Source organism: Malania oleifera, chromosome 5 (assembly GCF_029873635.1).
Source record: "Malania oleifera isolate guangnan ecotype guangnan chromosome 5, ASM2987363v1, whole genome shotgun sequence".
Classification (NCBI taxonomy): Eukaryota; Viridiplantae; Streptophyta; class Magnoliopsida; order Santalales; family Ximeniaceae; genus Malania; species Malania oleifera.
Genome location: NC_080421.1, coordinates 79,956,108 through 80,028,196, shown reverse-complemented (window position 1 = coordinate 80,028,196; position 72,089 = coordinate 79,956,108). Strand labels below are relative to the sequence as shown.

General features: G+C 37.6%; 2 protein-coding genes across 3 annotated transcripts; both read left to right on the top strand.

The window, feature by feature from the left end:
- Nucleotides 1-15,241: 15,241 nt before the first annotated feature.
- Nucleotides 15,242-56,054, top strand: LOC131155193 (protein SPIRRIG-like). The gene is made up of 19 exons (XM_058108146.1): nucleotides 15,242-15,942; nucleotides 28,548-28,617; nucleotides 28,763-28,848; nucleotides 30,400-30,535; nucleotides 30,633-30,689; nucleotides 30,840-31,016; nucleotides 38,143-38,334; nucleotides 38,471-38,536; nucleotides 39,765-39,879; nucleotides 40,120-41,297; nucleotides 41,604-42,288; nucleotides 42,375-42,477; nucleotides 42,589-43,703; nucleotides 45,933-47,583; nucleotides 47,760-50,816; nucleotides 52,365-52,673; nucleotides 53,220-53,526; nucleotides 53,769-53,915; nucleotides 54,298-56,054. The coding sequence occupies exons 1-19, from the start codon at nucleotides 15,779-15,781 to the stop codon at nucleotides 55,474-55,476; spliced, it is 10,794 nt and encodes a 3,597-aa protein (XP_057964129.1). The 5' UTR covers nucleotides 15,242-15,778; the 3' UTR covers nucleotides 55,477-56,054.
- Nucleotides 56,055-57,541: 1,487 nt separating this feature from the next.
- LOC131155191 (pentatricopeptide repeat-containing protein At3g63370, chloroplastic) lies at nucleotides 57,542-61,255 on the top strand. Of its 2 annotated transcripts, XM_058108145.1 has the most exons (3): nucleotides 57,542-60,694; nucleotides 60,788-60,896; nucleotides 61,037-61,255. In XM_058108145.1, exon 1 carries the CDS (start codon nucleotides 57,613-57,615, stop codon nucleotides 60,478-60,480), a length of 2,868 nt encoding a protein of 955 aa, XP_057964128.1. In that variant the 5' UTR covers nucleotides 57,542-57,612; the 3' UTR covers nucleotides 60,481-60,694; nucleotides 60,788-60,896; nucleotides 61,037-61,255. The 2 variants fall into 2 exon arrangements, with proteins under 2 accessions (XP_057964128.1, XP_057964127.1); XM_058108144.1 differs by lacking the exon at nucleotides 61,037-61,255 and having other exon boundaries at nucleotides 60,788-60,991.
- The last annotated feature ends 10,834 nt before the right edge of the window (nucleotides 61,256-72,089 follow it).

Genomic DNA, 72,089 nt, shown 5'->3' with positions numbered 1-72,089 from the left:
TATGTTATTAGAACCCGGATGATAGTTCAGATCAGTTTTCAGGAGCATGGTATCGTAGCTATACAGTTTAGTTCAGTTCAGCCTTGTGCTAACCACCCCTGCCAGTAGAGGGGGTGGGAGATGGATAGTTGATGTGGTTTTTAGTGTAGAGTTGCAGACGTCCACCTGACAGTTTGGACCAGGGTGTGGCGGACCCATCGTACTTACAGACATTTTGACTCGACAATGGTCGGCCAGCCATTGTCGGGTCCCGCTTTCGAGCTGCACAACCCGTTAGGGGGAGTAATACATGACACCAGCTAGCTATTCATTCTGGGTATATTTCAGTACTACTAGTATAACAGATGATTTTATGAACATTAAGATACAATATGATTTAGTATAACTATGAAATTGTATGTTTATTTAGTTATGATATTATCAGTGTTTTCAGGCATGTAATATATACTATATATTTATTATAGCACGCAAATATTTATATTGTCACACAACTGTATTTAGTTTATTTCCCTTATTGAGATGTGTCTCACTCCAGCACAAAATTATGTCAGGAAACCTAGAAAGACAGGCGGATTGAGCTCCGCGCCGCTGAGGAAGTTGTTCTACCCTGGTAGAAGGGTGAGTTTTGAACTAGGGTCAGTAGGTTTTTGATGTAAGATCCTAATTTTATCTTTTGGTGTTTTTGAGGATTGTATATGTTGGCCTAACAAGGGTTATAATTCTTATTTTGATGATACAAGATAAGTTTGATATGGTTTTCAAGTTAAACTGTTTCAGGAAGTAGGCAAAGCTCAAGTATTTCAAAGCCAAACTCAAAGGTCAATAAAGCTCATGATGGACATACTTTATGAAAGCTTGAAGAATGAAAGATGATTAAAAGCTCATAGATGATATATGATCATGGAAAAACAAGGATTTACATGAAGATAAGAAGTTTAGTGTTTTAAGGATGTCTTTATGTAAGTAATTCATGTAAACCTCAATATAAATTGAATTGAAGCTCGTACGAATAAAAAGAAACTAAGAAACAAATTTTTGAAAAACCTTAAAATATGTTTTAAATCAAAATGATAAAGGTCTCTAGAAAGGAAGAAAGTTTTCAAAGTGAAAAATAAATTTTTTGAGAGCTAGGCGATTGCCCAATATAGGCAGTAGACTGCCAAAATTAAAGGAATTAAACTTGGGAGGCAGTAGGGTCCCAGGCGACTGCTTGAGCCTTGTCAGGCACCTGGGTGGTCAAGCTAGGCGACTGTCATTCTTCTGATTATTTAGTTTTTCACTATGGCAGGCGACTTCTAGGTCGTGGCAGGCAACTGCCACTCGAATAGAATTTTAAAAACTCAACGGGAAAATTTTTTAAATGGATTTCTTGGGCTTTACTCTTTTTGAAAACTTGATGTTTACTCCAATCAAACTTGGGGGGCAAGGAATTATCTTTTAAACATCTATAAATAGCCCCAACTATAATGATTATATACACCAAGAAATTTTTCAACAATCAAGAACTCTCAAAGCTCTCAATCTCTCTTGTGCTCATTCTACTTTCACTACTAAATTGCTGCTGATCCTAACTCCGAATTTGAGCCTTCAAAGTCTGAATCTTTCAATACACAGAAGATATATTCGGTGATCTAAATTCAATTGAGCTTCAATCTCTTTATATTGATTTACATTGAAGTATATTTGTGTTGAATATTGTACTAACCAGCTCTGTTGTGAGAGTATCTTTTGTACACAAATCTTTCTCTACTTGTTTCTTGTTTCTAGACGATTCAAGGTTGTTGGATTGTCGTGCCAAGCGAGGGGATATCATTTGGAGAGGCAAGCTCTAGCCTAATCGAAGGAGTGTTGTAAACAGTGTTGTTTCGCCAGGCAAAGGAACTGACCTAGTGAATCCTTTGGTAGTTTGCCAAAGGCGAGGACGTAGGCTGGGTATAAGCCGAACCTCATAAAACTCTGTGTTCCTCTCTCTCTTCCCTACTCTTTACTTTTCAGCATGCTTTACAAACTGCGTGGATGTTTTATAACTTTTGAATTTTGAGTGTTTGGTTATTAAATAGACTGGAAGATAATTTGTTTTTGTTTGATCAGCATTGATTGCAGAAACCGAAAGGGACTACATTGGTTGATCATCCTAAACTTATTGAATTGAAGGTTTATTTAAAAGCTGAACCTTGGGAAGTAGTGTGATTGTGAATTTCAATAGGGCTTATCCAAATTCAACAAACATTACATATTACTACAAGACTATTGTCACAAGAATCAAGTGCTTGGTTATTTTGTATTGACTGTGGTTGATTTGGATTTTGATTATTTTACAAGTAATTTGTGATTGTGTTTGGGTTGTATTTATTGTTACTTTGTGATTGTGTTTGGGTTGTGTTTTATCTTATAAAACTCTAAGAATATTAAATATGTGGCACAAATGGACTAAAATTATAAAAATAGCAAACAAAGAATACCAAACTAAGCTTTGCAACCTAAAGTGGTCAATTGGTCCATAGGGGGCGATTGATTAGTCCACGCAGAAGTTGGAGGTGGTCAACCGGTCTACTAAGCCTTAATGGTATGATTATTTTTTACCTAAGAACTAGTAAATAGTCAACCAATATGAATAAGCGATCAACCATCTTGACTAGAATATATATAAATAAAGCCTAAGAAACATTATAGAACGTATCTTCATTGAATTTTCAAGTGCCCAAACTCTTTATTCTCTCTTAATCTCTCTTTGCCTTAAATTGCTCACTTTTGAGAGAAACACGAAGAGATTTTTTTTTTTTGGGTGCTTCAAATTTTTACATCATTCCTCTTAGGGAATATTCGCCAAGGCGTAGAATGTTGGGGAAGTGGCTTATATTTTGAGCGAAACACATGCACCAGGAAAATATCATAAAGCGAGGAACAAGAGAGAAATCTACAAGAAGAAAACCGGTGATGGCTTGCTCAGTGGTTTCAAAATTGAGGGGTAATCGTTGACGATTTCAGGAAAAATGCAGGGAATTCTTCTTGGATTCAAATTGTCAAGATTGGGTGTTGAAATTGGTGCGATCCCAAGAGGGGGGTGAATTGGGTATTTCTAGGGACCCGAATTCGAAAAATAAATAAAGAAAAGAGAAGGAAAACTAAAAAGGATAAAACAATAGAGCTTGTCGATGAGGCTCCTTTTCTTGTCAACGAAGTCTCTTATGTTGTTCAGCGATGAGATGCAGAGGCCCGTCAATAAGAAGATACCGAGGGATTTTAGAAAATTCTGAAATCTTAGGCTCGTCGATGAGGTCACTCTCTCGGCGACAAACGCCCTTCTTCGGCTCATCAATAAGAACTCCAACTCATCGACGAGGCTGGTCGGGTCAACCTAGTTATAAATTGAATATTCATTCTTCAAAGAATGAAGAATTTTGTGTTGTATTTGTATTTATTATTTCTAGGTATGCTCAGAAATGCCGTATATTGACCTTAGGGACCAAATGACCTTAGGGCACCCTTTGGTCAACCGGCGCCAGGTTTTTTGGGCGTACTTGAAAGACCTTAGGTCGCTAAACAAATGCACAAAAAGTCCCCAACATTACTTATTATATCAGGAGAAAATTCAGGCAAAAATGAACTTAAATTGAAAAGGTTGAGTGAGTTCGAGCGACTGAACCCAAGCTATGTAAAACGACTTGGGCGGCCGAACAAGTCAATATGTTGACTTTGTGTTTGGGCACCCGAACCTGATTTGAGCGTATCTTCCTCGGGCACCTGAACCTGTGTCAGAACACTTTTCAACTACTCGGGGCGACTGAACGATTACGTTCAAATTGGGCTTGGGCAACCGAATTGGTTAGTTCGGTTAACCGAACTTGGAACCGGACACCCGAATTTACGAATAAAAAGTTATTGACTTTTGTTCAGCCGACCGACCGTTTCTTCGGGCACCCAAACCATTAAAAATTGAATTTTTGACTGAGTCTGTTCGAGCACCCAAACCTCAAGCCGGGCACCCGAACCTCACGGGTTAAAATATTTTTTACCGATTTTTTAATGGGGTAAACTGGATTAATTTTCTTAATAGATTTTACAACAAATTTAATTATTCCCAATGAGTCCCCAACGATAAAAAATTTCTCCTTGCCTATAAATACCTGTTCATTTGTCATAATTAGCAAGGATTAGCATTTTGATTAAGGCTAAAATTCTCTCAACTTCCAAAATCCTATTTTAGCCTATTCTACTCCAAAACACTCATACACTCCATATTTCTTGATCTTTCAAGTGTTGTGAGTATTTTTAAACTGATTGTGCTTAGTTTTCCTAGCTAGTACTCTCATTTGCTATATTGTTTGATTGATTTTATTTGAGAGTATAATATTAAATTCCTCCATCGATTTTACTTGATAAATCTTGTGTGGAAAGAATTAAAAGGTTGTGGTTCTTGCATTGTCATTGCAAGACACCTAAACTTATATTTTTGTATGCAAAATCCTTTTCAAAAGCTAGTTTTTCAAACACTCCATTGTGCTTTGTATATTGAAATATCTTGTTGAGATTATTTGAATCAACTTGGTTAGCATATTCAAAACCCTGATATGATTTTGTATTATTCACGTGTTGTGTTTCAAATCTTGCTTTGATATACACTCTATATTTGGACTGATAATCTATACTTGATTGAGTATTTAGCACACATTAGAGCACTAAGCATATTTACATATCATTCGTTCTTGCAATATTGATTGAGTTGTACTGGTGCACATATCTACTTGTATAGAAGCATATTTTTGTGTACAAAAATTTCAAATCATTTGTTGTATTCTAGGCATGGGCCTGAAGAAGGAGACTAGCCCTGTTGAATAGTCTCGGACTGGTTTAGACCCGGTTAGGAAAGCTAGGTAATCAGTGTCGCTCCACCCGTTAAGTGAGCAGTAGTGGAATCCTTGTGCTAGTGTGGCCAAGGCAGGGACGTAGGCAGTATTGGCCGAACCTCAATAACATATTGCGTGTATTGTTTACTTTTCCGCACTTTACTTTTATTGCACATGTATGTTTGTTTATTAATCGCATAGATTGACCTTAGGTTGTGTAATACTCTGTTAAACCGATTGACCTAGACGATAAATTTTAAATACCCAATTCACCCCCCTCTTGGGGTTGCACCAAAACTTACAGGTAGGGGCGTTACAGTATTTAAAAACTTTTCCTTGGTAAAGTTCAAATCCACATTCAGTATAGCTCAACCTTGGGTGTGTCTAAACAAATACCAATTACTTAATAAGAATTTAACTAAGCAAATAATCAAAGCAAGTATAGTAGACTCAGTTTATCCCAGTCATTCACAATATTTAAATCATGCACGCATTCATAATTAATTAAATATAAGCATACAAGTGCAGGAAATTAAAGTGCATAAATTTAAAAGCAGACACAAGATATGTTATCAGGGTTCGGCCAATACTACTTACGTCCCTACCTCAAGCTAACAAGTAAAAGATTCCACTAAGGCTCACTTAACAAGTGGAACGACACTGAATACAATCACCTCTCCTTACTGGGTGAGGGAATACCCCAGGTCACATTCACAGGGCTGACCCCAACCTTTACAACTACACCTTACAGTGCAACAGGTTCTCTTAACCGAGTCTGAACTATTCGGTGCACGTTACAAGCCAGTGCAATCCTCTTCCAACGATCACACGTCGGGAATACAACAAATAGTACAAATTTTGTGTACAATACAGATGCTTCTGAACTAAGCAGATAAGTACACCAATAAGCACAATACAACCAATGCACTCACAGATGATAAGAATTTATACTCAAGTAAGATTTGTCAAGTTATATGTCAACTCTCAAGAATGTGTGTGCGTGTGTGTATATGTATGAGAGCGAGACCTTTGATTCAATATAGTATATTCAATAAATAAATAATCAAATGAACTTAGAAACCCTAATCAAATATCTCAAAAATATTTTATCAAATATTAAGCACCACTAATATTTAGGGTTTAAGCTTGCAAAAACTTTTATAAAAAATAATGTGCAAGCTTTTGAGTCTTGCAATGAGAATGCCAAGATTCTGAAGCAAAGATGAAATTTTCTGAATCAATATGAAATACTATGGAAAAAAATCACAAAAGCTAACTCTCAAAAAGATTTTTCAAATATGTATAGTTATGTGAGAGTATATGCCAAACAATGAAGAACAAACTCCCTTCAAATTGCAATTGATTTTCAAGAAAAGAAGTATGAAATAAAGACTCTCTTCTTTTAAAAAAAAATAATTAAGTAAGAAAGAGTATAAAAGAGTATGTATAATATGCTTGAAAATTGATAGAAAGTAAGCAACAACAGTATAACAAATTTAGAGAGAATTTTGCTTAACCAAGTTGCTAATCTCTTCTTAATCTGAACAAATGAAGGGGTATATATAGTTTTTCCACAAAATATAACCATTGGGGACATAAAAGGAATTTTGAAAAATGTTAATTAATTATTAACCCCGATTAATGCGGTAAAAATTAGTCAACCCGAGAGGGTCGGTCGACCTAAGCACAGGTCGATCAACCATTAAAGCAAAGTTAATATTTTCAGGCTTGACTCGGTTGACCAAGGAGCGGGTTGGTCAACCTAACTAAAGGCAATCTGGAACCCTTCATGGGCTTGGTTGACCACGACAAGAGAACGGTCTACCGTCAAGGAAAGTCAGTCGACCATGGCCATTTTGAACTAATTGGCCGATCAACATAGGAAGGTGGAAAGTCAAATATACAGAGGTCAGTCGACCGTGGAAGCTGCGTTAAAAATCAGTCGGTCGACCGAGGCTTTGACTTTGGTCAAATTTTCAGGTCAGTCAACTAAGGCTTGTTAGGTCTTTGTAAGATTGTTTTTAGCCATATTTTTGCCCCTAAAAACTTTTATATGATTTTAGTGTTTTTAGAAAAAGTTTTTCCTGAAGGTATTGGTTTCCTAAGGTCAGTCTATGGTCTTTTGAGCATTCAACCCTTATCATGCATGAGATGTAGTTATTACAAACCATATAATTACAAACCAGAAATCCAAATGCAATTACATATCCGAAAAACAAATGTCTTATTCTTTTGCTCTTGAATCTGCATGGAATACGCTAGGAGTATGTACTTTAGGTCCTTCATGGCTTCCATTTCCCTTTTGCCTCATGTGTGCAGAAGTGTAGATCTGTTCACATGCTAAATGCACACAAAAGTAATTTGTGCTTTGTCAGCATCAAAACATAAATCAAACTCAAAAGGTCAACATTGGAGGGATTGGGAGATTTTCCTCCGAGAATCGCTACATGGATGATTTAGATAGGATCAAAGATTCCTGTACGTTTAGAGTTCGTATTTAATCAATGTTTGTAACCCTAACTATAAGCTTGACATTATTGATAGTGAAAATTCAGTTGCTGCTCCTGTGGATGTAGGCAAATTGTCGAACCATGAAAATCTTATGTCTCTGATCATTGTTTTTGTTGATACTCTTTGTGAGTGATTGCTTGTTCAGTATTGTTCGTCATTGAGTGATTGCATTGCGTATTCCGTGATTGTTTTGAGGTCAATTGTGTGGTTTTCGCTGTGCATTCGTACCAACATATTGTCTTTGATATTTGTGAAGACAAAGGAAAATGAAGCACGTAGGAAGGTCCCAATGGCCTGCATGGAATCTTTATAGTGTTTAAGTTAATAAATTTTTATTTCTTTTGGATTGAGGGAAAATAAAGGGATAGTAAAGAAGGAATACATGATATGCCCTTTAGAGGAAGAATTTCCCCCTTTTATACCTATCTTCCTTGCAAGAGGCGATGTCGCATAATTTTATTGGCATACTTGTAACCATAGGTTATTTCTCATGCCTTCAACCCCAACCAATTTTACATTAGCTCGACAATACCCTCACGTTTTTAGTTGTAGGAAATTGCATCTCTTGACAAGGTCAGGCCAGTTGTGTGGATGATTTAGTTTAACTTTCTAGTACGATAGGTGATTTAGGCCCTTTCTAGGCATGTGCACTCAATCTTGTATCTAGGGTGCCCTTTTGGGTTCAATTTGATTAAAGGCCAACCTAACCTACTCTGCTCTTAGGAAATCTCTTTGCCATGTTGTCAACCATTACTTGCCCTTCTTTTAGGGAAGCTCCTTTTGATCATGTCATTAGATGTGATTTACCTCATTTGGTCCTTCATTGGCAAAGCTGCTCCAGTTACGTGATCAACGTGTGGATGACTTGATCAGACCTAACCCCGTCCCCTCTTAGGGAGGCTCCTCTAGTCATGTGGTTAGCATGTAACTAACTTGACCTATCCTCTAAGAAGCTACCCTAATCGCATGGAGAACTCGTGACTGACTTAACCTACACCCCTCAAGCGTCCAAAAACTCCTCCCTAAGTGCTTTTTTCCCACTTAGAAGCAAAGTTAGAATATAAACAAACTTAGTAAGCTTAGTTCATTTTAAGCACTCAAGTGTCCAAGTTGGACATACGAGGTCCAAACCGAGTGTGGTCAGTCCCAACACGTCCGTCACATTGACTTGGACGTGTCGGATCTGACGATGCCTAAAAATTCCTCCCCGAGAGCTTTTTCCTCACTTAGAAGTAAAGTTAGAATAAAAACATAGTAACCTTAATTCATGGTTTTGCACCTAGGTGTCCAATTCATACATACGAGGTCCAAACTGAATGCAGTTAGTCCCGACACGTCCATCACATTGACCTGGACATGCCGGAGCTGATGGTGCCTAAAAACTCCTCCCCGGGAGCTTTTTTCCCACTTAAAAGCAAAGTTAGCATACAAACAAACTTAATAATTAAACTTAGTTGATTTTAAAACACTTAGCTTACAATTCAATCATATAAGGTCCGAACTGAGTGTGGTGAATTTCAACTGATCAAACTTAGTTACTTACAATTGTGTCATTTTTTTGCATTATGTCAGAATGTCCGATCATTTTGCTATCAAATCATTTTTAATTATAGTATATACATATATATTCAAACATTGTATACTAATTTCTTGTATAATTATTATTTTGTATGCTTTGCGGCTGTCACAATACTACGACGATGACAGGCATTACAGTTGGGTCGGATGAGCGCAACTTTAATTTTAACTTTTCCTGTATTCTTTGTTATCAAAACATAATTATTTTTATTTTTTTAATTTCAATTTGTATTTGTATATATGTATTTGAATTTTGAATAATTTATGAATGTTTTAGTAATTCTGATTTAATTTTATGTATGTTAAAATGTAATTACAGGTTTTTACAAGAATTTTCAAAAAAACTAATTATTTCAAAGTATTAATGACGGTTTGCAAAACCATTACTTATAATGGTAGGATGAAGTATTAGTGACGGTTTCTAAACCGCCACTAAAAGTCTAAAATTGTCACTATATAATCAACATTTTTTGGGCTCAAATTCGTCACTAAGGCCAAATATTAGTATCAGTTTTATAACCATTACTAATAGTATATTATTAGTGACAGTTTTAATAACTGTCACTAAAAGCGTAACATTAGTGACGGTTTATTGACCACCACTGATAGCATCATATTAGTGATGATTATTAAAACCGTCACTAATACTTAGGCATTAGCGACGAATTTTAGCTAAGAATATGTATAATTTATAGTGACGGTTGTAGACTATTAGTAACAATTTTTTTTCGTTACTAATACTCTACTATTAGTGATAGTTTGTATAATTCGTCATTAATAAGTATTTGTCGCCGCAGATATGATGACTAATTTAAAACCGTCACTAATACTGATTGAACCGTGAATAATACTATTAGTGATGATTTTTTTATTATTAGTGACAGTTTTAAACCGTCACTAATAACCTTATTTTTTGTGGTGCCTTCTCAGGGAGGCTCCTCTAGTCACATTGTCGAGATATGGTTCATGTGACGCCCCGAACCCGCCAAGTGGGCCTAGGTGCCACGTGCTTCAATCACCTGTATCTGATACCATAATTAACATGCACACAGCGGAACATAAAAAAATAATCTCAAATAAATACTAGAGTTCTATATAACAACCCAAAAATGAACACTACAACATCTAGATATTCATATCCACAACCAGCATTTAGAACATAACCCAGTACAAATATATATCTGTATATATATACCAGTATCGCACAATACCCTAAAAAAAAAACCACCAAATACAATCCTAGCCTAGGCCTTCCAACCTGATCTCTAGAAGAACTTGAAAAATTGTTAATCCACTAGGGTGAGACACTTCTCCATAAGGGTGGAATAAATTATAACAGTGTGTGACAAATGAGTTTTAATATTTACATATTAAAATAAAATGCTTCTCACATAATATCAATAACAACTGAGAAAATGTACCATTAATAACATTCCCGACATCTAATGTCATACACACATCCAATATGCACAAATATATAATTTTTATGCATGCGAAAGTTTCCAAGGATAGGGAAGATTACCCGCCCATACAAGTAGCTTCCTTCTGCTCTGGTACTAAAAACTACCTACCAAAGCACTCACCTTACTCAGTAAGCCCCCAGGTGAAGTATCACCTCACCGCCAGTACACACATCTTTATTATTTTAAAGACAAATGTTTTTGAGGATCGGGATGTCTACCCGCCCATACAAGTAGCATTCCTTTGCACCGATACCAAGAAACTACCTAACAGAGCACTCACCTTTCTCAGCAAGCTCCCGGTGATATGTTTACCTCGCCGCATGCACACACATGCATTCACAATATGCTATACCATTATTTTTATGCTATAATTAAATTCACATGCACACACACACATCCACACAGGAATCATGCATCTCATACTTCATTTTTCAATGTCCTCAGTACGTGGCCCACACAGAGCAACTACGTACATGTCAGTACATGGCCCACACAGGCACCTACATACTTCTTATCTACACGAGACCCACACATGCACCACTACCCACACAGGATACATGACATGACCCACACAGGTGCCACCATCCACATAGGATGCATAACATGGCCCATACAGGCGCCATTATCCACACAGGATATAACGTGGCCCACACAGGCACTACTATTCACCAGTATCCAATCCCTATGACCTACCCGTCATACATCAGTAAAGCAAGCTCCTCGACCTGCCAACGTCATATCATGATTTATATTTAGGCAATATAACAACCTTCTCGTGCCAACATTATATTGAGATGCATACGAATAACCACACCAATTAATTCACACAGACGCATCAATGCATTTCCACATAGGAATCCAACAGATCAATTCATTTCCCACACAGTATCCCAACAGATCAATACATTTCCATACAGGAGTCAAACATTCATCATGTCATAATCATTCCAAACATCACCACATACAAAATCAAATATCATAGTAATTCATATTCAATTTATTAGGAAAAATTGTTCCCATGTCACACGAATTTAATATTATATGCAATTATCCTAAATATAAACGTTAAACAAAATCATCATTTTTAGTACTCAAGCGGTTCTAAATATATATATATATATATATATATAGATAAATAATAAATTTCATATGCTCGTAAATGACAGGTTCACCTTAATAAAATACTGATATAATTTTATTCCCCCTTACCTGATTCCCTGAATCACGCTTGCAGGGTTCCCAAAATTATACCCACGACGCTCACCCGAACCCTGATTCAATCAAATCAACCCCAATAAAATATCATTTTAATATTTCCTAATTTACAATAATTAAATACCAATTAATTTCTAAATAACCCATTTATCCTAATTTTGGGCTATTTCTATAACGACCCTACGAGAAATTCGCTCCGTTAGATTTATAGATAATCATCCCTATATTCTCATGGTGGTGTTCGATCGTCAATTTGACTTAAAATTTGAGAAAAATTGAGGTAAGAATGAAAATTTTCCTTATCCCAAGAGCTATGCTCACGTTGTTCTTACGATAAATCCACTTCAGTAGATATGTCGGTGGCGGAGAATGAAGTTTAGTGGTATTTTCGGATTTTCAATTGGGCGAGAATCCACCGTGAAATCGTAGAAAGAATAGGAGTGGAGAACGTGAGCTGAGAGAATTTTTTTTTTCTTTTTTCTTTCCCTTTCTTTCTTGTTCTGCGTGATTCCCTTTTCTTTTCTTTTTTCTTCTCCTCTTCTTGCTTGTGCAGGAAACTTAGCCTTTAAGTTTCCTTTTTTTTTTTTTTTCTTTCCTTTATCTCTTACTTTACTTTATTATATAATAACTTTATATATATACTTTTATATACATACATATATATATACCAAAAATGCTCAAATTTCCTAATTTAATTAATTTTCTTAATAATAAGTAATTAATTAATTAATAATAATTTTTTAATTAATTTTTTAAATTATTATTATTATTATTTTTGTCATTACAGTTCACCTAACTTGCTCCCTCGCGGGGGCTAATGTAGTCATGGTTAGCGTATGACCATGTTAACCTGACTTGCCTCATTTTTGGGGAGACTCTCCTTGTACGTGGTCAGCATATGGTTGTTGAGGCAATTATGCTCTCAATATGTAGCTAATTCAACAAAATTTTAAAATTTATTTAAATAATTAACTAAAAGTATTATTCTAACCTTGTGAGAGGGTGAGAATGCCTATAATATAAAAGTAGACAACCCCTTATCCGATAACCAAGGCAAGACTCTCAACATACTAAAAATAGAAAATTCAAAGATAAAAATATGTGTTGTATGCACACATGTAACGTTATAAAATTGCTATATAATCAAAGTAGTTAAAAATGTTATTAGTATGGTTGGTGAATTTTAATTTTATAGTAATTTTATATAAAATTTACTTAAATATGTGAATGATAGTTGTGTTATAATGGGAGGAGTCCATAGGTGTGTTTGATACACATGGATGAACACTAATTTGACCCAAAATTTTAAACCTATTGGATCTTAGGTCCAACCATGTATAAGCACCCATAATTTACATACTTTTTCCAATGTGGAACAAACTCACAAGTGGAATTCTCAACAATTTCCCCCCCACTTGTGAGTTTCAACTGCTCCCCCTTAAACGAAAGTCATATTCTCCCTCATGGGACTAATTCTCCAATAGTTGTTGAAGTGGGCCTTACCACTGTGTCTTATGTGTCTCGAATTGTATTCTAAGTGAGCCTCCAAACCAATCCTACCTCTCATGTCTTGACCTTATTTGGATCTATCTTGGTAACTTAGATGATCTCTATTGGCCTCGGTTACACACTTAGTTCTTCAACTGTTAGCACGTTAGGATAATTAGTTTTACGTATCGACTTTTATGATGTTGCTCACCCAGAGTTACGAATCGTCGGCTCTGATACTACTTATTAAAACCAAAGGAACCCATGGGTGAGCTTGATATACATGGGTGAACACCAACTTGACCCAAAAGCTTAAGTCTATTGGGTCTTGGACTCAACCATATATATAAGCACCCATCTTCCACTTAAATTTTCTAATGTGGAACAAACTCACAAGTTAATACTAATGTCAATATCTCATTTCTCATGTTTTCCACAAATACGCAAATAGTAAGTCTTACATGGCTGTAAATATACACATGCAAAAGATTGAATGATTCATTTGAAACCAAACCATTTGATGAGATCTTATACCTCACAGCCCTTATGCCCTAATTTCAAAGTAGGATCTTATATTTAAATTAATTTTTGGTAGTGAAGGAATTTGTTGAATTAGGAGTTATTTTGAGAAAGCCAAGACCCGAGAACAATGATCATACAAATGCCACATTCATAAATGTAAAACATGTGAAGCTTTACAAATTATATATAGTACCAAACATAATCACCAAAACCAAATGCTTCAAATGCTAATTGAACCAAATTTTCTCCTCACAAAAAAATTAATTTGAAACTAAACCATTTGATTTGTAAATCAAATCATAATTAATTCGTTACTTGGATCAACATTCAATGGTTACTCAAACTGAATAAAATACTTTATCAGTTACACTTTTTCATGCTAAAAGAATAAAAAAAAGTCTACGCATTTTAGAAAACCACAATTTGCATCCATAAAAGACTAGTATTTTTTAAAATATATAAACAATATATATTTATATAATAAGCATTTACCCAATGTTTGGGAAAAATTTTAAATTTGAATTTATAATACAAGATTGTATTAGTTCATCTAAATCCACACAAATCCAAATTCAAGATTCGAAATTCAGACCCCCAAATGCAACATAAAATATTTACAATATATTATTATGGTTACAAAGATTGTCAAACTAAAATTGCGTTGATAATTAAAAAATTGAAAAAATTGAACGAAATCCAACAAAAAAAAGGTTGGCTAATTTTTAAGTTTGTTTTGATTCTATTTTGTAATTTGAGTTGATTTTTAAAATTTTTTTGCTCACCTTTCAAATAAACCATTGGTTGAGAAAGCTTGAAATTAACTAAGAAGAATAAAACTTAATTACTAAATCTATTCAAATAAACTACTTCATAAGCAAATAGGCAAAATAAAAATGCAATAAACTAAGCGGCTGATTGGTATCACTGTAAAAATTTAGATAATTAAAAACTAGAAATGAAAATAAAAAGACAAAAACAGAAAGTAAAAACTAGAAACCAGCAACTTATTTGATTAATATTTATAAAACTAATACAAATTAAAGCCTCAATTAAAAATGCTCATTTTCATCTTAAAATCAAATACTATCATAAAAAATATGATTAAAATAATAAAGTTTAAAATAATACACATTAAAAAAATGTTATAATCAAATCAAAATTTATTATAATTATTTTTTTACTTCAATTGTTCTATTTTTAAATTTTACTTTACAATAAAAAAATTTATTAAAAATATATTGTCATTTACTTCATTATTGGTTTTTGAAATTTATGTATAGTCTTCTTTTAATTGTATTTAATTGGCATCAAATTATCATGAAGGACTAAGTAAAAGATATCATGAAGGACTAAGTAAAAGATTACTACTAGGGTATTAAGAAAAAGATAAAGGCATTAAACCACATGCTCAATGCCCAATAGTAGTTTGACAGGAGCAATGACACAGCATGAAGGCTTAAGCAGGTGAGACCAACAGAACACGAACAGAAGAGAGGCTCTCACGTCCCACGTCGGGAGCGTCGATCTCGATGCGCCACGTGGAAGGCCCGGAGACGTGGATCCCACGCTGACCTGGCCGACAAGAAAGAGAAAGTAGAGAGAGAAAGGAATTGGGGGGCGAGAGCGAGAGGGATATAGAGAGCGCGAAACAAGGAGCCGATAGGCCGTCCGAATACGAGCAGAGGGAGAGAGGGAGAGAAAGAGAGAGAGAGAGAGAGAGAGAGAGAGCTTTTCACTTCATCGCCTTTCTTTCCCAACCGAAGTCGCGTTCTGTTAGCTGTCCCTGGGTTTTAGGGCAAAAAAATTTGCAAAAAAAAGAAAAAGAAAAAATTCATTTATGGGAAAAGGAACAATACGCAGCAGGGTGCAGAGATCACAATCGCGAAAATAAGAAAAGAAGAAGAAGAAGAATAAGATCTCGCTGTTTTCAGGGCTGGATCGTTTAGTCAGTCTACGGATTCCTTCATTTCGGGATTAGTTTATGCGATTTCTCGATTTTCTGGATTTAAAAAATTTTTTTTTTTGGGTGGAGTGTTTTGGACGAAGACTATCCTTTTGGAGCTTGGGAGATTGTTGTAGATCGTGGAGGTGGGTTCCGATCTGCCGGACAGATTGATTGGGCGGCGGAGCATCATCGTCGGATGAGAGGCTCACATGTTCCAGTCATCCCGGAAAACGATGAAATGGGGGTCATTGCTTAAGGACATCAAGGAAAAAGTCGGTCTTTCGCAGCCTTCGTCTGCGGCTTCGTCGCCGTCATCATCTGGCCGCCATAATGCTCCCTATGCCGTGCATGACTTTGCGCAGTCTCCTTCGAGGTTCTCAACTCTATCATTACCTCCAGAATTAGTCAATTTTAATGAATTGATGCACCATTTGCTAGTACATTGCCCTTTATTTTATTAATCTGATGTGGGTTGACTGTCTTCAACACTGATCTGTACTGATATCTAGCTAATTGATGCTTTTGGATTCGCCTTAGTAGGCGAGAATCTATGATCAAGGTTTGCACACTTAGAGGTTAAGCTAATATCATGATGATTTTTAGTCCATTTGCTTCTATTTCCGGCTTTTTGCAGAAGAGCTCTGCTGATTATTTCTTCAGTAAAACGCATCACTTTGGAGCTTAATGAACTTCTGGATTGTTAAATTAGTAATAAGTAGTTATGTTATCACGCTTTATCAGAAGCCCTTGTTTGTTGCTTGGGTTGCATAATATTTGATGGAGGTACTCGCTTTTAAGGAGGCCTAGTGGTCCATAAACTGTCCTATTCTGTAGCACCGAGAAAGCGGCTCGTGGCTTCACTTGGCTGTTTATAGGTTGATTTCTCTAATTTATTGCATGGTTATGGGCATGTCCAAACAATATTTTTTAACTTGATACATATATTCTACTTAAGAAGCTTCATTAGTAAACTTTCTATTTACTCTAGATATTGTTAAGCCTAAGGGGGTGTTTTTTTGTGCCAAATTGCCTCTTTGTACACTAGTCTCTTAGTTTTGAACTGAATTAGTAGACCTTAAGTGTTGAATTCTGCATCTTAATGATGCTTTAAAACTGGACCAGCCAGTTGGGCCAGTTTGGCGATTTTTCCAGTACTGTTCATCTCTTATTTTTGAATAAGTATAGAACTGGTAAACGTAAAAACCCGAAAAAAGCAGTTGAACCGAACAAAAATATCTGCAAACTGCAAATCCTTAGTTCTTGAATGTTTGTGTATAAGCCTCAGTTACCCATATTTTTCTCACACAAGGTTGGGGGGGTTGGGGGAGAGGAAGAAGACGGAGACTCGAAGTGAGGAGAAGCTGATTGGTTGCCCAAGCTAGAGGTCTTGGGGGAATTTGCTTTGTGGATTGGAGTACACAAGTTTGATGGATTCATAAACAAACATCTACATTCTGAAATGAGTGTTTCAGTTTGGGGGAGTTGGCTTTACGGATTGGAGTACACGAGTTTGATGGATGCATAAAAAAAGATCTACATTCTGGAATGAATGTTTCAGATGTGTGTGTGTGTGAGAGAGAGAGAGAGATGATGACTCCTTTTGTCCATCTATTTCTCTTTATGGTTTTTTTTTGCTTTTATGGATTATGAAATCCAACTCCTAGTTTGAACTACAATAAATGAACTTGGAAAAAAGTCCACATGCTTTTGTGCATGGTATGAAATATGACTGAACTGGTGAAGTTGAATATGAAAGAAAAGGTACTCAAATGCCACTGTTAAAAAAAAATTGAACCAGAAAAACTGTCTAAATGAACTAAGATGCATGATTGTTTTCAAAATCTATTGGGCAGATCCAACTTTAAATAAAGGAATCTACACTAACATGACGTGGGTATGTATAAATAAACTATTATGTTAAACAGTTCATTATAACATTTATATTAAACTATATCCACATAAATTCTCAATATTTCTCCTTCTCAATAGTAAATATTGCCAACTTTTTATAATTTTAAGCAGAATGATTTCTCGTGCTTAGGGTTTAGGAGCAATTAGAGGTTTCAAGATTTGTAGGGAGGAGATTGATTGAACAAATGATGCCTCTCTCTTTCTCGAAGATAATCTCGAGAAATTCTATCGCACTTGGTATGGGATAGAATTGATTTCCTTTCTTATTTTTAGGCTTATGCTTAGTTGATTCCTTGTGGGAGTTGTTTGTTTGCTCTGCAAAGGGACTAGCTCAGAGGATTTCTCGCTCTCCATGGTTTGTAATTCTTTCTTACTCTTGCTAATGAATTTCTGTTCCTATAAAAAATAATTTTATGAATACAATTAAACTAAAGTCCATTCATTGTGTTTGAAGTTGTTACAGATATGCAAGTAACTCTCCAACACGTGTGATGGATTTTAGAAGAGAGGGTAAATGACTAAGAATCAATTTGCCCAAGATGGTGTTAAACTTGTATGAGAATGGTGTATGATGAAAAAGTAAATTTTCAAGTGCAGTGTAGGTCAAAAGTTGGCAATTAATTGATGTTATAGATAAATTTTCTTGGCTAGGCAAATGCTGGATATGTATTTTAGCTAGTGGAAATAAAGCAGGGAACATTTTAATTAAACTGTGAATGCATGGTTGGATTCAAATGTGGTGTTTGGCTGGGCGTACACCCAAATTGGAGATTTGGAATGCATATCATGATCTTGGAAAGGAGATTCTTAGTTGTAATGAGAACTTGTTTCATTCCTATGAATAGTGTTTGGATGGTTCACAGTTCTTGATATAGATTTTGTCTATTGCATTACAACATTTGGTTTATTCCTACAATAAATTGAATCAAAACTTGAAAATTATCCCCCTGTCTCCTTTGGGATGGAGTGGTTTGTCTTGCATCTTTTTGGTTTTTTTGGGGATTACTATTTGAAGGTTTTTTGAAAAGAAGCATAACCATTTTTATTACATTTCAAGAGACACGATTAGTCGATTACAAGATAAATAGTAGAGGAAGGCCACCAAATTAGGAAGGCCACAAAATCAGCAAATCAAATCACCACAAAATCAGCAGATCTCTAGGCTAGAAAACAGGAAATAGAAACTACTAGAACTTGAAATGGCAATTTCAGATTTTATTTGCAAAAAATAGAATTTCCTAATTTATTCCCTAGAAATCCGACAGCCCCCTCAAGTTGGAGCATAGATATCTATCATGCCCAACTTGCTTACAAAGAGCTCAAAACTAGGTCTGAAAAGTCCTTTGGTGAAGATATTGGCTATTTGTTGAGTAGTAGGAACAAAAGGCATGCAAACAGCTCCACTCTCAATCTTCTTTTTTATGAAGTGTTTGTCAATCTCTACATGCTTCGTGTGATCATGTTGTACTGAATTTTGAGCAATACTTATGGCAGCTTTATTGTCACAATACAACTTCATTGGCATGTTCACCGGCATCCGCAGCTCTTCAAGAATTCTCTTCAGCCATAGCATCTCACAAAATTAGTTAGCCATAGCCCTATATTCTGCCTTGGCACTGCTCCTTGCAACCACATTCTGTTTCTTGCTTCGCCACGTGACCATATTTCCCCAAACATAAGTACAGTATCTTGACGTGGATCTCCTATTAATAACTGAGCCTGCCTAAACCTCATTAGTGTATGCCTCTATGTCTTGCTGTGCGGTCTTCTGGAAGAGTAAACCCTTGCCTGGTGTACTTTTCAAGTATTTGAGAATCCGATAAACTGTTTCAAGACGTTTCTCATAGGGTGAATGCATAAACTGGCTTACCAAACTCACAGCAAAAACAATATTGGGCTGTGTATGTGATAAGTAAATTAACTTTCCCACCAACTTTTGATACCGAGTTGTATTCACTGGATCACCTTCCTTGTCATCTCCAAGTTTTTGATTGGGATCTATTGGAGTGTCTGCTGGCATACAACCGCTCATCCCAGTCTCCTTAAGGAGGTCAAGGACATACTTCCGTCGGGAGACAACAATCCCTTTCTTCGACCTAGCAACCTCCATTCCAAGGAAATACCTCAGAGATCCTAAGTCCTTGATCTCAAATGTTGATTAGAGGGAAGCCTTCAATCAGTTCATCTCAAGTACATCATCTCCACTGAGAATTATATCGTTTACATACACAATAAGTATCGCTATCTTCCCATTCTGTGAATGTCTTATAAACATTGCATGATCACCTTGCCCTTGAGTATACCCCTGACTTTTAACAAACTGAGTTAATTTCTCAAACCAGGCTCTTGGTGACTGTTTTAACCCATATAAGGACTTCTTCAGTTTACACACCTTTGTGCCAAACTTTCACCAAATCCTGGAGGTGCATCCATATACACATCTTCCTCCACGTTTCCATTGAGAAATGCATTTTTACGTCCAACTGTTGTAGAGGCCAGTCACGATTAGCTGCAAGTGACGAAGAACTCTTACAAAGTTTAGCTTTGCGACTAGGGCGAATGTCTCCAAGTAATCAATGCCATAGGTCTAAGTGAATCCCTTGGTGACCAATCGAGCTTTATACCGTTCTAGAGAACCATCAGATTTATACTTGGCTGTAAACACCCATTTGCACCCTACAATTGTCTTTCCTCTTGGTAGATCAACTAACTCCCATGTGCCATTTTTTTCAAGAGCTTTCTTCTCCTCAAAGACAACCTCCTTCCACTCAGGAACTTTCAGAGCATCCTGCACAGTATTAGGAATCTCCATTCAAGACAATTGTGAGGTAAAAGCATGAAAAACAAGTGAGAGATTTTCATATGACACATAATTGGACAGTGGATGTTGGGTGCAAGACCTCGCACTCTTCCGGACAACAATGGAAAGTTTAGAATCATCGAACTCAGAATTGGAACCAGACTCGGGTCTAGAACTAGAGGACTTAGAACTCGAAGATGAAATGGACTGAACATGAGGTAAAGGCTTGGTGAGGACATTACTTGGAGGGTTTACGGATTCTGGACAGTGTAAAGGATTAGAAGACCCTTTCTTTCAAGTTGTCCTCTATCGTGAGTAGTCAATGTCAGTTGGTACCAACATTGTGGTGTTTTTTTTTTTTTTTTTTTCTGTTTCTCCTTTGTTAGTCATTATAGGATCATGAACATCATGAGATGGCAGTGTAGGTAGACTTGCCTTTTCAATATCTAAAAAAATTTCTTCTGGTATAATAAAGCTTGGGTTTTTAGGTTGAATAATCAAAGTTGGAGAAGGATCATTTTGGGAGTCTTCAGTTTGGAAAAAAAATCATGAAACACAGCCAAATCTTTGTTTTGGTTCCCCTCTGAAGATGAGGCGTAAAATAGGGATGTAATTCAAAGAATGTAACATCCATAGTAACAAACATTTTTTTGGAAATGGGTTCAAAACATTTATACCCCTTTTGAGTGGGAGCATAACCAACAAACACACATTTTGTGGCTTGGGGTTCAAGTTTTCCTTAATTATGACTATGAATATGAACAAAAGCGGTACAACCAAATATCTTTAGTAGTGAAGAAGAAGATAGCCGATTTGTTGGATAAAACTTGTGAAAAACATCAAAAGGTGAAAACCTTATTAGGCATTCTATTTCTGAGATATGTAGCAGTAAGAACGGTTTCACTCCAAAGATATTTAGGTACCTGATTGGTAAAAAACAGTGCCCGAGGCTACGTCCAATAAGTGTTTGTTTTTTCTTTCAGCCAAACCATTTTGTTGCGGAGTGTCAACACAAGAGCTTTGATGAACAATTCCTTTTTCGAGAAAAAATTGGCCCAAAATGTTTTTGAAATATTCTCGACCATTATCACTCCGCAATATTTGAATATATTTTTGAAATTTTGTTTGTACCATGGTGTAAAATTTTTTGAAAATTGTTTCCACTTCTGATTTTTCCTTCATCAAATAAACCCAACTTAATCTCGCGTGATCATCAATAAAGGTCACAAACCATTTTTTGTTAGAATATGTAGATGTTCTACATGGGCCCCATATATCACTATGAATCACAGTAAATAGTGTAGTTGGTTTGTAGGGTTGGGTGGAAAAGGATGCACGATGATGTTTAGCAAACTGACAAACTTTACATTAAAAAGAAGATGGACTTTTATTCTGAAATAAATTGGGAAACAAGTATTTTAGATATTGAAAATTAGGATGACCTAACCTATAATGACATAACATGATATCATTGTCTTTGAAAACAGTAACAGAATTTAAGCAAGTACTTTGATATTGTCTGCTCGAGTTAGGTCCATTGTCAAAATAATAGAGTCCATCTTTTTCCTTAGCAATGCCAATCATCCTCTCCGTGGTCAATTCCTGAAACTCACAATAAGAAGAGTAGAAATTAGCTTGACATTGATGATCAAAGGTAATTTTATTGTTGGACAACAAATTGCAAGACAAATTGGGAATGTGGGGCACATCATGGAGAGTTAACAATGAAGTGAGTTTGATAGTTCCTATCCCGGCAATTACCGAGAGTGAACCATCTGCAATTCTGACCTTTTTATTGCCTGCACACGGACTATAAGATGAGAACAATTTGGAGCAACCAGCCATATGATTAGTTGCGACAGAATCAATTATCCAATAATGAACAGAGTTAGGAATAACACCTAAAAACGCAGTCGCAAGAGAGTTACCCTTCTGTACCAAAGAACAAGACGGAGTTAAGGATAGTTTTGGAGATTGAAACAATTTGTACAAGTGCTCTAATTGCTCTTTGGTAAAAGGGACGGCATCCGAGTTGGTAGAAGGCTCCTGAGTCTCTTCAGCAGTGGCTTGGTAGGCATGACTGTCATGTTTGGATTTTGGATTTCAATTTTTTGGTTTACCATGAAGCTTCCAACACGTCTCCTTCGTATGCCATGGTTTTTTGCAATGCTCGCACCACGGTTTCTCACGCCCATCGTTGTCAGAATCAACACCTCTTGACACTAGAGTAGAGCTCTGAGGTTCCAGGTTCAAACCAGGTTCGGTGTTGCGCAACATGATTTTTCTCCTTGACTCCTCACGTCTAACTTCAGAAAAAACTTCCTGAATAGACTGCAGTAGCTTCCTGTCGAGAATGCGGCCTTGGACCTTGTCCAAACTCTAATTAAGGGCAGTTAAAAACATGTAAACCCTGTCGTTTCCTCTCTCTTCTTGTGGCGAGTGTGGTCGTTCGAATTCTCCCAAACATCATCATTACATTGATCAAGTTCCTGCCATAATGTTACCAATTCGTTGTAATAAGTAGTAACATCGCGATCATTCTTCTTGGATCTCCAGAGTCGAGTTTTCAACTCAAATATTTGAGAAGGATTGTCCAGGTCCAAATAAAGATCTCGAACGGCCTCCCAAATGTCTTTAGCAGTGGGAAGAAATAGGTAAGGTTTTCCAATGGCAGGTGCCTTGGAATTGATGAGCCAAGGAATAATAAGAAAATTTTCGGATTGCCATTTTTTAGATTAGGATCATCAACAGCAGGTTTCGATATTTCGCCAGTCAAATGCCCCATTTTGCCTCTGCCATCGATCGCCAACCCACTTGAGATAGTTGTGCCCATTGAGTTTTGTAACCGTGAGATAAAGGGCTGAATTCTGGGAATAGTGGGATTGGGTGGAATGGTTTCAGAAGTACTGGAAGTGCCGGTAGGATTTCTTTGGGTGCTGGTCATTGCCGACTTCTACGACATCATCAGAAGAAAGAACAAAATAGAAAAAGAGCACGAGGCTCTGATACCATGAAGGTTTTTTGAGAAGAAGAATAACCATTCTTATTGCATTTCAAGAGACACGATTACAAGATAAGTAGTAGAGGAAGGCCACCAAATTATGAAGGCCACAAAATCAGCAAATGAAATCACCACAAAATCAGCAAATCAAATCAGCAGATCTCTAGGCTAGAAAACAGGAAACATAAACTACTAGAATCTGAAATAGTAATTTCTGATTTTATTTGCAAAAAATAGAATTTTCTGATTTATTCCCAAGAAATCTGACACTATTGTTAGGTCTTCAGAGGAAATGGAGGGGAGCATTATTGTAATTTCATTTATGTGTTTTTTTGTTCCTTTGCTTTAGGAAGACCTCTTATACTTTTCCCCTTGCGAATTCTTCTCTTTCCTCTTAATGAATTTCTTTTTAAAAAAAAAAAGGATTACCCTTCTAACAATAATTATCGTTTTGTTATGCATTGTTCTAAAAACAAAATTTGTCGATAAGCATAGTATTCAAGAAGCATGTGAACTATACTTCTAAAAGAAAATACAAATAAAGGAGTTGTCAAGAAACCTATTCAAGTGGGAGGCTTGGGCGTTATATGTCTCTCACTTTGTTTAGGAGAATCCTCTTTTGTAAGTGGCTTTGGTGATCTGCAATTGAAAGAGATTTCGTTTCGGGGATGATTATTTTGGGTAAGTATGGCCATGCAAACACTTCTATTTTAGGTCTCTAAGAAGGAAGTGATTTTTAAGGGATAAGGGTTTGGAAGCAGATGAGAAGAGGATGGCATTACAAAGACTTCTGTTGTGCTTAGTTTAGTCAGCATGCTCCTGTCTGGCAGAGTGTGACTTGGAATGTTGACTTTGTGGCAGAATGCCCAAGACTAGGGATTTGGAACTTTTTAAAGTGACTATTGTAAAGCATGGTGGTTAAATATGGGGGGATAAGATTGTGCTGGGTGCCCCCTTTTGGGGTTGGGGGGTGGTTTACAACTGTAATTCCCATTACAAGGCTCTTGGTTCTGGTGAAGAGATATTCAGTGGATGGACGAGGAGATGCTTTCCTTGGAAGGTTTCTTGGAAGACTTGTGCTGAACGAAGCTTCCTTTTTAAGTTGGGAAGCAGCATGGGTAGGAATCTTGATTCTTGGCGATCTCCAAAAGAGGAGGACTGTGTTGGTTAGCTGGTATTTTCTTATGGAAACACGAGGAAACCTGTTCAGCACATCTTATTACTTTGTGACCAGAGTAGACAGTTTTAGCACCTGCTCTTTTCCATGTTGGGTTTATCCTGGGCAGTTGCAGGGTCTATACAGAAAGAACTATAGGTTTTGTAGGGGTTTGTAGATAGAGCAGAAAAAGTTATAGCTTTGATTACTACTTGGAATATTTTGGTTAGTGTGGAGGGATTGAAATAGAAGGGCTTTTGAATTTTTAAAAAAGAAAGGAAAAAAGGCAAAAAGAAGGGCTCTTGAAGTAACACTAAACTTTCTTAACTCCTAAAGATAGGTGGGTTAAAACTTAATACTTTTTACTTTTGGTTCCAGGGACAGCAGTTTCATGACGTTCATGCTGCCTTGGGCTTCATTGATCTTTAGAGTTTATAACAACTATATAGAGTCACCACCCTAGCTCTCAACCCTAAGTTAAGAGTTTGTTGTTTTGAATTTATTTATTGTATGACACTCATCTGTATATGATGGAACTTGATTCTATGAGGGAAAAAATTTGTTAATAACCTGGTTGATAGTATAATTAGTTGATGGTATATATCAAATTCTTAAACTTATTGTTATCAGATGAGCTTGTTGACAAGGACTGGACATGCACCATGTGCATGTTCTGTAGCCCCACTAGGTTTCCTGTTATAAAGAAAAAAAATAAGAAGTGGTGATGATATTTTAGGAATTCAAAATTAAAATTAATTGACCAGTTTTCCTACTTATTAGAAATCGAGAGTTATGAAGGTATTGTAGGAATTCAAAATTGAAATTTATTTGTCAAGTTACCTATGTATCCATATTTTGAAGATATTATTATTAAATAATGATTTGTGAACACTACAGGCTTTTTTGGACTATGATGAAGAAAGCTGATTATTGAAAACTATCAGCTCTTACCTTAATTAATAGTATAGATGAGCAGCAATCAAAGACAGTTTAATTTTAATTAACAAGGGCAAGTTTCTATCCTCTGCTTTTGTCTTCACTTCACCATTGTCGGAGCTCCTTCATCAAGATAAAATTTTTTTGGAGCTTGCTGGGAAGGGCCACATTTGGGGTGAGCCCTCAATCATTTTCTTATGCCTTCAGCTTTTCCATACTGAAATTTCTCCAAACTGCAAAAATCTGGGTCATGACCATAATTTCTCCCGGTGGCTTTGGGATTTCATGTTTTGCTGAATTATGTTCATGTGACAAAGCTTGCCATGGTCTTGTTGGGGCAGCCATTGCAGGGACATCTTATGGTGGCTTGTGGTTTTGGCCCAAATAGTCTGTGTTTTCTAGGTTTTCTCGAAAGCATAGGCTGGTTTTTCCTTTCTAGCATTCAAATCTTTGGTTGGTTTTGTGAAGTTTTGAATTAGGTAGTTCTTCACTGCTGCCATTTCAGGCCACCTGGAACACTGACTGGGCTTCTGCAGCAACATGCCGCTCATGCTGATTCCGGCCAACTGGAACAGGGCAGCAGTGCTGCAGAAGCTGGGGGCTGCACCACGCCTTTGTCCCACATCCATTAAAATTTAAATTGGGGTGTCTTCCTCTTTTCTATAAAACCTCCATACTTTCCCATTATATGCAAAACCATACCACACTGTCAGAATAAAGTGAATACAAATTATAAAATACATGAAATTTTGACTAATTTTTGTACACCCTTAACATGAATGATGAATAAATAATAAAATACTTAAATTTACAGTAATCCCCAATTCATGTCTCTTGAGATATATAAATATATTTATATATAATATCGGGTTGGATAGGTTAACTGTGGTTATTAAATGGGCCAAACTCAAGCATTAGCTGAAAAAAATTGAAAATTTCGAACTGGTACGATCATTTATGTTTGGTTTGGTTTAGCTTTTTTTTTTTTTGGCTTACGAGCGGGTATCCGACCCTTTCCACAGACTAGTCCCTCGCCTGTGCCGCACTGAGCCCACAGCCATCACACAGGAGATAAATCCGGATATGCAGCGCAGATAGCAGGAATCGAACCCGGGTTTGTACTGTCAAGCGGCCCACCCAGCCTCGCCCTTACCACTCGACCTTGTGCCCGGGGGCTCGGTTCGGCTTTCTTTGCTCCTGCCCTAAGTGTCATCTTCTATGTTCTTATAATTATTGGCTTAAATTCGTGTCATATGCACATAAAGGGGTTAGGGGAGGGAAACTTCATATTTGAAGAGGAAAAGCCGACTCCCTTGCACCAGATTCGACATGGGACATGGGAAATGGGAATGAGCTGCAACTGCTGCCTCCTTAAGGGGATAATTCCTCCCACATCAGAAGATGGAGGAGAGGGGATGCCTCCTTTCCATCTATTAAACCCTGAAAATGACTTTCTGACAAAACACTCTTGGAACTCTTTTGCAGCTGGGCTGGTTCTTGGGCTTTAATTGTCTCTTCAACAGGTAGCCATAAGTTCAAACTTTTTAAAACATCCTCTTAAGGTATTTTCTTTAAGGAGCCTTTGGCTTATCTTCTTGTGGCTTACCAAATATGCTAGCCTAAACCTGCCTGGATCTTCCTTGACCTGCCACATATCACACTAAGGGTCGGCAAACTCAATTTTAAATAAGGATATAGATAGGCATATAGATATATAGATATAAATGAGAGTGAAACCCTCAAAAGTGAACACAATCTGATGAATATAAAAATTACTTTTGACTCCCATTCGTGAAATTATGAGATTTTAAAGGATTAGCGCTTTAAAATCAGGCACTGAAGGGACACTGAGGAGGAAAAAGAAGATATTATGTGTAATGGGTGCACGCTTGTGCATCTGGCTGTGTGCACACAGAGCACAACAAACACACACAGAGACAGAGATGGTGAAGGCGCTTATTCAAGCTGAGTGGGGAACTTGCTTTGGAGAATAAGCAGGTATGAAGTGTTAATTTCAAGGATGAGTTTTTTCATGGATCTGCGATCAACTGGGAATGAGAAGACTTGGGGACCTTCGTGGTATGGGATACTGCTGAAAGCAGATTTATGAAACCTGGTGTAATGAGGTGTCAGGTTGCATTCCATTCTAAGCCTGTTGCCAATATAGCAAGAGGTGGATTAGGAATGAGATTTTCTCTCCAGTCCTTGCCATCCAAACAGGGCCTTTAAAACAGATTATTTTTGTTATAGCGTTTAGTGTGCTTTTCATCAATGACCACAAAAGTGAAAAGTCCTCTATTAAACATTGGTAAGCATTAGTGGAAAGGATAACAACTTGTCTTTGTGAAATGCGAGTGATGATAGGGGTGACTGATGGGCAAGCATAATTCAACCAGTTTGGATGGCGCTTTATTTGCTGGTGGTTTGCTTCTGGAAAATACTGTTATTGCAGATGTACCTTTTGTTTGTGTAACATAGATGGTCAATTCTTTTCATGAAAGATTTGGGATTTGAGTTCTGTTGTGCTGAAGAAAGGGTCTTGATTTGGTGATTGTGTCCCTGAGGATGGATGGTTTATTGATTGTATGTTGGCATTTGAATATGGATAAATTTGCTTATATATGTGGGGATCCCACTAAATATTGTCATATAAAGATGCTCGATGGTCTTCAATTATCTTAAGGGTAACAGGGTTGATCTTGTCTAGTGGGTATATTTTACTCTACAACTTGTTGATAGCAAATGTTGCCTACGTTTTGGTAGTGATTCCTGTAGTCCTGTTCATTATTGGGTGAAAAATGCAACACCCGAGTAAGACTCCCACATCAATTGGGGGTCTAGGGAGGACAAGTGGTAGGCAGCCTTACCTCCACATTTGGGAAAGCTCTTTCTTTGATCCTGTGACCTTCATGTTTAGGTGTCCCTTATAATTGAGATCAGGGTAAGGGGTGAAATGTGCTGTAAGCTTGCTGCAGATTTCATGTGCTGGTTTATTTTGTTTTTCAGATGACTACTTTTAGCTTTTATCATACGTGATCTTTAATTGCGCTTTGAACAAAAGACTATATCTTCTACTGCTTTTTTGGATATTTTTAATTATATGCATTTACTATTTACTTTTTGTTACCAATTTATGCTCAATGGATGTTTTACAAATATATTTTTGGAAAGCAGAGACAAACATGAACTGGAATTGGACTTCAAGAGACATTGGGAAGATTTCCGTTCATCCAGCTCAGAAAAGGTTCCTGCTTTTTCCTTCTTTAGCTTTTGTACTAGTTTTTTTGGTGGTTGCATTTTTTTTTTTTTTAAATTTTTTGTACCCTAACAAAAACTTTCATTATTTGCAGAAAATATAGGTTCTAATGGCTCTTTTCTTGTCGATGCAGGAGAAAGAAGCGGCCTTGAATTTGACTGTAGATGCTTTTTGTAGATTAGTGAAGCAGAATGCTAATGTAGCTCAATTAGTTACCATGTATGGATACAATTCTTTTTTGTCTAATATGTTACTTAAAACTTTATTTTTGCTTTTTATTTACCATAGCATTGTCATGCAATGTTGCCATCCTCGGTCTGGGTTTTTTTTTCCTTCAACAAATTTACAGAACAAAATTTACTGTGAAGTAATGAATATATTTTGGATTGTCTTTTAATGAATTGGGACATTCTATAATGTATATCTTCGTTTTCATTTTGGTTTGATATGATATCTATGTTTTCTCTAGATCTTGTGTATATCATGATGTTGTTCTTCACTTGGTGCCAATGTGGTCTGATACTGGTTGCTGTTTTGTTCCATTATGGGTCTAAAAATTTGAATTTTTGAAGTTGGGAATGCCAAAAGTAGCAATATTATTTTCTTCCATTTGCATTTAGGCGATAATTGTGCAATAATCCTTGAAAACATGAAAATCTGCTTCACTATTTGTTGGACCTAATGACCATAATAATTTTAAATTTATACCTTATACCGGGGGACAAAATAATGCAGGTCATTTGATTGGATTAAACTGTTCCTTGATTTTATTGTAAATGTCATGGAAATTCTTAATTTTGTTTTGGAAATGGATCTAAACAACATCCAGCTCATGAGATAATTTAGGTAATTGGATCCTAAATGAACTACTGTCCTATCCCAAATTTTTGGCTCATCCAATTCCTTGCAATAGAAGGATTCTCATGTAACAATATTTTTACATGCCTTAACAATATTGTTCTTGTAAGGAATCTGTATTTGATACGATGGAAGTCATCTATGTATATCAAAATAATTTTTTGAGTTTCATTAATCCGCATCCAATGCAAAGATATTAAAATAATTCACACTCCTAAAAGAACTCTAAACTCATAGTCTTTTGCAAAATATTTTGCTAATATAATTTCTTACGCTAAATGAATCTTGTCTCTTAATGTACTTTTAACTGAATTCAGCTCATCTGTATACCATTCAGTTCTCTCATGCATCAAATTTTCGTGGGCAGCATTTGTTCATCTTGACTAGCTTAAAATTCAGCAATGTTGGTCTTGCTTTGCCCTGTTCATACACACAGCTGTGTATGACAGTCTAAGATGCTGATTTTTATGTGCATCGTATTGATTTGTCTTGGGGCAATTGAGTCGCCTTATCTTTTATGATCGTCAAGAGTCTTAAAATACAGCATTTCTTAATATTAAACTTGAATTGAATTCCTCACTCTTTCAATGATGGTTCATTCTTGTTTGAGTTTTGTAGGCAGATTTTAGCGTTGTTACACTCACAACTCTTTGTATCATCTGCTTGCATGGAAATCACGCAGAAGATTTCTTAGCTGCCATGTTTGATCTATTTGAAACAATTTTATATCTGCATGTTATTTCCCATTTGGATAATCTCCCTGTTCTATTGAATATGCTGTCATCTCTGATAATGCATGGATGGTTCAAGTAATATGACTTTGTCACTGCACATTTTATTTTCCAAAATTACTGGCAGTCTGTATAAATGTGGGCGGATGTTGACCAACTTAAATATGCTTCCGTTTCACAGGTTAGTTGAAACACACATATTTTCTTTTGTTGTTGGGAGGGCATTTGTAACAGATATTGAGAAGTTGAAAATCAGCAGCAAAACACGATCATTACATCTTGTGAAAGTGCTAAGTTTTTTTTCAGAGGTCACAAAGGTTTGCCTTTCAAAATACCATTCTCTGAATTGTTTCAACTCTCCTCTCACCCCAAAGTATGTTGTTTGAACTGATTTTCATGCATAGTTCTTTGCAGGATGGCATCTGTCCTGGGTCGAACTTATTAAATGCTGTGGAAGTTCTTGTTTCTGGGGTATATATTCGTCTCTTCATTCATTTAAAAGAGTCTTTATAGCTTGGCTGTATGTTACATGTTTTTTTAATTTTTAATACATGGCATAATTTAATTATGTGGAATCTTTCCATTATCCTAGTTTTTTAATCCTTGTTTTATTGTTGGCAGCCTATTGATAAACAATCTCTCCTTGATTCGGGAATCTTTTGCTGTCTCATTCAAATTCTCAATTCTCTTATGGGAAATGATGAATCTAATCAAAGGAATCAAGCTAGTGATGGTGAAGGTTCATTATGTGCGGAAAATGATTATGATGGTAATGGAGGGCAAGCCCGCTGGCTTGAGGTAGCCTTTTTTTGTTTTAGTGAATAAAATAATTTCTCCATGTTTGTTCCTCCTAATTTCTTTTTTGCACCTTTTAAAAATCCACAGGATATTGAACTTTCATTGTCATCATTGTTCTTAAATCTGAGTGTTATCTGGCTCCATTATGGTTCTATTGCCATGTGTGGAACATGATTATAGCATTTTATGACATTCAAACTTCTGCTTTTGCAACTTTTGGATGCAAAAACTAAAAAGGCACTAGTTGTTCGTTGAAGCCAGACTATAGGCTTCTCTTAAAAAATCTAAATAAGAAATAAACTTAGAAAGCAATATTCAATCCATAAAAACTATAAATTGTGGAATAAAATCTGACAAACAAAATCTTAGCCTATGCCTATGTCAACCACAAAAATCTGCTGAGTTTGATCCCCATCATATAGTCCTTACAATAAGTTTAGCACCAACTTGAGAAGTGTAAGGGAATCTGAAATCCAATTCGGTGAGGATGGATCATACTTGCATTTGTTGCAACATCTTATCCATTTCCTCTTTTAGGTGAGATAGGGTGTGAAGTTGGTAGTTTTGGGAGTCAAAGGTTTGAGAACAAGGTTTAGTGAGGCGTGTGGGACAATCCCTCAACTTGGACTTGTGGGCAGGAGGTGGGTCTTGTGGATGTGCCAGGGACAACCTCTTTAGAGTTGTGGCTTAGGCATTTGATGTAGGATTTGAAGTGGAGGGATCTCTTGAGCTTGGGGAGCACCAATATCTTGCTCTTCAGAAGTGCTGTGACTGAGGATATCACCATCACCTTCATGTGGAGTTGGGAGGTGGTGGTGGAGTATTATGGGGTTAGACGTTAGATTGGTGCTGGAAACATATAGGAAGGATTTGACCCATGTCGACCATGGTTTGATTGAGTGTCTTGGTATTCTTTTGGAGAGCACTTGATCCCTTTTTGAGAAAAAAATGGAACATCTGCATTATCTGAGTTGTGTAAGGGGCAAACATTTGGGAGGCTTTTAACTGAATGACGTAGTGCATTGCTTGAGTAATGTGTTCTTGTCTTGAGTTGCAGGTTCTGTGTGGGAAGCTTTTAGTCTATTGACTTGCTTTCTCTTGGGTGCCATCACTTTGCAAAACCACTCTCTCTTGAGTAGAACCCCAAATGTAAGAAAAGATGGGAGAGGGGTCTCAAGTTAGGAAGGAGAGGTACACAAGCAATGGGACTAGCAGAGAGAGCCTACAGAGGGAACTAGGCAAGTCTTAGGAAGTTCAAGTGTAGGATGGCAGGTGAGAGAGTTGCTGGAGCGAATCTGGAGGGTAGAGGAGTCTTGAGAGAGGGGTTGAGGCATGCGTTGTCACTGCCCAATGAAAGATGCTGCCTTGGGGTGTGGATAATGAAAAATGAGATGATAAGTATGGTTATAGGCCCAATCAGACAGTGACGCTAGGCCAAAGGTTTGGGGGAAAAGAGGAGACATGATGTAGGACAAGAAGTAAGACCTTTGGAAGATCTTTTCTTGAAAATAATTAAGAAGAGTTGGGTTAAGGAATTGTGAGGTTAAGTTAGTAGTTTATTATGTGTGTTTAGTATTAATTAGTATAGGATTATGTGTATTAGGGGCTTGTTTGTAATATTTGTGTAAAGTAGGGGTATGTTTGTAATGTAATGTAGTTTTAGGGGTTTATGTGTAATTTATGTAAAGAGGCTTTCTTATAAATAGTGTGTGAAAGCCATGATGTAGGCAGTTGTTGATAAATTTGAATTGGAAGTGACGTGAGTTTTCCTCCTGGTATCTCCTCTCTCCTCTCTTCCCCTTCCTTCTAATGATGCAGGGGCAGCATCAAGGTTCTGCAGCCATGGAGAAATTAGAAGAGGAGGAAGGGGAAGGGAGGAGAGAGGAGATACCAGGGGGGAACTCTGGTTCACTTCAATTCACAATCATCAACAACTGCCTACAACATGGCTTTCACACTATTTATAAGAAAGCCTCTCTACATGAAATTACACATAAACCCCTAAAACTACATTACATTGCAAATATACCCCTACTTTATACAAATATTACAAACAACCCCCAAATACACATAATCATATACTAATTAATACTAAACACACATTATAAACTACTAACTTAACCCCACAATACCTTAACCCAATTCTCCTTAATTATTTTCCAGAAAGGATCTTCCAAAGGTCTTACTTCTTGTCCTACATCAAGACACGTTTCCCAAAATAAGATGTGTTAGATGCTTGAGCAACCTAGAGAGAGTTTAAAAGGCCAGCCCTCTCTTGATGATCCTTGTTTTGATCCCACTAGGCCAAAACTCTCTTGTATATCCTAGGACTAGGATTTATCCCGGGATTTTGTGATTATCCCAAGACCAATCCAGGTGCATGCGCAATGAGTTCAACCTCCTGCAAAGGTTCAAAAAAATGAGATAATTAGCAGTGGAATAATATCCTATGAATATAAGGTCAATATTGGGACAAGTTAATGACTTGAGCAAAAATTAAGCACCTATACCTATCTCTTGTTTTATATTTTTATATATATATATATATATATTTATTTATAATGTATGATTATCATATTAATTTATGTTAAATATAAACTAAGTTAACATTTTTTATTTAATTTATTATTAAATTTTAATTTAAATTAAATGGTTCCTGAGACGGTGATGGCTCATGGTGGCAGCTGCTTCGGTGAGGGTGATGGCTTGCAGAGAGAGGACACAGCGGCAGCAGTGGCACTGATGGTGGAGCAGAGGAGGAGGCAGTGGCAGCGGCAGTGGCAGTGATGGCGGAGCTCCGATATATGAAGGAAAGGGTGCTTGGGAAAGAAGGGAAGGAGATAGAGAGAGAGAGTGAGAAGATGCTCTGTGCAGCGATCACTCAATTAGGGGGAGAGTGGGGGTGGGAGAATCTTAAAATAACCAAACTGCCACAGAAGTTCAGCTTAATTACAAAAATGCCATTGCATGTGAACAGAACCACTTTTAAGTGGCCGAAAAGTTGTGTGGGATTGCTTCTCAGAACTCACTTAAAATCTTCTTAAAAAAGTGGTTCTAAAAAAGCACTTTTGCAATAAGTGCTTGTTGTAGTACAAATCAAACATCACTTTTTTTTTTTTAAAGTTTTTTGGTGAAATTACTTATTTTAAGTGCTTAGTGCTATAAGCACTATTTGTTTTTTTGTTTTGTTTTGTTTTGTATTTTTTTTTGAAGGTGATCCAAGCAGAGGCTAAATATGATATCATTGTCCTTTACATGATATGCTGTTATTTTTCAGAACAAAGAATAAAGTAACATAATTTTTCTATATAAAATGATGATGTTTTACAATAAGATGATTTTTAATATAATTTTCATTATGTGCAACAATAATTTGCGATCTGTATAACAATAATTCACTCTAAAGAAATAATCTGCAGTAACAAAATTGCTTTCTTGAGCTAATAATTTATGAATTTGATAAATATTCAAAAATTTGTGAATTTGGATGGAGAGCACCACATTAGTTTGACAAACTAGATTACTTATGTGTCAACTATTGGCACTAAATTATGATTATTTTGTTGGCTTGATAGTTTGTGCATATGTTGTGCAACTATGCTGCATGTGTTTGTTGATGGAAAACCAGACCTTCTATGCATGTTTTGTCATCCAGTTATGTTCGATGTTATGGTCGATTTTTATCCTTAATGCCGAGTGTTTTACCCTTGTAAACATTTGTTTCTTTGTAAATGTGCTCTTAAGCAATGTGGTTAAAGGTTTTGCTACCTATGCTGAACACGAAAACCATCACCATCACCAAGCCTTGAGTGTTTCTTAATGGGGTTGACTATAGGAATCCTTCTCCATCATTCCGCATGATCCATAGCAATATTCTCAGAGAGTTGCAGTGCTATATATGTCTAGATTTTTTAATTTTTAATTCTTGTTACTGGAGGGGGATACCTGAGCGAAAGCTCTTTCATAAACTAAAGTTCTGGTTTATAAGCTACTTTGAATTTAATTGTGAATAATTTAATTTTTAGTTTATGCTGCCAAAAAAAAAAAAAAAAAAAGAAAAGAAAAGAAAATGAACATTTTCAATATCTTTGGCTTTTGAATTTTTTCCACTTTTGCTCTCGCTCTTGCTCTGCTTCTCTATAAGGATATCGGCAATTATGTATAAGGGGACTCTGTAAAACAGTAAAAGTTGTATGTAGGAAGGAAGTAAAAGAAAAATAATGAAATATTTCCCTTTGAATCATATAAGCTTCTCTAAATTGTTCGAGACAAGCTGTTTTGCATTATCATATAACTTTTTTACTTTTATGCTGTATGGTCCATTAAATTACAGAAAAATTCATCTTTTGATTCAACGCTGATTGAGATAAAATGCTGGGACTTTCCTTCAAATCTTCCAATACAAAACCTCTGCACTCCTGTGAAGCATAAAGGATTTCATTTTTTCCATATTCAAGATTATATCTGGAGTTGGTCATAAGGTGAATCTGGGGAGGTCTCTTTTTGCCCGCACTGTGGTCAATATGTGAAATTAGTCTTTGGTAACCTTTTAATCAGTTGTCAGCCTGGTTTTTTAACTTTTAAAAAAAATTAAAGTTGTAGTGTTTCTGGTTCTGTATTTATTAGACAATTGAGTTGTGTGCTGGCAGAGGAAGTTGGCTGAAAAAGAAATTTAATTTATCGTGTGTGTAAAATATCCTGATTAAATTGTTAGAAAAGTATACAATGGCGTTATCGAGGTTTGCCAAAACGATGCAGGCCTCCACTATGTTCAGAACATGGCATCGGCTTCCCTCAAAAGTTAAATATGACCTCATAACCCTCCATTTGTTGACCATCTCTTAGGAAAACAGAAGTCATTTGATTTGTTGCCCCTCTCTGAAGTTGCATCTAAATTGTGAAATAATTTGGAGAAATAAATGCAGTAGCAAATACTACATTTTTCCATAGTTATGCATCTTCTTCTCCACAGTGCGTCTAGGGGTAATCGGTTTTCTATACTTTGGTTTTGGGCAAAACCAATAATTAAACCAAACAAAACAGTTAAAAATTTTTAAACTGAAACTGAACTGCACGTCGACAGTTTAATTTAACCGAAGATTAATTTTTTATGGTTTGGTTTAGGTTTTTTTTTTTTTTTTAATTGGTTTAATACAAAATTTTAAAGAATCAAGGCCCAAGGGAATGAAAGCCAACTTGGTAAAAAATTTAATTTAATGCCTAAAATCAATGGGCTTTTCATAGCCTGTTAAAGCTTATGCCCAAAATGAATGGGACTGCTTGAAAAATACTGCCCATTAATATTTAAGATGAACCCAGCCCACTTTGGGTGCATGTTGTGAAGGAATGCTTGAAGGCATGTGTGGGATGCATTTTTACTGAAGGAGGGTCTTCCCTTCTCCTCCTGGTTGATGTAGAGCAAAATGTTCCCAACACCCAGCGGCCAGTTCTTCACTCTTCACAGCTTGTCAGCTTTACTCTGTTTTCAATCTATTCTCCTACCTCAAAAAAAAAAAACCTTTTTTTTTGGGGGGGGGGGGGGGGGGGGGGGGCGGGCCCTCTGCTTCTCGATAAATGCCTTCCTTCCATAAGCTTACCTTCTCCAATTTTTATACATCCAACCAAAGAACAGAAATTTGACGTAAGAAATTAATAGAAAAATTGTGAGTTAATATATATGTACATGTATCATTTTATGTATTATTAAAAACATATATTTTCATATTATATTGTTTTTAAATTTTTGCGGTTTGGTATTTTTGTGAAACCAAAACTGAAACTGAGAATCATTTTTTTTTAATTAAAAAATTCAAAACTGAAACTGAAAATCAAAACCGAAACATTGAACCAAAATGTCAAATGGTTTGGCTTCAGTCTGGTGTATGGTTTTTCAGTAATTTTTGTACACCCCCAAGTAAATCATCCAGCAGGGCCAGCTTTGCGTTGGCTCTCGTTGAGACCGATCTAAGAACAGTATGTGAGTGTTATTTTTTTGGCACTAAGGCTTCTTTCATATACCATTCACAGGGTCAAATTTGTTATTAAGACATCTAGCGGAGGCGGTATAGGTGTCATTAAATGTCAGGCAGGCTGTGTCATGATTTGAATGGCAAAGCAGGTTTTTGTCTTTTGGCAAAATTCAGGAGGTATAGTATTTTGCCCCCGCTTCAATTGTCTCATGTCCATGTTCAAAGTACCTTGTTACAAACTTAAAATTGTTAAAAGATTTGAGATATACTAGAAACTCCCGTTGGGTTAGCTTGGGTTTGTATCGTGATTTTCTTTGGAATGGGTTGTATTTTAGTATGCCTGATGGAGGCTTAGGTTGGATTTGGGCTATATGATCTCTAAGTACCAAGGCTTGGCTGCTAAATAGCTTTGGTTGGCATATAAGGGAGCGGATGGCTGACAGAGACTCAATAGTGTCTGGATATTATTTGTTATCTTCCCATTCTGCTGTGTCAGATGTCCTTGCAGTCCTTGAAATATTGTCAGATCCGGATGTAGATATAATTTATTGTGATATGAGTAAAATTTATGAAAATCTGAAGTTAGTATTTTGTGGGCGTGATGGATAATTCATAGATAGTGTATATTTTGTTAAAGATGTCTTATAAATATGGAATTTAAATTTGTGAAGTGTAGATCTCTTTTAGTATAACCTATGATGTTTCCTTTCCAAAGTCAAAATCGATCCATCTATATATTTGACTTTTTATATACCAGGGCATTTGATTGTTAACTTATACTGAAGTTTTTGGCTGCCTGCTGCCCGTAATTTTTCCTAATTTGATGAAAGCATCCAATTTCAGTGGAGGGGTTGGACAAAAATGTATAGGACTACCTCTTGTGATATCATGACTGAGTAGACTCCTGCCCTACAGAAGGTTTTGGAAGCTGGCCGCTTTGGTAGTGGTTGGGAGCATGTAATTTCAAGCCTTGGATTTGGATTTGTGTGGATTTGGAAGAAAGTCAATACAATTTTATATTACGTTTTGTCCAAATCCACACCAAATCCAAGACTCAAAACCTATGTTCTCAAACACAGGGTTAATGTAGTTGTGTGATTAAGCTGCTTTGGATATAAGCATACAACTACCATAACAATGATATTTGGTTCATGCAGGTTGAGGGTAGTGTTGTGCATGTCATGAAAGCCTTGGCTAGCCACCCATCTGCTGCACAGAGTTTGATTGAGGATGATTCACTTCAGTTACTTTTTCAGATGGTTGCCAATGGGTCCTTGACTGTTTTCTCTCGATATAAAGATGGCCTAGTTCCCTTGCACACCATACAGCTTCATAGACATGCAATGCAGGTTAGCATATATTATGCTTTGGATATGGTAACTGTACATCAATGCTTAATTGTCGAATCTACACTAAGAATTTGACTTCATCTTTGTGGCTGAATAGTTCATTTTTGTTATTGACATGTTTTGGCAATTGTTCCAGATATTAGGTCTTCTTTTGGTTAATGACAATGGAATTACAGCCAAGTATATACGCAAACATCATCTGGTATGCCACAGCATTTATATCTTTGTTTCAGTTGTTGTGTCTAAGAAGTAAGAAATAAAATGGTATTCTAGGATTGTGGATTTTTTAAAATAATTTTTTATTTATAAACTAGAACTGTGATTTTTCTTCTGTTCTCTGTATTTATTTATTTTTTGTTGTGGTTTGGGGAGCTTGAGGGCGAGGGGAAAGACGTTCCTTTGAATAATAAGCAACAACATTCATAAATCTTGACCCAATTGTAAGTTTTTACACTCAAACCATAAGGTCATGAGTAATGGAAATACCTATCCAATTGTGACGGTGAGTCTCTGTACATAGCACCCTCCCTAGACCGATGATATGGCATGGGATCTTTGTGCATTGAGTGGGTGGGAGTTGTGTTTTTTAATTTCAATACAAGTAACTCTCGTATCTCTGTGGTATAATAAATTGTGTAATATTTTATTAGAATGATGTTTGCGTGGGAAAGAGAGTAACATTTTGAGTGTCAAAGAAATGGACGTTGCTGACCTTGGCTTGGGAATGAATATTGCTTGTGATTTTTTGGCATATTCTTAGATTTTTTTCTTCAATTTATTTTAAAAATCAATTGTATCTACATACTTATTGTGGTATTTTGCATGGTTTATATTCGATTTGGTATTGCTTTTGAGAACTATTGTTCACACCATGTACCAGCCTGAGGTCTATTTTTGATCAGTGTAAGGAATGTAACTAAGCTATTTGATTGATTTTTGAATTCAGCAAGTATATTCTACTTTGAGTAGCTAGCTTTTTATTGCCTTTCATTTGATGGCTATCAATATTGGCGTTGTTCTTTTTGCAATAGACTTGACATTTCCTTGTGGATGTTTTTCCTATCTTTTTGAAGATGTATTCTTGCTTGGATCTTCCATTGCAATTGGTTTTGAAAGATGTATTCATTGTTTTAAGTTGGATTTCTAGTTGGAACTTGGACTTTGTTTAACTCTGTTAGTGTGTTAAGGGAGTATATCAGTTCTTTTGATTTTGATTGGCAGGGAATTTTAAAATGATGTCATAAGTTCTAGGTTCACTAATCAATACAAGCAGTGGCTTGTTAATGTTGCAATTGTTCAAAAACTTGAGTGCATATAACCTGCATTGTTGTGTAATTTGTTTCTGACACTGGATTATAGATTTTGAAGTCTTATAGTGCTGTGTTTGAGATGTATTTCTCTCCTGGTGATATTATTGTTCCTGCATGCAGATTAGAGTTCTTTTAATGGCTGTCAAGGATTTCAATCCTGACTGCGGTGACTCTGCCTACACAATGGGCATTGTGGACTTGTTGCCTGAATGTGTGGAATTGTCATATAGACCTGGTAATGACTTCCTGTTTTCATTCCCGAGTAATCCTGACATGAATGTGAACAATTAGTTGGTACAAAATTTCTGCTGTTTGTGTTAAACATTTTGAATAGACATAAATGCTGTCATCCTTGGTGGTTAAATCAAACTTTATTAAAATGTAATTTTGGTATATTACATCATACAGCTTTCAAACTTCTTACTTGTTTCTTATAGTCTTATTGCATCTGATTTGAGGCAGTTTTGACTTGTAGAGGCTGGTGGTATCAGGCTCAGGGAGGACATACACAATGCTCATGGTTATCAATTCCTTGTGCAGTTTGCATTGATACTTTCTACCATGCCAAGAAATCAGGGATTCCAATCTATTCATTCGGAGTCTTCTTCTGACCCAAATTTTGCCTCAGATGGTTCTCGTGGATTTGATGATGCTACAAGGCAAGAGTTCATGGGAGGAGGGGAGGGTTCATCACACCTTCTGCCAACTCTATCCAGATTGCTCGATGTTCTCGTTAATTTAGCTCAAACAGGACCTCCTGAATCAACAGGATCATCTGGAATCAAGAATTCCAAGTCTTCTCATGCCAAGGCTAGTGGACATGGCAGAAGTTCCGCATCATCTTCTGAAAGGCTTGGTGATGAATTTTGGGAGAAGGGAAATAGTAAAGTTAAAGATCTAGAAGCTGTCCAGATGTTGCAAGATATTTTCCTTAAAGCTGGCAGCAGGGAGCTGCAGGCAGAAGTATTAAACAGAATGTTTAAGATATTTTCAAGTCATCTTGAAAATTACAAGTTGTGCCAGCAGTTACGAACTGTGCCACTCTTCATTCTTAATATGGCTGGTTTTCCTCCATCTCTACAAGAAATCATCTTGAAAATTCTTGAATATGCTGTGACTGTAGTGAATTGCATTCCTGAGCAAGAGCTGCTTTCACTTTGCTGCCTCTTGCAGCAGCCGATAACGTCTGAATTAAAGCAAACAATTCTTTCTTTTTTCGTAAAACTTTTGTCTTTTGATCAGCAGTATAAGAAAGTGCTGAGAGAAGTTGGTGTGCTGGAAGTTCTGTTAGATGATCTGAAGCAGCACAAGTTTCTTTCAGGCCAAGACCAGCACAATGACAACTCTAATAAGTTGGAGAGGAAATCTAGCTCAAGCAGCTTCAAGAAACACTTGGACAGCAAGGATATTATTATTTCTTCACCTAAGTTAATGGAATCTGGCTCAGGGAAGTTTCCTCTCTTCGAAGTCGAGGTAACAATTGCTGTTGCATGGGATTGCTTGGTTTCCCTATTAAAAAAAGCTGAGGCAAATCAAGCATCTTTCCGATCTGCAAATGGCGTGACCACTGTTCTCCCCTTTTTGGTATCTGATATTCATCGTCCAGGTGTCCTCCGAATACTATCTTGTTTGATTATTGAAGATGTTACGCAGGTTTGTGGATTTCTGCCTTTTGTTCATTTTTCTTCTTCATTTTTTCCCATTACGTTATTCTTGTTCCTGGGCATCTAATTTCCATAATTTTTACTTCTTCATTTGTACTTATTTTAGATAGTGTTTGCAGGAATTTATGACCTTGATTGTATCCATTAGACTGTGTAATGTCATATATTATGAATGTTATATACATCCTCATGATTAAGTAAATAGATATATATTTATATATTTGTTGCCATTTCTTTTCCTGAACATAGTTTTGCAAGAAGAAAAAAAGATCCATTGAAATTTCAATTTTATCAGGCTCATCCAGAAGAATTAGGTGCGTTGGTTGAAGTTTTAAAAAGTGGAATGGTCACAAGCTCTTTGGGATCCCAGTACAGGCTTCAAAATAATGCAAAATGTGATACTTTGGGAGCATTATGGCGCATGTTGGGAGTAAATAATTATGCTCAAAGGGTCTTCGGCGAAGCCACTGGCTTTTCTCTTTTATTAACCACCTTGCATGGTTTCCAAAGCGAAGGGGAACACACAGATTCAGTGCCTTACATCAAATTGTTTACGTATCTTTTGCGTGTCATGACAACTGGAGTGAGTGATAATGTTATTAACAGGACGAAGTTGCATACAGTTATTTCATCCCAAACATTTTATGATCTTCTGTTGGAGTCGGGTTTGCTTTGTGTGGAGTGTGAGAAGCAAGTCATTCAATTGTTGTTGGAACTTGCTCTTGAAGTGGTGCTTCCCCCATTCTTAACGCCTGAAACTTCCAATTCAGATATGATTGAAGATGGATCTGCTGCTTTCCTTCTAAATACTTCTGGTTCTTTTAGTACTGATAAGGAACGGGTGTATAATGCTGGGTCTGTTAAAGTTCTTATACGTTCACTGTTGCTTTTTACTCCAAAGGTGCAGTTAGAGATACTGAACTTTATTGAAAAGCTTGCTCGTGCAGGCCCCTTCAACCAGGAAACGCTTACCTCTGTAGGTGCGGAATACTGATCCTGTTCTTCAATTTTCTTTTCTTGAGATAGTAATTTTTTTTTCTTATTATCTGCTTTCTTACATGTATAGGTTGTGTGGAACTTCTACTGGAGACGGTTCAACCCTTTCTTTCGGGCTCATCACCATTACTATACCATGCTTTGAAAATTGTGGAAGTTCTTGGGGCCTATAGGTACGAAGTGTGTTTATATCTTTAAATTTCTACATCCATAGTCTTTTTCTTTGAAACCCACCCAAATTGTCTTCTAAGTTTTGAAATTTGTTTTCATATTTCTTCCGGCAGGTTGTCAATGTCAGAACTCCGAGTGCTTATTAGATATATTCTGCAGTTGAGGCTGATGAAGTCGGGTCATATTCTTGTTAGTATGATGGAGAGGTTAATTTGTATGGAAGATATGACATCAGAAAATGTTTCCCTGTCTCCATTTATAGAGATGGACATGAGTACGGTTGGCCATGCTTCTGTTCAAGTGTCTCTGGGTGAAAGATCATGGCCTCCTGCTGCTGGTTATTCATTTGTTTGTTGGTTTCAATTTGGTAATTTTTTGAAATCGCAAGCGAAAGAAACAGAACTTTCCAGGGCTGCACCTTCTAAGAGGCGGAGCGCTTCTAGTGGGCAGCACCATGGAGGCCATGTTCTCCGGATATTCTCTGTTGGTGCGGTGGATAATGGGAACACATTCTATGCAGAACTTTATATTCAGGAAGATGGTGTGTTAACACTTGCAACCAGCAACTCTTCATTTCTATCTTTTTCTGGGTTAGAATTAGAGGAAGGCAGGTGGCATCATCTTGCAGTAGTTCATAGCAAACCGAATGCTCTGGCTGGACTATTCCAGGCTAGTGTTGCATACATATATCTAAACGGAAAGTTGAGGCACACAGGAAAGCTAGGATATTCTCCATCTCCAGCTGGAAAGTCTTTGCAAGTAACTGTTGGGACACCGGTTACTTGTGCTAGGATTAGTCGCTTGTCGTGGAAACTTCGATGTTGCTATCTTTTTGAAGAGGTACTCTCACCTGGTTCTATATGTTTCATGTATATTCTTGGTAGAGGATACAGAGGGCTTTTCCAAGACACAGATCTATTGCGTTTTGTTCCTAACCAGGCTTGTGGTGGTGGTAGTATGGCCATCTTAGATTCATTAGATGCTGATTTGCCTTTGGCTTCTAACATGCAAAGGCTTGATGGTGCTAGCAAGCAAGGGAATTCAAAGGCTGATGGCAGTGGCATTGTCTGGGATATGGAGAGACTAGGAAACCTTTCATTGCAGCTCTCTGGGAAGAAGCTTATATTTGCATTTGATGGGACATGTACTGAGGCTTCTCGACCTTTTGGGACCTTGTCCATGATCAATTTAGTTGATCCAACGTCAGCAGCTGCTTCTCCTATTGGGGGTGCGTAATTAAATTCTCCCAAAATTATATATGAATTTTGATCCTTTTACTTAAACAAGGCAGATGAATAATAATAATAATATGTTATTTGGGAAAACGAGGAAGTATCCAACCACTTTTTGTTGGCATTAAGGGTCAGCTCTGAGTATTTATCTTTTTGCTTTAAATTATGAATGAACTTATTGGATATGTTCAAGATGAAATTCTATTATTTGCGTGTAATGTTTTCTTAATATGAGTTAGGAATAGAGTTTAAATTAGAATTATATAGAAAGACTTTAGATGATTTAGAATAAGTACGAAGAAGATAGAATGCATTAAATGCAATTTGGGGGATAAAACGTGGTCAACAAATTCTTGGAAATAGTATACTTTGTTATCTTGGATCAATCAATCTGGTTGGAGGGGAAATTAAAGTATCATGCAGAGTAAAATTAAGTTGGTTAAAATGGAGAACTACTTCTAGCATGCTATGTGATTGTCAAATACAGTTATTATTAGAATAAAGTTTTACGGATGGCGATAAGAATCTGTGTTTTGCGGAGTATAATGCTGCATAGCTAAGAAACATCATAAGCAAAAAAACTTAAATGGTAATGTTAAGACAGATTAGCGGCACAATTCTTAAATATAAAACTAGAAATCAATAAATCTCTAGTAGCACTTGCAATTAGACAAAAATAGCACACCAATGAGAATAGTAGTTTGATTGAGGTTAGAGGTGAGAAAGTGGGGGTTGACATAGAAAAATTTGACTGAAGTAGTAGAGAGGGTTCGGTTGCCTCCAACTTTTGGAAGTGTTCTTGGGATGAACTCTCTCTCTCTCTCTCTTTCTCTCTCTCTCTCTCGCATGGGCGCATGCACGAAGCGTATCCAAACTTTCATTTTTTGTCTCACTGTTTCTCCATGTCTTGAATCTAGAGGCTTGTTGAAGATCTGAGATTGAACACAAGGTGTGTAATAGTGGTGGGGGGGTGGGGGGGGGGGGGGGGGGGTTGGGGGGGGGGAGGGTGAAGTTGTTGTCAATTGCTGCTGCTAACTGGTTTGCTTGATGGTCTTTGGTCATCCTTTGGTTTTTTGGGAACTGTCATGTTTGGATGCTCTAGTTATTGGATGTGGTTTCATATATCAAAGATTGAGAAGGTTTTGGAATCAGGACATTCTTGGTAGGGGAAGACGTTAAGGTTGGGAAAGAGTTTAGCACGTTGTTGGATGATTATGTTATTTTAATGGGAAAGGAAATTGCTGCAGAGGGACTTTCAGTCGGCCTTCTGCAATGGATGATTGGGAGAGGGGTTCTAAAAAACAAAATTCTCGTGAGGATGAAATTCATGGGAGCAATGCTGTTTTAAAGGGGAAAATTGACTGGTGAGGAAAAATTCTAATAAGTTTAGGGGCCAAGGTTTACGCTCGTGGGAAGGCTGTGCAGGTGGGTGTTGAAATGAGGAAAATGTTTGAAGATGAGCAAATTAATACTGGTATGATAACACAAAATGTTCTTGGTAGTGACTTAAGAGGAAGTTTAAGTATAGTGGGAGAGCCTTCATAAGGATTATACAAGGGAGAGCGTTAGTCTTGTGAGGGGAAAAAAAGATAATTGAGGGGTCGTCTCAGACAATGAGTGTTGACTTGGTTTGCTCTTGGATGGGATTTGGGAACCCTATGGGTTTGTTTCTAATTCATCTGATATGCTTGGGGATTTAAGATAAGTCCTGCTACCTCCAATGGAATGATTGGAGAGGATTAGCATTTTTTAAAATGATGGTTGGATTCAAAGCAAATGGATAAGGTATTTTGCCGCCCCCCTTAGAGTAGATTACTAGGAAGAATCTTCATGCTTAGCATTTGTTAGATAATTTGGGTTTACATTTGTCTGATTGTGGAGGAAGCAAAATATGGTTAGATGGTGGTCAAACTAATGTGAAAAAAGGTATGAGTGAATTAGCTGGCTTGAAATGTTTGGTAAATTATGGTGGGAAGGGTTTTTAAGACGGCTTTTTTGGTTGAGTGTTAATTTTAATTTTTCTTCCTTTTTTTTTTATTCTGTTCTTTTGAGGGTCTCGTGTCCTCCCCTCAGATGTAATTCCCTCTATTAACATATCTGTTTTTTATATAAAAAAATGCCTCCAACTTCAGAGGACATTGCTATGCGTGGTGAAAATAATTTAAATGGCCAATCCTATGTGTTATTTAATGCTTTGTTTTTTATTATTATCATCACTGGGGCAGGTATACCACGCTTTGGACGTCTTCATGGGGATATCTATATCTGTAGGCAATGTGCTATTGGTGATACTATCCCCCCAATTGGTGGAATGGCTGTTGTCCTGGCCCTTGTTGAAGCTGCTGAAACAAGGGATATGCTGCACATGGCTCTGTCATTGCTTGCATGTGCTCTTCATCAGAATCCACAGAATGTGAGAGACATGCAGACATATCGGGGATATCACTTGCTTGCTCTCTTTTTGCATCGTAGGATGTCATTATTTGACATGCTGTCTCTTGAGATCTTTTTCCAGATTGCTGCATGTGAAGCCTCATTTTCTGAACCAAAGAGATTAGGAAATGTTCAGACTACTTTGTCACCTCCTGCAAGTATCCCAGAAGCCAGCCTTGAGGATCTTAGTTTGTCAAAATTTCGTGATGAATTGTCTTCAGCTGGATCTCATGGAGATATGGATGATTTTTCTGCTCAAAAAGATTCTTTTAGTCACATGTCAGAGCTTGAAAATACTGATTTGCAAGCTGAAACATCAAATTGCATTGTCTTGTCAAATGCAGATATGGTTGAACATGTGTTGTTAGACTGGACTTTGTGGGTAACAGCTCCGATTTCAATTCAAATTGCACTGCTGAGCTTCCTTGAGCACCTAGTGTCAATGCATTGGTACCGGAATCATAACCTGACAGTTTTACGCCGTATCAACCTTGTTCAACATTTACTTGTAACTCTGCAGAGGGGTGATGTTGAAATTCCTGTCTTGGAAAAATTGGTTGTGTTACTTGGGGTGATTTTAGAAGATGGTTTTCTGGCTTCTGAACTTGAACATGTTGTCAGGTTTGTGATTATGACATTTGATCCACCTGAGCTGACACCGCGCCATCAAATAGCTCGGGAGTCTATGGGGAAGCATGTTATTGTAAGGAATATGTTGCTGGAGATGCTTATCGATCTACAAGTCACCATAAAATTAGAAGAGTTGCTCGAGCAATGGCATAAAATTGTTTCATCCAAATTGATTACATATTTCCTTGATGAAGCTGTTCATCCTACTAGTATGAGATGGATAATGACTCTTCTTGGTGTTTGTCTTGCATCGTCTCCTACATTTTCACTTAAATTTCGCACTAGTGGAGGTTATCAGGGTCTGGCACGGGTACTTCCTAGTTTCTATGATTCCCCAGATATATATTATATTCTTTTCTGTTTGATATTTGGCAAGCCTGTATATCCAAGGTTACCTGAAGTTCGCATGCTAGACTTTCATGCCCTTATGCCAAGTGATGGAATTTATGGAGAGCTGAAATTTGTAGAACTGTTGGAATCTGTGATTGCAATGGCAAAGTCTACTTTTGATAGGTTGAGCATGCAATCAATGATTGCCCACCAAACTGGCAATCTTTCCCAGGTCAGTGTGGGCATTGTGGCAGAGCTTGTGGAAGGAAATGCAGACACAACAGGAGAGCTTCAAGGTGAAGCTCTGATGCATAAGACGTATGCAGCACGCCTAATGGGTGGGGAGGCATCTGCTCCTGCTGCTGCCACTTCAGTGCTGAGATTCATGGTTGATCTGGCAAAAATGTGTAGTCCATTCTCTGCTGTATGCAGACGGGCAGATTTTCTAGAAAGCTGTGTTGACCTTTATTTTTCTTGTGTTAGGTATGTATTGAGTAGCCTTCTGGTTTGTTTACCCTATTGCTTTACAATTTTTTCCTCAAATTCTGTTGACAATGAATGGGGTTGGGTTACCTAGCTTAATGTGCTCTCTTTTGATATTCTTGGTTCAAAACTGTTATGGTTTCTTGTTTTACTGGTCTGACTGTTTTGTCCTGCAGGGCTGCCTTTGCAGTGAAGATGGCAAAAGAACTCTCTGTGAGGACAGATGAGAAGAACATGAATGACTGTGATGATACTAATAGTTCCCAGAATACATTTTCTAGCATGCCTCATGAACAGGAGCCGTCTACCAAAACCTCCATAAGTGTTGGAAGCTTTGCTCAAGGGCAGGTAAGTACAAGCTCTGAGGACATGCCTGTGCCCATAAATAATATTGATGATGATGAAGCAGAAATAAATATCGCCGTGTACCAGCAGGAATCAATGAAATCTGTTCAAGATGTTAACACTGTTCAGAGTTTAGATGCTGAAGCTATTGATCAAGTGTCTACAGCTACTTCCAGCAGTAATGAATACAGTTTTCGCAACAGTAAGGGCACAGTGGATCCCATTCATCCAACTGATTCACAGAGTTCCACATCTTTAACTGTACTTGATTCCCCAGTTCTATCTGATAGATCTAATTCCAGAATTCCTCTTACTCCCCTTTCATCTCCTGTCATTGCATTGACATCTTGGCTGGGAAGTAGTGGCCATAATGAATCAAAGGCTCACTTGGTTGCCACTCCTTCTATGGAATCTTCTGTGTCTGTAAGTGAGTACGAGCAGTCCTCAGACTTGAAGTCCCTCTCTCAAGGATCATCTACTGCAAATACATTTTTTGCTATTAATTCAAAGCTCCTACTTGAAATGGATGATTCTGGCTATGGGGGTGGTCCTTGCTCTGCTGGAGCTACTGCTGTTCTGGATTTTATGGCAGAAGTGCTTTCTGATTTTGTGACTGAGCAGATAAAAGCAGCAGCAGTCATAGAGAGTATCTTGGAAGCTGTTCCTTTGTATGTTGATGTTGATTGTGTACTAGTTTTTCAGGGTCTATGCCTGAGTAGACTGATGAACTTCCTTGAAAGGCGTCTTTTGCGTGATGATGAGGAAGATGAGAAAAAGTTAGATAAGAGTCGCTGGTCCACAAACTTGGATGCTTTGTGCTGGATGATAGTTGATCGTGTATATATGGGTGCCTTTCCACAGCCTGCTGGTGCACTGAAAACTCTGGAATTCTTGTTATCTATGCTACAGCTGGCAAACAAAGATGGTCGGATAGAAGAAGCAGCTCCGACTGGAAAGGGTCTTTTGTCAATTGCAAGAGGAAGTAGACAACTTGATGCCTATGTACATGCACTTCTTAAAAATACAAACCGAATGATACTGTATTGTTTCCTGCCGTCATTCTTGGTCTCCATAGGAGAAGAAAATCTTCTTTTATGCTTGGGTCTGCAAAATGAACCTAGGAAGAGATTCTCAAACTCTTCACAAGAAGATAATGGCATTGATATCTGCACTGTCTTGCAGTTATTAGTTGCTCACAGGCAAATTATATTTTGTGCCAGCAATCTTGATACTGACCTAAATTGCTGTCTTTGTGTAAATTTGATCTCTCTTCTTCGAGACCAAAGACAACAAGTACAGAACATGGCAGTTGATATTGTCAAGTATCTACTGGTGCATCGTAGGGCTGCATTAGAAGACTTGCTTGTTTCTAAACCAAACCAAGGACAGCATCTGGATGTTCTACATGGTGGTTTCGACAAGCTGTTGACTGGAAGCTTACTTGCTTTCTTTGAGTGGCTTTGGAGTTCTGAACAGATTGTCAATAAAGTATTGGAGCAGTGTGCTGCTATTATGTGGGTACAATTTATTGCTGGCTCAACAAAGTTTCCTGGTGTGAGAATAAAAGGAATGGAAGGTCGTCGTAAGAGGGAAATGGGGAGAAGGTCTCGAGATATTTCAAAATTAGACCTAAGACACTGGGAGCAGGTAAATGAACGGAGATATGCACTTGAAGTGGTTCGTGATGCAATGTCTACTGAGCTGAGAGTTGTTCGTCAAGATAAGTATGGTTGGGTTCTTCATGCTGAAAGTGAGTGGCAAATCCATCTTCAACAACTTGTACATGAACGGGGAATATTTCCTATGCGTAAAACCTCTGAGACTGAAGATCCTGAATGGCAGCTTTGTCCCATTGAAGGTCCATATCGAATGCGGAAAAAGCTTGAGCGCTGCCAGTTGAAGATTGATACCATTCAAAATATCCTAGATGGAGAGTTTAAATCAGGAGAAGCAGAACAATCAAAAACTAAAAGTAGGAATGGTCTTAATGATTCTGATACTGATTCGGATTCATTTTTTCATCTTGTAGCTGATAGATCTGAACAGAATGGCTTTGACGGTGAGCTGTATGGAGAATCATTTTTCAACGAATCTGATGATGTCAAAGATGTAGCCTCTGCTCGGGTTGGGTGGAACGATGACCGTGCAAGTAGTATAAATGAAGCAAGTCTTCACTCTGCTCTGGAGTTTGGTGTCAAGTCTAGTGCAGGGTCCATCCCAGTAACAGACAGCATACAAGACAGATCTGATCTAGGATCTCCAAGGCAGTCCTCTATGAAAATTGATGAGGTGAAAGTTGCAGAGGATAAAGGAGATAAGGAACTGAATGATAATGGTGAATACCTAATTAGACCTTATCTGGAACCTCTTGAAAAAATAAGATTCAGGTATAATTGTGAACGAGTTGTTGGTCTTGACAAACATGATGGCATATTTCTGATTGGGGAACTTTCTTTGTATGTTATTGAGAACTTCTACATTGATGATTCTGGATGCATTTGTGAGAAGGAATGTGAAGATGAACTCTCTGTTATTGATCAGGCTTTGGGTGTAAAGAAGGATGTGACTGGCAGTATGGATTTTCAGTCTAAGTCAACTTCATCCTGGGGTACTACCGTCAAGGCCTGGATTGGGGGAAGGGCATGGGCTTACAATGGTGGTGCATGGGGAAAGGAAAAAGTGTGTTCTAGTGGTAATCTGCCTCATCTCTGGCGTATGTGGAAACTTAATAGTGTTCTTGAAATCTTGAAGCGTGATTACCAGCTGCGTCCTGTTGCTATTGAGATATTTAGCATGGATGGCTGTAATGATCTCCTGGTTTTCCACAAGAAGGAGAGAGAGGAAGTATTTAAAAATTTGGTTGCTATGAATCTTCCAAGAAACAGCATGTATGATATTAACTTCCTATTGGTTCTGCTTTTGTTCATTCACTATTTATTCATTTTCATGGTAGCTTTTGTTTCTGCATATAGGTTAAAAGTCTGCCAAAAATATATGGCCTTCAAATTAGGGGTAATCATGTTCATATACTAGTCCATTTATTTGTAGTCTCTGGTTCAGTTGTCTGAATTTCGTGTTTGATCAATTTTACATAATTATATCTATTTTTAATTATATGTGTAATGCATCTACAATTGATAGTCATGATGATAATTAGTTTGCATATTTTCTGTTGTCCTCGGTAAGTGAGTGCCCATGCAGTCTCTGCTGGTTTTCTTTTTGTGTCTTAAGTGTAGATTTCAGTTTATTTTGTAGACTGTAGTGAGATTCGCCTGATGTTCTGGTATTATAATCATTCTTTCCCCTATATGGTGATATTTAATAATGCTGTTAATAGACTAAGGTTGTTCACTGCGAAAGTAAAGTTTCCTTGTTCTATAAATTGATATTGTTAGTTTCTGCATCTGTAGGCATTCTGGATAGATTTGTTCTGCTTTGTTATGTTCTGTATGTTTGTATGGTTATGATTGCTTTCATCACTTCATGCTTAAGTTTTTGATCAATAATGATGTTCCTTGCTTTGATCTATTTTCGCAACAAAATTTTAACTTGAAATAGTCTTTCATAATAAAGTCTTGTAAATTATTTTCATTATGCACTTCAAATTGTGTAGAAATCTATAGGTCAGCAATTCATTTAGTAGTAATATTGCAAAACATGCCCCTTTAAGGTATGCGACTCATTGTAAATTGTATGGATTACTGATGAGGTTCCTAGGCTAGTGTTTGGATATCAGCAGGGCCATTGCATAGCCTTGCTGCAATATTTAGACATTTTGTATCTCTCATTTCACATTCCTTCTCCTATTCATTATTCATCAGGCAGTTAAAAACAATCTTTGAGTTTTGACAATTTGCCTAGCCTTGTGCCCTTGCCTGTGCATAGGGATCCCTCAATGTTCATGAAAGCCGCCCTGAAAATGGAAAGCATTGTTGATATAATATTTTTTGAATTGTCTGATGGATTTGGTTACATGATTCTTTCTGTATGAATTTTCACAGTGAAGTAACATTATGAATATGCTTCTATGGCGTTCGAAGAAGCTGAGTGCAAGTTTCGAGATAAGATTTTAAGTTTGAAAATGTTCTCCGCCTGCTTCTACTTGTTAATGTAACAGTGAGGAATGGACTAGAATTCTCACTGCATTTCAGTAGATGCTATGCCGATTCTGTCTCTATAGCGCCAGAGGATTGGCTTCTTTGGTTCCAGAATTTCCCCTAAGCAGCATTCTCTTTTGATTATTTTACCATCAAATTTATTTCGTATTTCTATGCAAAATCTATTTGACAGTTTCATGTTGTTGTTTGTAATATCTTTCCATATATTCTTGGATTAGTGATTAAAAGTTGATGTTTATCATGCTTAGTTGCTTCTGCTGTGTTTTTATATTCTTGAACTTACGTCGCTTAACTTTGTAATGATCATTTGTGCAACAGGTTGGACACAACCATTTCGGGATCAACAAAACAAGAAAGCAGTGAGGGCAGCCGTCTTTTTAAGATTATGGCTAAATCCTTCTCAAAGAGGTGGCAAAATGGAGAAATTAGCAATTTCCAGTACCTCATGCACCTAAACACCCTGGCAGGACGAGGATACAGTGATCTCACCCAGTATCCAGTGTTTCCATGGGTTCTTGCAGACTATGAAAGTGAACATTTGGACCTGTCAAATCCCAAAACATTCCGTAGGCTTGATAAACCGATGGGTTGTCAAACGCCAGAAGGGGAAGAGGAGTTTAGGAAAAGGTAGGCCCTTATATCCATGCCTTGATAACTTTTGGTTTATTTTGATTTCCTTGTGCTAGAGATGATTGAAAACATTTCTTAGGGAAACAGCTAGCAGTTTAAGTGTTGAATTATTTCTCTGACATGATATCTGAGATTTTTTTTTTCCTCCTCACAAGTTACAATAAGGTCTAGAGTTCAATCCTCACTGCTTCATTTTCTAATTAAACTTAATTTTTGTTTGGCAATTTCAACCACCCCCCTCCCCCTAATCCCCACCTCTCCTCCCCCCGCCAAAAAAAAAAGCCTGTGTTTTATATGCTTCTCAAATCAATGGGTGTCAGTGTGCGGGGCTTGCTATGGATACTTGAAGAGCATTTCTGGGATCGTATCTAGCAGCTTAAGCTTTTAGCTGAATTGGTTCTTTGGGCATTTTTCCTTTTTTCTTTTACCTTTACTTTTCTGAAGTAATGCGTACCAACATTTCTCCCAATATTATCCTGTCCAGTTGGATTTGTCTTTGTTTTTCATTATATGTTTACATTTCTATGCCTTTTTCTATCTCAGATATGAGAGCTGGGATGATCCAGAAGTCCCCAAATTTCACTATGGTTCTCATTATTCTAGTGCTGGAATTGTCCTCTTCTACCTTCTACGCCTGCCACCATTTAGTGCAGAAAATCAGAAGCTGCAAGGTGGCCAGTTTGACCATGCTGATCGTCTTTTCAATAGTGTAAGAGACACATGGTTAAGTGCAGCTGGCAAGGGAAATACATCTGATGTAAAAGAACTGATTCCAGAATTCTTTTACGTGCCAGAGTTCCTGGAAAATAGGTTCAATCTCGACTTGGGTGAGAAACAGTCTGGAGAGAAGGTTTGTCTATGAAACTTCCACTTTCATTGTTTGATTACACTTGGGACCTGATTGAGAGAAAAGAGAGGTATTTTTTTTCCCCTCTGTGAGGGAAGAAAGAGGGAAAGTAATAAACCCTTGGTTGCCCTCTAGGATGATGTAGTGATTGAAAAAAGTAATGCTTACAAATGCTTGCAATATTTGTAAGCTTAAATCTATTTCTTCTCTTTTAACTCTCAAATTATGTATGAATGCTTTTCCAGGTTGGTGATGTTGTATTACCTCCATGGACCAAAGGCAGTGCTAGAGAGTTCATCAGAAAGCACAGGGAAGCATTGGAATCTGATTTTGTTTCTGAACATCTGCATCACTGGATAGACCTCATCTTTGGATATAAACAGAGAGGAAAGGTGGGTATAGATGGTATCTGAGATTTACTTTGCAATCTGGTTAATCAGCAGATTAACCAGATTATTATTATTATTATTATTATTATATTTGTAGGTGATTCCTAAGTTGTAGGAAAATCGGTGTAAGTGTGACGAAATTAGATTTGTTTTGTTTCCTTGCATTTATGGGCAACCAATAAAATAATTAATTAATTGGGGTTCATCTATGAAGATTTAGCTAAGTGGCTGATGGATTAGCCAACATTGAGGATGTTAGTTTTCCTAAATTAGAGTCCTTAATTTTTTGTTTTCTTTCTGTATTTGACTTCGTTACCCCATGGTTTCATGTGAAATTTCTCTTTTTGCAATTTTGCTTTAATTCTAATAGTATTAAAACTGACAGGCTGCTGAGGAAGCTGTGAATGTTTTCTATCATTATACGTATGAAGGTAGTGTGGACATAGACTCTGTTACAGATCCTGCAATGAAAGCTTCCATTCTAGCGCAGATTAATCACTTTGGGCAGACACCGAAGCAATTATTCCTCAAACCTCACGTTAAGCGACGGTCTGATAGAAAGCTTCCTCCTCATCCACTCAAGTACTCTGCCTATCTTGTTCCACATGAAATACGCAAGAGCTCATCTCCCATAACTCAGATAGTTACTTTCCATGAGAAGATTCTTTTGGCTGGAACAAATAACTTACTTAAACCCAGGACATATACCAAATATGTTGCATGGGGTTTTCCGGACCGTAGCTTGAGATTTATGAGTTATGACCAAGACAGACTTCTTTCTACACATGAGAATCTCCATGGAGGCTACCAGATTCATTGTGCTGGTGTCAGCCATGATGGTCATATTCTTGTTACAGGTGCTGATGATGGACTGATTTCTGTTTGGAGAATTGTGAAGGATGGACCCCGGGCTCTGCGATGCCTGCAGTTGGAGAAGGCATTATGTGCTCATACAGCCAAAGTCACTTGCCTTCGTGTAAGCCAGCCCTACATGCTGATTGTCAGTGGATCAGATGACTGCACTATTATCTTGTGGGATCTGAGCTCCTTGGTTTTTATTAGGCAGCTTCCCGAGTTCCCAGCACCGATTTCAGCAGTTTATGTGAATGACTTGAATGGTGAAATAGTGACTGCCGCTGGAGTTTTGCTTGCTGTTTGGAGTATTAATGGGGATTGCTTAGCTGTGGTTAACACGTCCCAACTTCCATCTGATTTTATACTCTCAGTGACCAGCTGTACATTTTCCGACTGGCTGGACACAAATTGGTATGTGACAGGTCACCAAAGTGGGGCAGTTAAAGTGTGGCAAATGGTTCATTGTTCTGATGAGGGGAGCATACGAAGCAAGTCAACCAGCAATGGAACGGGAGGATTTGGCTTGAATGACAAGGCACCGGAATACAGACTGATCCTGCAGAAGGTTATGAAGTTTCACAAGCAACCGGTTACTGCCCTACACCTGACTAGTGATCTGAAGCAGCTGTTGAGTGGGGACTCTGCTGGGCATTTACTATCATGGACAGTGCCGGATGAGAGTCTGAGATCTTCAACTAATCAGGGGTGATGAGTAGAATTAGCGACTTGAATGTGACATTTCTAGCCCCTCCCCGTTGAGGAAACTGTTGATTTTTCATCAAACCCTGTGGGGTTTCACATGTGTATCCTTACTGATGAAGAATGGATGTTTCATAATACATTGAAAAAGGAATGCCAAGACAGCTGGGCTGGCCTGGGGTTGAGACTGGAAAGACATTTGGGCCAAAAATCATCACGCAGCCTGCCCTGAATACCCAACTTCTGGGTTAAAACTTAGTGCTTCAGATGGCGCAGGGCAATGGACTGCTTTTTGTAGCATTTTGGATACTCGGCAGAGGAAGTTTTTGATCCTCCTACAGAAATGGGTCTTGGCTTTTTTATGTATATAGGTGGATGGCTAACTGTGTGATAAGAATTTGTATAGCGATAGTTGTATTTGCCAGGTAAGATGTCAGTGAAAATGATCTGGCCAGTTTGAACAAGGGACACGATTAATTGTTGGGTGTGATTCCTTCTGGCTTAAATTCTTTTTTGCGCGAGTGCAATTGGGTACCCACTGCCCTTTTTGTTGTGGAATATTAAAGTCCTCTCTCACTGTTGCTCTTCTCTCTCTTATATATATATATATATATATATATATATATATATATATATATATATATGTAGTGTTCCAGTAGTGCAGTGATTTTGTTGTACGTGAACGTGATGCGGGCAGTTGCGCACATCCTTCCCACCCACACTAGTTTGTTTCCGTAGCCTTTATGTGAGCGCTGTTCAAGATATGGAAATGTAATTTTTGATAAGATATGGAAATGTAATTTTTGATTGTGCTGTTCCTTGTGTATTTTGATTGAAACATTCTTTTTGACATATATTTTTCTTGTTGAAGATAAATTGAGTTTTAGCCAAGCTTATCGTTTGCATTCCTGCTGGATGGTTCACCACTTACATGTACTTGTCAGAGACTGGTATTTTTTCAAATTCATTCAACTTAATGAAGATTTATACCGTAGCTATATGGTATGTAAAGGTAATATATTCTCTCACTAGAGGGATTATCTGAACAACAAATCATGATGGATAGATGGAAGCTCCCATCAAGTTAAAAGTGCCTAGGCCTCCCGAGTGGGATAGGCTTGTTATAAAATCAGAGGGGGTTATTTATGTCGGATATCAATTAAACTTGGTGTCAAAAACTTAATTAAAAATACTTATTAAGTTATAGATTTATGATGGTTCCGATCGGATAATCCATGACGGATGGTTGATAATATATTATTTCTATTCCTAATATATAACTGAAATTATTTTTAAAATTATAATTTGATAATTGTTAATCACAAAATTATATTTTTTAAATTTTTAGAGGCTTTTATTTTGATTACGAGAAAATTGAGTATTCGGACTTGAGTTTGAACGTTAGCATGAGACAAATTCCGAGGCGCATGTTCAAGAGTTAGAAATTTGGTATTAAACTTTGGCCTAACTTATACTAATTGAATTGATGTCTAATAAGCACGTGAACTTATTAATGAATTTAAATACTAGTTGTTAGTGGATAGATGAATATTTATCAAATAAAATCATAAATCCGTCAACCGACTTATTTAGAGGTGGATGAAAAAAAAGTTTAAATCATATTCGACTCATCTAATGTGGCATAGGTTATGAGTTAATTTAGTTAATTTAAACAGATCGATCAATTTGGATTAACAAATTTTTATCGATATGAGATTTCATTCTTGGAGCTGACTAGTCTCCTCATTGGCAGTCTACTCCAATTTTTCAACTTTCTGTTTTATTTATGTTCCATCCTATTCATTCTAAAGGTGGAATGTGATCTAAGTGATAGCATAGGATACGAATTTTGCTATTTATCAGGCAAAAATTATCCTGAGGAAATTATAAATGATGGTTCAAAGTACTTACCACACTTCGTAAGTTAAAGTTACGAGTAACATTAAAACGTTAAACCTAGTACAATCAGTCTTCGATCCCATTGGCAACAAATTATGTGTTTTGAAAAGTAAACTTTGTTACTGTCGCCCTGTAAAATTTTCTTCCATGAAATATGCGCGCATGATATCAGGAGACCAACGGCTTAGCGCCTGCGCCTCCTCCGTTGTCCTGGCGCCGACCTTTCGTTCCATGCACGTATGCTGTAATGGCTACGTCAATTCAATACTTCAGCTTCTCCTTTACCATAACAGATAACCCTACCATGAGGAAAGCCCATGCAAAGCCAACCTTCAAAATCTGTAAGTTTTCTCAGAAACCTATTGATGACACTCCGTCTCTGAAAGAGATTTGCAAGCAGGGAAATCTAAAGGAAGCTTTTCTATCATTTAGCAGTTTGTTCAGTGACCCAAACCAATTGCGATTTTGCCCAGATGAAGTTTATTCATCAGTTCTTGAACTTTGCGCAAGCAAAAGAGCTCTTCCACAGGGGCAGCAAATCCATGCCCATTTGATAACGTCCAATGCTATGCATGATTCCGTGTTTTTGAATACTAAACTTGTCTTTATGTACGGAAAATGTGGTTCTCTTCGGGATGCCCAGAATCTGTTTGATAAGATGCCTCACAGAACCATTTTTACATGGAATGCTATTTTAGGCGCTTATGTTACAAACGGGGAACCATCAGGAGCACTTGAGTTGTACCGGGACATGCGCATTTCTGATGTGCCACTTGATGCATGTACTTTTCCTTGCATTCTTAAAGCCTGTGGTGGACTTAAGGATCTCCGTTGTGGGGCTGAAGTTCATGGTCTTGCAGTAAAAAATGGGTGTATTTCTGTTGCATTTGTGATCAATTCACTTGTAGCTATGTATGCAAAGTGCAATGATCTCAATGGAGCTAGGCAATTATTTGACATAATAACTGAGAAAGAGGACACTGTGCCATGGAATTCAATTATTTCAGCATATTCTGCAAATGAGCAACCCACTGAAGCATTAGAACTTTTCAGAAAAATGCGGAAGGCAAATCTGGATGCAAATACATATACATTAGTTGCTGCTTTACAGGCCTGTGTAGGCCCAGCATTTAGGAAATTAGGTATGGAGATTCATGCTGCTATTTTGAAGTCTGGCCACTATCTCGATATTTATGTGGCGAATGCTTTGGTTGTCATGTACACAAGATGTGGTAGAATGGCAGAGGCTGTAATAATTTTTCACAAAATGGATGAGAAGGATAATGTGTCTTGGAATTCAATTCTCTCAGGTTTTGTGCAGAACAGTCTTTACAGTGAAGCTTTGCAGTTTTTCCATGCTATGCAGAATGCAAGTCAAAAACCAGATCAGATTTCAGTATTAAGTACTGCTGCAGCATCTGGTCGATTGGGATATCTCTTGAATGGAAAGGAAGTTCATGCCCATGCAATAAAAAATGGATTTGACACTGATCTGCAGGTTGGAAATACGCTTTTGGATATGTATGCTAAGTGTTGTTGTGAGAATTATATGATCCGTATTTTTAATAAGATGCCCACTAAAGATTTCATTTCTTGGACAACAATCATTGCTGGCTATACTCAGAAAAATTCTCATTTGAGGGCCTTGGAATTGTTCCGGGAAGTGCAGATGCTAGGGGTTGATGTTGATGAAATGATGATTGGAAGCATCCTGCTGGCTTGTAGTGGGTTGAAGTGCATTTCTTGTGTGAAAGAAATTCATGGTTATATTATGAGAAGAGGACTGTCTGATCTTGTGCTGAAGAACTCAATTATGGATGTATATGGGGAGTGCAGGGATGTAGATTATGCATCCCGAATGTTTCAGTTGATTGAAATAAAAGATGTTGTGTCCTGGACAAGCATGATATCTTGTTATGTTCATAACGGGCTAGCAAATGAAGCTCTTGAGCACTTCTACCTAATGAAAGAATCAGGGGTTGAACCTGACTCTATAGCGCTGGTGAGTGTGCTTTCTGCTGCTGCCAGTTTATCTGCCTTGAGAAAAGGAAAAGGTATTCATGGATTCTTGATTAGGAAGGGCTATAGTTTAGAGGGTCCTATTGCAAGCTCTCTTTTGGATATGTATGCTCGTTGTGGAGCATTTGAGAATTCATGTAAGGTATTTACTTGTGTCAGAGATAAAGATTTAGTTTTATGGACTAGTATGATTAATGCAAATGGAATGCATGGCCGTGGCATGGCAGCTATTCATTTATTTAGAATGATGGTGGATCAAAATCTTGTTCCAGATCATATTACCTTCTTGGCACTGCTTTATGCATGTAGCCATTCAGGATTAATTAATGAAGGTAGAAAATTTCTTGAAATTATGAAAAGTGAATATCAGCTGGAGCCGTGGCCAGAACACTATGCCTGTTTGGTTGATCTCCTTGCCCGTACAAATCACTTGGAAGAGGCATACAAATTTGTGAAGACTATGCAGATTGAAGCTACTGCTGTAGTCTGGTCTGCTCTCCTCAGCGCTTGCCATGTTCACTCAAATAAAGAATTGGGGGAAATTGCAGCACAAAAGCTTCTTGAGTTGGATCCAAAAAATCCTGGAAATTATGTGCTTATATCTAATATATTTGCTGCAACTGGAAGATGGAAAGATGTGGAAGATGTGAGAATGAGAATGAAAGGAAAAGGATTGAAGAAGAATCCTGGTTGTAGCTGGATAGAGCTTGGGAATAAGGCTCATACTTTCATGGCAATGGACAAGTCTCATCCGGAGTTTTATGAGATACACCAAAAGTTGACTCTAGTTACTGAGAAGTTGCAAAAGGAAGGAGGCTATGTAGCTCAAATTAAATTTGTTTTGCATGACATAAAGGAAGAAGAGAAGATTAAGATGCTTTACGGGCACAGTGAGAGGCTGGCCATTGCATATGGTCTACTCAGGACTCCTAAAGGAACCCCTATTCGAATCACAAAGAATCTTCGAGTTTGTGGTGATTGCCACACTTTTTGTAGGTTAGTTTCAAAATTCTTTGGACGAGAAATTATTGTGAGGGATGCCAACAGATTTCATCATTTTGAGTCTGGCGTTTGTTCTTGTGGAGATTTCTGGTGACAAACAGTGATCATACTGAAATATTGGAAAAATCAAGTGCCTTCATATGTATTCCCGTTGAATATGGGAGCCCGTTGAAGTGCTATAGTTCTGCATGTTCAGCCTTCGGACCTTCATACGTAATTAGCCATATCTTGAAGATTTGAGTTTGAAAACTGAAACCAGGGCTGGAAAGCAAAAATTATGCGGAAAAAAAAGCACACAGCAAGGATTTGTAAGATTATTCTTGAAATTTTTGGTCTATAAAATGCTCATTTGGCTATTTGGAACTCATAATCTTCCACTGTACAATTTGTTATACTTCCAGAGAGCTGCTGAAGAAGGTTCTGAGTTTACAGCAGCAAATATGAGCTTAACATGAAAGGAAGACAGTGGATGGGACTTGCATTTTCAAAGGCTTTTGAAGTTCTGTACATGTAAGTACAAGCTTGGAGAAGTAAGAGCACACAAGACAATACTTTTTCGTACATGTTTCGCAATGATAAGTTAAAATCAAGTCAAAGTTGATTTATTATTGTTAAATTAATTAATTTGATACAACTAGTTGTTGCTGCAGGTTTATTAATTGAAACAGGCTTCTTCATGCTAATTGCTGCACACAAGAACTAAGAACCTTGTGTTTAACTCTTATTAGGATAAAAGACACTAACCTCCCCTGAGGTTTGACAAAAAGACAATGACTTCCCCTGAGATTTCAAAAATTCTAGAGACCTCTTCTGAGTTTCAAAAATCTCAGGGACGTCCCCTGAGGTTTGTTAGGTTTGTCAAAAAGACAATCTCCCCTTATATTTTGTAAAAAGACAACCTTTTGAGGAAGGTATGACATTTTTGAAACCTTGGGGGGGGGGGGGGGGGGGGTTAGTGTTATTTTTGACAAACCTAAGGGGATGTTACCTGGTTCTATATGTTTCATGTATAGAGGATACAGAGGGCTTTTCCAAGACACACAGATCTATTGCGTTTTGTCCCTAACCAGGCTTGTGGTGGTGGTAGTATGGCCATCTTAGATTCATTAGATGCTGATTTGCCTTTGGCTTCTAACTGCAAAGGCTTGATGGTGCTAGCAAGCAAGGGAATTCAAAGGCCGATGGCAGTGGCATTGTCTGGGATATGGAGAGACTAGGAAACCTTTCATTGCAGCTATCTGGGAAGAAGCTTATATTTGCATTTGATGGGACATGTACTGAGGCTTATTGACCTTTTGGGACCTTGTCCATGATCAATTTAGTTGATCCAATGTCAGTAGCTGCTTCTCCTATTGGGCGTGCGTAATTAAATTCTTCCAAAATTATATATGAATTTTGATCCTTTTACTTGAACAAGGCAGATGAATAATAATAATAATATATTATTTGGGAAAACTTGGAAATATCCAACCACTTTATGTTGGATTAAGGGTCAGCTCTGAGTATTTATCTTTTTTCTTTAATTTATGGATGAACTTATTAGATATGTTCAAGATGAGATTCTATTATTTGCGTGTAATGTTTTCTTAATATGAGTTAGGAATAGAGTTTAAATTAGAATTATGTAGAAAGGCTTTAGATGTTTTAGAATAATTACCAAGAAGGTAGATGCATTAAATGCAAATTGGGGGATAAAAAGTGGTCAATAAATTCTTGGAAATAGTATATTTTGTTATCGTGGATCAATCAATCAGGTTGGAAGGGAAATTAAAGTATCATGCAGAGTAAAATTAAGTTGGTTAAAATGGAGATCTGCTTCTAACATGCTATGTGATTGTCAAATACTTTTATTATTAGAATAAAGTTTTATGGATGGCAATAAGAATCTGCATTTTGCGGAGTATAATGCTGCATAGCTAAGAAACATCGTAAGCAAACAAATTTAAATGACAATGTTAAGAAAGAATAGTGGCACAACTCTTAAATATAAAACCAGATCTCAATAAATCTCAAGTACTTGCAATTAGACGAAAATAGCACACCAATGAGAATAGTGGCTTGATTGAGGTTAGAGGTGAGAGAGTGGGGGTTGGCAACTTGACATAGAAGAATTTGACTGAAGTAGTAGAGAGGGTTCAGTTGCTTCCAACTTTTAGTTGTGCTTTTGGGATGAACACTCTCTCTCTCCCCCCCTCTCTCTCTCTCTCGTGCACGCATGCACGAAGCGTATCCTAACTTTCATTTTTTTGTCTCACTGTTTCTCCATGAATAATTTACATCTTGAATCGAGAGGCTTGTTGAAGATCTGAGATTGAACACAAGGTGTGTAATAGTGGGGTGGGGGGTTAAGTTGTCAATTGCTGCTAACTGGTTTGCTTGATGGTCTTTGGTCATCCTTTGGTTGTTTGGGTAGGGATTTTGGGAACTGTCGTTTTTGGATCTGTGAGTTGTTGGATGGGGTTTCATATATCAAAGATTGAGATGGTTTTGGAATCAGGACATTCTTGGTAGCGGAAGACGTTGTTCAAGGTGATGGATGGTTTCAGGTTGGGAAAGTGTTTAGCACGTTGGTGGATGATTATGTTATTTTAATGGGAAAGGAAATTGCTGCAGAGGGATTTTCAGTCGGCCTTCTTCAGTGGATGATGGGGAGAGGGGTTCTAAAAAAAAAAGTTCTTGTGAGGATGAAATTCAGGGGAGCAATGCTGTTTTGAAGGGGAAAATCTACTGGTGAGGAAGAATTCTAATAAGTTTAGTAGCCAAGGTTTACACTCGTCGGAAGGCTGTGCAGGTAGGTGTTGAGATGAGGAAAATGTTTGAAGCAAGTTAATACTGGTATGATAACAAAAAAAGTTCATGGTAGTGACTTAGGAGGAAGTTTAAGTATAGTGGGTAGGGGTGAGCATAATTCGGGAAAAACCGAATTAACCGACCGAAATTGGTCGATTCGGTTCGGTCGGTTCGGTTATGCTTTCCAATATTTCGGTTAATCGGGTTTCGGTTCGGTTAATGAAGAATATTAATTCGGTTAACCGATTAACCGATTTACGAATTAATTAAAATTTAAATATAAATTAGTAAATTAAAATCCGATTTCACTCATTCCCTCTCATACTCTCAGTCTCACACTCTCACAGTCTCACTGCTCTCAGTCTCACAGAAGTCAGAACTCGTAAGTCCCTCACTGCCTTTCTCTTGCTCACCCGAGCTCGATCCTCTACACCACCAGGCACTATCTTCACGCGATGCCTTCGTCTGTGTCCATCGCCATCGCCGTCGCCGGCCATCATCACCAACACAGTCACTGCTCTTTGAAGTCGGAAGCCATCGCCGTCGCCTTTTTCTCGCTCACCCGAGCGCCTTTGCACCACCAGGCACCATCTTCACGCGATGCCTTCATCTGTGTCCATTGCCGTCGCCGTCGCCGGCCATCATCACCAACAGTGCAACACAGTCACTACTCTCTGAAGTCGGAAGCCCTCACTGAGTCACTGCCTCTCTCTCGCTCACCTGAGCTCACTGCTTCGCACCACGGCACCACCATCTTCACGTGATGCCATCACCTGCACCCATTGCCATCGCCGTCGCCACTGGCCAGCCATCGTCACCAGCACACAAGCTCCCTCTCATTCTTTTTTTCTTCTCTCGTGCACACACCAGCTCACCGAGAACCACCCCCGACTCCTCATCGTCGTCGGCGTCAAGCTCACCCAAGCTCAATCGTCTCCGCGGACTCCTTCCTGACTTCCCCCTTCCTTTGTTCTGGATTCACCTTCCCGATTCCCCCTTCCCTCATTTCTCGGTTAAATTAGGTTAACCGAATTACCCGAAAATAAATTCGGTCGGGTTTGGTTCGGTGAGGCCCAATGGTTCGGTCGGTTCGGTTAACATTATTCTTTAACCGAAATTTTTGGTTAATTCAGTTAATTAACCGAATTTGGCCGAACCGACCGTTTGCTCACCCCTAATAGTGGGAGAGCCTTCATAAGGATTATACAAGGGAGAGAGGTTAGCCTTGCGAGGGCAAAAAGAGAGAATTGAGGGGTCGTCTCAGACAATGAGTGTTGACTTCAATGATTTTGATTGTGATAGGGGTTTGCTCTTAGATGGGATTTGGGAACCCTATGGGTTTGTTTCTAATTCATCTGATATGCTTGGGGATTTAAGATAAGTCCTGCTACCTCCAATGGAATGATTGGAGAGGATTAGCATGTTTTAAAATTGTGGGAAAACATGTTTAATGACTTATATTCTATACTTGTAAAGTTAGCTATTTTAGGAAATTTTGTAACAGCCCATATTCCTAGAATTAGGTTGATTTGGTTGGTTTCCTATTCTGTTAGAATATCCCATAAATCATGGGATCTGGTATAACCTAATTAATTTTCCTTTTCTACTGCTAGGGTTGATGTATATAGCTAACGTTATATGTATGTTACGAATATAATTCTTACCCTTTTAGTCATCCTCATGATTTATATTTTCATTATTATCATCTCATTCTAGTTGAGGCGAAGGAGTGTTTAGAACATAAACCATAGAAAGTGTCTTCAAGGCATATATTTGCTATCCTATGCCAATAGCCACTCCCATCAAAGCACTCCACCCTTGTAAGGGTCAATCAACTAGATATTTTTCAAGTGAAGGTGTTGAAGGTAGCCATGTTAACTTTAAGGTTGTAAGAATAATATGCATCAATAAAATATAAATAATAGGAAAATACTGGCTACAATTTTTAAGGCGTGGAAGGACAATTATCTCTATGTAAGTAATTATTGCATGGATGATCTTTATTAGTGTTAGAGAACTCATCCTCAAAACTTAGGTATTAAGGAGAGAGAGTTAAGAGGATCTTATACTGACTTTGAAACTGCTCATAGAGACGATGTGGGATTGGACGGACATTAATACTCTCTCTCGAGCCCATGGGGGAAATGATGCGACGAGAGCTCATAGGGGGAAATGAAGCGAGGAGAAGTCCAGCCCACGGAGGAGCTAAGTAGCCCAAGGCCCAGCTCTGATACCATGGTAGAGAACTCATCCTCACAATCTAAGTGTTAAGGAGAGAGAGTTAAGAGGATTTTATACTGACTTTGAAACTGCTCATAGAGACGATGTGAGATTGGACTGACATTAATAATTAGTAATCAAATTGCTCATGTATGTGGGCACTCACAAACTCAAGTTGTAAAAAAAATTGTGAGAATAGTAGAGAGAGAAGATGAGAGTGTAGTCAGCTATTGTTTGCTGAAATGAGTTGCTGAGGGTTTATATAGGAGGCCAAATCAGTTATGGGTGAAAGTATCAATGAGGTTATTGCAATAATAAAACATAATCATATACCAAGTGATATAGGCTTGCCCAAGGCCCACTCTCTATTGCACCACTAGAATATACCTATTCTAGTTGCTATTACAATAAAAATGAATGAAAACTATCTCTATTCTTCCTATGTTGAATATCAATTTGAAACAACTCATGTAAATATAAAACAAAACATGTGCCAACCATATATATATTTTCAAGGCCATGAGAAAGCTCCGTGTTGGGTGCCAATTTGTTGATGGACAATTAGACTTCCACTAATAGCTCATCAAGTATTAGGATAAAAAAAGAAGATAGGAGTTTGGAAGGCCCCTATTTTCCTCTTTAATACACAATCATAGCATGCTTATATGGTATGTATGGTTATAAAGGCGTGGAGTATGGAAGATGGTATACTTTATTCGAAAGGGAGAAATGTGAACCAATATGGATTCATAAACCTTTTTCATGGAGAAAAAGAACAAGCCTCCCATGGTAATTGATTAGGTGTCATGTTTCTTGATATATATAATTAGGGGCCTATTTTATCATAGAGAGAGAGAAAGAGAGTTAAAGAGTCTAATGACAAGAAAATTAGAAATTTTATACATAACTTATCAACTTGATTTGCCTTAAAATTTATTTACATATATAATAATTCATTTTATTATTTATTAAATGTGTATCTAACTCACAGGCTAAACTTGTTCATGGAATTATGCTTGTTTGTGATCACTTGTCTTGTGTACATGGGATGAGTAATCATAATGTAAATAATAGTGTAGGTTTTATTCTTTGAGTAAGACAATACATTAGTCAGAATGGACGTATAACTCCTGAGTCAATTTTAATGTTTCCTAGTGTCGAAGTTAGAATAACATATAAAATTACTCTTTAAGGGAGGGTGTGTGTTCATCCATTACTTGGGATAGCTTTCGAGCTGCTTATTTTTTGAGTGAGTCACCGTGGAGGCCAGCAGAGGATCACTGCACCGGCGAGGGTCTACGTGTTGATGTCGGGTGACACCGAGGCAGCTGGAGATGTAGTTACAGGTACCTTTACTGCTTTTTCGTATAAAGCTGTTGTTTTATTTGATACAGGTGCCACCCATTCTTTTATTTTGTCGGGGTATGCTAAATTGACTAGGTATGAGACATGGTTGTTAGATGTCGAGCTGGCTGTAGCTATGCCGACTGGATTAGTGGTGAGGTGTAGGAAGGTACTTAGGGATTTTCTAGTGGCCATTTAGGAAAAAGTATTGCCAGCTGATCTTGTGATATTAAATAAGCACGGGTTTGATGTAATTTTGGGTATGGATTGGTTGGCAGTTAATCATGGCAGTATTGATTGTCACTTGAAAGAAGTAATTTTCAGACCTCCTGGTGAGCAAGAATATAAATTTATTGGTTCACGTGTGCGTGCTTCGCCATAGCTTGTGTCAGCTATTTAGGTGAGGAAACTGATTCAAGATGGTTGCTAGGGATTTGTTGCCTACATAAAAGAATTACCAAAAGAAGAACTGAAACAAGTAGATATTCTTGTGGTCAGAGAATTTTCAGTCATTTTTCCAAAAGAATTACTTAGTTTACCACCAAACTGTGAAGTGAATTTACCATGGATCTTCAACCGGAGTCAACACCAGTATCTAAAGCACCTTACTGAATGACTCCAGCCTAGTTAATGGAACTGAAAGATTAATTGCAAGAATTGCTGGATAAAGGATTTATTAGGCCTAGTGTGTTGCCTTGGGGAGCACCAGTTTTATTCATGAAGAAGAAAAATGGGACTATGAGGATGTGTATAGATTATAGAGAAATAAATAAACTGACAATCAAGAATAAATATCCTATTCCCAGGATTGATGATTTGTTTGATCAGCTCTAGGGGACCCAGGTCTATTCTAAAATTGACCTTCAGTCGGGTTACCATCAGGTGAAAGTTAGGGTAGAAGACATTTCGAAGATGTCATTCCAAACTAGATATGGACATTACGAGTTTCTGGTAATGCTATTTGGGTTGACTAACGCTCCAATAGTATCTATGGATTTAATGAATCGGGTGTTTTATCAGTACTTGGACCAATTTATTGTAGTATTCATTGATGACATACTGGTCTACTCGAGGAGTTTTGAGGAGCACGAGTATCATTTGAGGCTGGTGTTGGAGACATTTAGAGAAAGAAAGTTATACGCAAAAGTCAAGAAATGTGAACTGGCTGAGGCAAGTTTCTTTTCTTGGCCATGTGATATCTGGGGCTGGCATATTATTTGACCTGAGTAAGATAGAGGCAGTGGTGAGTTGGGTGAGACAAGGGAATATCCAAAAGGTTAGAAGTTTTCTGGGTTTGGTAGGCTACTACCGACGCTTTGTTGACGATTTCTCTAGATTATCGGGTCCGTTGATGCGACTCACAAGGATAAATGTGAGGTTTGAATGGACCGATGACTGTGAACAGAGCTTTCAAGAATTGAAGCAGCGACTGCTCACCGCCCCAGTGTTAGCTATTCCATCAGGAGAGGACAGGTTCGTGATATACAGTGATGCGTCCCTGAAGGGACTTGGGTGTGTATTGATGCAGCATGGCAGGGTTATCTCATATGCTTCTAGGCAGCTGAAAGAATATGAAAAAAACTATCCTATGCATGATTTGGAGTTAGCTGCAGTGGTGTACGCTTTTAAGATTTGGAGGCATTATCTATATGGAAGAAAATGTGAAATTTTTACGGACCACAAAATTTTAAAATATTTCTTCACTTTGAAAGAGCTAAATAGGAGGCAAAGAAGATGACTAGAACTTATTAAAGATTATGACTACATTATTGGCTACCATTCAGGGAAAGCAAACGTGGTGGCTGATGCATTGAGCTGGAAGTCAGTGGGAGCAGTATTATCAGCAGTAGAGATTTGACACCCTATTTTGATGGATTTGGAGAGATTAGGTGTGGAACTGATAGAGGATGATCACCAGTCATTCATTGCTAACTTGGTGATTCAGCCTACATTACAAGAAAGAATTAAAGCTGACTAGAATTTTGATTCAGAGTTAGTGGAGTTGATAGAGAAAGTGCAAGGCGGACAGGAGGAGGATTTTAGCATATCAAATGATGGAACCCTGCGGTTTCATACCAGACTATGTGTTCCTGTAGATGCCGAAATCAGGAGAACTATATTTGAGGAAGCTCACATATCTCTATACATCGTACATCTAGGTAGTACTAAAATGTATTGGGATGTACGGGAATCCTTTTGGTGGAGCGGCATGAAGAAGGATATCGCTGAATTTGTAAAGTAGTGCTTGACATGCCAGCAGATAAAGGCTGAGCACCAGAGACCTGTGGGGTAGTTGCAGCCATTCTTCATTCCAGAGTGGAAATGGGATCACGTCTCTATGGGTTTTGTTTCTGGGCTGCCACCAGTGCAACAGGGGTTGAATGCTATTTGGGTGATCGTTGATCGTCTGACGAAGACCGCTCACTGCATCCCTATTAAAGTCATCTATTCTATAGACAGATTGGCAGAAATATATGTTCGAAAAATAGTTCGCGTCCATGGTGTATTGGTATCCATAGTTTCAGACCGAGATCTCCGGTTTACTTCACGATTTTTGGAAAAGTTTTCAGGAGGCTATGGGAACACAGTTAGCATTCAACATTGCTTTTCACCCTCAGACGGATGGTCAGACTAAGAGGACGATCCAGACATTAGAGGATATGCTTCGTGCATGCATGCTAGGTTTTGGGGATAGCTGGAATCAGTTTATGTCGTTGGTTGAGTTTGCTTATAATAACAGTTATCAGGCCAGCATTGACATGGAACCTTACGAGGCACTGTATGGTAGGAGGTGTCGTTCTCCTCTTTTTTAGGATGAAGTTGGTGAGAGGCGAGTTTTGGATCCGGCGATGGTGTAGCATGCATATGATAAAGTCTGACTAATTAAAGAAAGAATCAGTATAACTTAGAGTCGGCAAAAGAGTTACGCAGACACTCATCATCGGGAATTAGAATTTGATGTGGGAGATAAGGTATTCTTGAAGGTAGCTCCTCTGAGAGGGGTTATGAGATTTGGGAAGAAGGGCAAGCTGAGCCCTAGGAATATTGGCCCTTTTGAGATACTAGAGAGAGTGGGGTCAGTTGCCTACATGCTAGCTCTGCCACCAGCTTTGTCTAGAATACACGACATATTCCATGTTGCCATGCTAAGGAAATACGTCCCAAACTCGTCCCATATAATCAGTTATGCATAAATAGAGCTTAGAGATTTACTAGCCTATGAGGAAGCACCAGTATAGATCTTAGACTGAAAGACATAGGACTTGCGCACCAAGGAAATTCAGCTGGTGAAAGTTTTGTGGAGAAACCATGCTATAGAAGAAGCTTCATGAAAGCTTGAGGAAGAAATTAGATAGAAGAATCCATACTTATTTAATGAATCATAGTGTTAGTCAGTGTTGTTTAGATAGAAACAAAGTCGTTTAGTGTAGAAAGATACATATATGGTTCTATTTTAGATTATAGGATAGGTAATGTTTTGGTTTTGGGAGAATTTTCTTTTATAACTATATTTGTAATCTCCCAGGACCTAGAATGTAACCACGATATTCTTCCGCCACAAGTGAGGGTAATTAATAAAATAAGTAGCCAATTTTATTCAAAGAATGGTGTATGATACATATAGTAAATTTCGAGGAAGAAATTTTATAAGGAGAGGAGAATGTAGAGACCCGGAGAATTTATAGTAATTAAATAATAAGAAAAGGAAAGAAAGAATGGGAAAAATTTCATAAAAAGAACAGAGCCTTGTCGACAAACACAGAGCGTTCGTCAACGAATTGTCTTCTTGGGATCGTTGATGTGGACACATGTCTCGTTGACGAGAATTTACCGAGAGGCTGTTTTCATGCTCTTACTTTCGTCAACGAGGGTAGGGTGTTTGTCGAGTAACTTGCTTCTTAGCCTCGTCGACGAAGTAACGTGTCTCATTGACGAAGCCAGGGGTATAAAGAGCCAAGAATTCTTTTTCTGCGAGGTATTTTGCATGCAGGCTCTCTCTTTCTCTCTCTCTCTCTCTCTCTCTCTCTCTCTCTCTCTCTCTCTCTCTCTCTCTCTCTCTCTCTCTCTCTCTTTTTCTAAAATCGTCCCTCCCTCTTTCTCTCTTCAATTCTGGCTCTGTCTTCACTGATTCGATGATCCAAAGCCGCCACGTCACTCCTGGGAAGATTCTCTTTAAATCTGCTAGAGTGATTTGTTGGTTAGGCCAACTTGGGAACCATCCTAAAATTTGGGTAAGTGAATTCTTAGGTATTTTCAGTATTACCAGTATTACTTGAGGCCAAATTTTGTATACCATGAGAATATACTGGTGTTTTGTAGAATAAATTTGGGGTATCATATTTTTAAGAATAGAGTGTTTTGGATCCCTATAGTCATGGATTGAGGACCCCAGTAGGTATCTATTCGGGAACCTCGGTAGAATATAGCTTAAGAAATTTATGAATAAGAAAATTTAGGAATTATAGGTGTATTGATTTACTGGAGAATATGTAAATGTAAATGCTGGTTTTTGAGGTTGGTACACTGAGGGTGCGAGAGTGGAGTGGAGGCCAGCCTCCTAGTTAGATAGGTAAGGGAAATATGTTATGCTAGGAATTTTAGAAAGTTTACTAGAAAATTACGTATATGCCAATATTATTATTATTATTATTCAGTTTTCCAGAATATTATTATTATATCAGGAGATGCAAATTTTAGAGCATGGAATTTAATTACTCAATTGTGTGACATGAGTTTATTACAATTTAGTATAGTCTTTATACAGTTTTACAAATATCCAGCTTTGCAGTTTATTAGCAGAAAATATTTATATGCATTTTTTAGAAAATATGATTTATAGTATTATTCAGAATGTCATGACTTTAGAACTATAACACTCAGTTATTTAATTATTCAGTCAAAAATTCACATTATGCAGATTAGTTTAAAGATGTTATGATTATTTCAAAATCATGATAAAAATAGTAAGATAATTATATATATCAGTATTAAATAGTATTAGACCCTGAGGAAATAATCAGTCAGATTCAGACAGTAGAGCACGATACCATTGCTATTTCAGATCAGAGTGCAACCACATATCTCAGATAGTGTGTGAATTCTGTCTACCGTGCTAGGAGAGATTGCAATCTCCCTAGAGAGCTGGGTTGAAGTGGCCGGTTTGACGAGGTAGAGTAGTATCATGCCTGGAGAGACTGCAGTGGGCCAGATTGTTGATTGGTAGAGTTTTAGCTTGACTTACCTGGTAGGCCAACCAAAGTTATGTCCTGCCTACGGGCCGTACAACCCTGTCATGAGAAGTTAAATTATGACATTTATATTCCAAGGTATTATCATAGTTGTTTATAT

What these genes read in the sequence shown, in the direction of transcription:
- LOC131155193 (XM_058108146.1), top strand. Translation starts at nt 15,779, where the DNA reads ATGTTCCAGTCATCCCGGAAAACGATGAAATGGGGGTCATTGCTTAAG. An exon ending in TTATTGAAGATGTTACGCAG is followed by an intron (nt 41,298 to 41,603) that starts GTTTGTGGATTT and finishes CAATTTTATCAG; the next exon opens with GCTCATCCAGAAGAATTAGG. An exon ending in AGCTGCTTCTCCTATTGGGG is followed by an intron (nt 43,704 to 45,932) that starts GTGCGTAATTAA and finishes TCACTGGGGCAG; the next exon opens with GTATACCACGCTTTGGACGT.
- LOC131155191 (XM_058108145.1), top strand. Translation starts at nt 57,613, where the DNA reads ATGGCTACGTCAATTCAATACTTCAGCTTCTCCTTTACCATAACAGAT.